Below are 72,089 nucleotides of genomic sequence, written 5' to 3'. Positions count from 1 at the left end.
ACTGTGAGGCCTTCTACATGCCGTAGGGTCGCTCTCTTCTATAGGGGGGTGGCGTACCTTGTGATTGACGGCAAGCTGTCAATTAAACCTACAGCAGCTGTGGAAAATTACAGCCGTGATGTTCTATTCACAACATTTACTCTTTGGCAGTTAGTTTTCACTTTCTTAAAGTGATGATTCACTGGTTGTTTTAAAGACACTCCAAGCAGCTGGCTGTTTCCCGGTAAGTAACGACACATATTATGTATTATAGCTTATATATAAGCCTTATCTCTCACTAACCAAACTTAGCATTCCAGCTAATAAAACAGTTGTGAACGTGAATTATGGCTGCACGTTGCTCACTAAGCTAGCACTAATGGTACCTGATTCTATCTATGTGTAGCTTTATCATTTATGTGCTACTAGCTGCTTGTTGTAGGCAATTCTTGCATAGTTTTACACTTTATCTGTGCTTATGCGCTGTTATTGTAAGTCTTATTTGAATGTTTTGCAAATTTAAATGAGCCTGTTTAGCTAAATCTGTCACATTTATATGACATATTCATAAAAATATATGTATATGAAGTGCTTGAATCAATTAATATGCATTTTCACATCTTAAATAAACAAGTTATATTTAATAACAGATGCATATTGCAGATGTGGCAACTTGTCAGTGAAAAAACAGTTCATTTGTGCATGATTTTGTAACTTGCAACTGTCGTTAACAATCCCAATAGGGAACATACATGTTACTGTAAACTATAATGTAGAGTCTGAGAGCACAACAGTAAACATAACAGATTTCCTTCAGGTGATAATGGCGGGCTGATGAAGTGGTTAGTGAGCATTAGGAGGGACAAGTGCACCCCATCAGAGACATTATGTGTGTGCAGTACACACTCAAGAGCAGTACATCTTAGACAAGATGGTAGACAGATGCATTATGATGCATTTACTGTAGCACACACTTAAAGTATCAATACTGAGTGGTGGATGTGGCAGGAAGTAAAAACTAACATGGGGTAACTTGAGGTTTTCTCTTTACTTTATATGGTAAACTTTATTTATTTTACTTTGTCTGAGTCTGTAAAGAGTCTCCACACAGAGACAAGTGAGTGACCAGGGCCAACAGAAGGTAGAGCTCATCTGTGCAGGGGCATGTTTGGTGATATTCATCTGGTTGTGAAGAAGGGAGACTGCATGGACAACATTCTTAGCCCTCAAATGGGCGATGATGATGATGATGATGATGATGATGATGCCAGAAAACCACTTCCATTGCAGATGACACATGCAGTTTACAAGGGACACATGCAAAGTGTAGTCCCTTTATGCTGCACACAAGACAATAGGTTGTGCTCTGCTAATGAGTCAATTTACAGAAGGTGGCGAAGACGTGTTACACAATAGTCCTGTTGCCTCACCTCCTCAAAAATCGATTTTGAATTGAACGGGGTTTGAACCGAGAATCAATTTGAATCACAAATCAATTCTGAATGGAATCCAGACCCCAAGAATAGGTGCCCTTAGGTGTCCCACTTTAGGACAATTCACCCTACTTATCTCTGCCGGGCGTAAGATTGGAGTGGATCATGCGTTTGGTTGTGTGTGTGTGTGTGTGTGTGTGTCTCCAGCTATTTCTACTGGACCCATCATCTGAGTACTTTGTGTGCACGTGTATGATTGCATTGTCAGGTTCAATACTCAGAAAATGGTTTTTATATTTAGTGTTCGGATTAGATACGAACTTGCAAAAGTATCGATACTTTTGCTGTTAACAGTGTAGCCTCTCTGAGCACATGAACGCTGGGTCATCATGTTAATAACACCACCGCAACATCAAACGTCAAGCACTGAGCATGGCAGCCACTCTTTTCAATCTTTGGTCACGCACTCCCTCCGCACATCGTATTTGTCACGCAGAAAAACAAATTATAATATGCCGCAGTGACCGAAATATCTCTGGCATTTCAGTCTCCCATTAGGAAACGTGCAGGAATCAAGCGCAACTTCCCTGGAGCTCTGCGTCGAGCTGCCACTTACCGGCAGGCTGCCAATCAAAGAAAAGTACCGTGACAGCAGCTGGCAGAACGCAGCCCTAAAAGTCTCTGTGTTCAGCTCTCAGGACTTTTGTAGCTTCTACCTGAACACTCAGGTCTGAACTTTACTTTCTCTGTTATTACCGTCAGATATATTCTTATTTTATTTCTATTCTTTCAGCTTTTCCACTCCAGTTAAGTTACTGCTGATAGAAACACAACTTTTCCTGATTTTTCCTGCTTTTCACAATAAAAGCTTTACAATAACAAAATAAAGAGGGACTTTTATTGTGAAGAATTTATAGGAAATTAATGCTTTTATTCATTCGCGTCGCACCCAATCCTTCGTAGATGTACGACAAGGGAGAGCAGCTGCAATGCCTTGCGTGCTGGCAAAAAACAAATAGCAGAAAAAATAGTGAAATGTGCAAATTGTGTATATTTGTAAGTGAAAAGATTCTGCATATTGTCTAAAAAAAACTACGCTTAATGCAGAATTGTTCGCCATTAATCCAAATGGAGTGTCCCAGTAAAAGGAAAAATACATTTTCCTGGTTTTAATCCGGTGTCCCTGTGTTAATTGTTCATTTATCTCTTGATATTTGACAAATGTAAAGAAAAAACACCAGAGTATTTTTACATTAAAACCCCCTGTCGCTTCTCTTCCTGTAAAAAAAAGATTTTAAATGTTTCTTTAGCAGAGAAAAGGTCTGGGGTGCTCAAAAGTTAATAAGATAATCGGGTAATTAAGGTGTATTTTGGAAGGGAACACAAAGTTCAAAAAGGAAGAACAGTCCTGTAACACCCCACCCATAGTGGCACAAACAGTCTTCTTCAGGGTGCAGCCGTAAGCACAAGGTGTCCTCGTTTGTAGATACAAGATGATCGCAAGCACCTGATAATTGTTGACACCAGAAAGGACCCAGTGGACTCACAGGGAACACATTTAAAGTGTGACCACCAATTTACAGCATTTTTGGCATCAAACCACATTCAGAACATCTACAGACTGTTCAGAGACTCTGTCTGCAGTAAAAACAACCACACACAACAAACTCAGTGTTATAGTTTATAAATGTTTTGATGTCATGCACCTTTTGTGTGTCTTAAAGTCACTGCTTGCATTCCTTTATATTAACAAAGTGTTTTTGTCAGTGCCCTTAAATGGTTGATGAAGCCAAGTTTTCTTATAATTGGCAGGTAGATTGCTTTGCACTAATCCCCCAGTAGTGTTGGGGCAGGAAAAACCCACTCAGTATAGGGTCATTTTTAATTAAGCCCTTGGGTCAACAACCGCCTTCATACATCCAGGACGACACTCGTGTTCTGAGAGTCAGGTCCTAGCTGTCCTCAAATCCATTAGGACACACTGAGGGCGCACGCACACTGTCCTTCCGCACCGCGCCCCGGGCTTTAGGGTACTTGTCCCCCCCTCCCTCTCCCCCCGCCCCCCTAGGCCCGTTTGTACTCACACTACCTGGGCCTCGCGCAAATGCTTCTTGCTGCCTATACGTCATCACGCCGTAACACGTCACACGCATTGATCGCGTGTGTGTGGCTTTGTTTACAAATCTTTCCGTAGACCTCGGAGTTTTTGTGCGTCTTGTCGACTGTTTTTGAATATTTTCATCCGACCAAATCTGCAGTAAACACTCCACCTCCGCATCACACCAACGGGAACCTTTCACCGCCATTGTTGTTGTTGTTAAATGTCCGCGCATGGTCCTTCCTTCTATTTTCTATGTCCGAACAGGCGGACATAACGCTACCGCCGTAGGCCTCGTGCTCGTTCACGTGCGCACGCTCTTGCTCGTACATGTGCAAACGGGCGCTACAAAAGCCCACCTCTCTCAGGCGTGCCGTGGACGGCCCGCTGTCCGCAGTTATGCGCGGAGCGGGTGCACTCACACAGCTCAAACGCACTAGGCTTTAGCTGAAAAAACGGTTTTGGCCCGGTGCGGAAGGACAGTGTGAGTGCGCCCTGAGAGGAATGTTATCCCCAGCTAAGGAAGCGGGGTGGGTGGGGGATTACCCAACAAGAGCGTGATTTCTTTGTCGTGTGAACATCCCATGATACCCAATTATAGATGCTTCTCAAGGTTCACAAGAATCTCCAATCCCCTCCAGGGAGGCCTATATATCATCGAATGGATTTCCTGCCGATCGTCTATAGGGTGTTTTAACGTATAGTTTAAAGGAACAGAAAAGTGGAGCAACAGAAAATGGACTGCTTGACATTGTGACATCATAGAAAAGATGACTCAGTCCTTTCTCTGGTCCACCTCAGCTCTGACTGGGCCTCCGTCCTCTTTCTGTTCATATACTGTTCTTTCCACTGCTGTTGGCCAGTTAACCGATGACGGTGACAGCCGTGCTACGTTAGACTGGAGTTGCCCTGACAACACTAATGTTATCGATTCCCAGTGTCCAGAAAATGAGCATTTATAACAAAGACGACAGTGTTCTCTTTTTAACTACGTAGAGATTTGGTACTCTATTAGTGTGATGGATGTGGTTTCATCACTGCGTATCACCGTGCATTAGCAAACCAGGGGCCAACACACATATTCTAACAGAATGACTGGTAGAGGACTCGCTGTCGTCTGCGATATTATGTTCTGCTTCTGAGGGACGTGTAAAAACATGGTGAAAAACCCTGAGAGTATAGTTTCTTCCTCAGACCAAACTACTCCTCATCCACTATTCTTGCTGGTATTACGAGGTCTGTCTATATATTTTTTTCAGCGCTCGTCTAATATTCCCTGTTTGTAGAGTTGAAACAAACCAGCGCCAGGAAATATTAAACATGTACTAAAACATTTACTAACCCCCCCCCCCCCTCCCCTTCGCGGGCCAGGCCCGTTTGTACTCACACTACCTGGGCCTCGGTGAATGCTTCTTGCTCATCACGTCGTAACACGTCACATGCATTGATTGACGTCATAGCGATGCGTCGCTTTGTTTACAAAGTTGTTTCCATAGACCTCTGAGTTTTTGTGCGTTGTGTCGACTGTTTTTGAATCTTTTCATCGACCAAATCTGCAGTAAACACTCCACCTCCGCATCACACCAACGTGAACCTTTCACCGCCATTGTTTTAAATGTCCGCGCATGGTCCCTCCTTCTTTTTTCTACGTCCCAACAGGCGCACGTGAAATGACGTCAGAACCGCTCGTGCTCGTACACGTGCGCACGCTCGTACTCGTACATGTGCAAACTTGCTTTACAAGAGCCCACCTCTCCCAAACGGGCCGTAGGTGCGTTACGGTTGCACTCACAGTGGTCAAATGAACTACACTTTAGCCGTGAAACGTGCTTGGCCCCGGTACGGTGTGAGTGCGCCCTAAGTGCAGGTGGGCCTGAGCAGATGCGGTGCCTGCACACACCAAGTCAAGTGAGTTTGAGAGGAGAGAAAGGAGGTCTGTCATGTACCGTTTCGCATGCATTGCTGCAATGATTGACAACCAACAACCGACCAATCACTGCTCAGAGACGGGCACCAGTGCAGGTGAAGAGATGGTGAGAACACAGATTTCTGGCAGTATGCACTTTATGAATTTTTCAGGAGATTGTGGAGCATATTTACACATAACATTTCAGAAAACTTGTAATTCAGTGAATTGTGTCTCAATAAAAGCAGTCAACTGGGGAATTTTGGTGACCTGGCTGCCCCCCCCTGAATTCCTAATGACGTATATCTTTCGAGGACACAACAGAGAGAAACGTAGATAGAAATGTGTCAAGTTGATACATTGTCGAGAGACGGATCTACATAACAAAATGATGCTCAGGGCCCCAATTTGACGTACGTATTAATTCATTAACTTCGTCCGACATGTCTGATTTTGTCTTTGTCTGTATTTTGACAGTATTTCTCATTCAACTGAAACCACAGATGGAGTGGTATATGTATATAGATAGTGGTATATGCTTTGGTTGTTTTTTGTTTGATGCCCTGCTCGTATCCAGCTCTCAGGAGCTCTGAGTCCCACGGGGCCCGAGAAAGGTAGCTGCCTAGCCCTTGTTGGCGGCACAGAGGTCCCCAGAGACCGCTGGGAGACCTGAACCTTGATGGTGTATGTACTTAAATTCATGAATATGTAGGATATATTGCTGAACATGAACAACACCGGTAAAGTAAATCAGACTCCTGCTCAACTCACCCCACGGTGTTTATACACAGGACAGCAAGCTGGAAATTTGGCTGCCTTTTTGCCGGCCTGGTCTGTGTATACAGAGAGATCGCAGCAAATTGCCGACCTGATTCAGCCAACAAAATGCTGACTTGGACCATACACATATTTGAGGCTTTACTTCCATGCAAATAGAGTTTAACGGCTTGCCGGCACATTGGCCAGAGGTTTGGATGATGGGAGTTTTAAAAGCAGGAAACAGCTGATCACAGGATCAGAGACAGCAAGTCGTCACCTGGTCATCAGTTCAGCCTTGACAGCAAAATATCAACCGTAGAGAGCGAACATAACCTATTTTTTTAAAAACTCTAACCTCTTTTCGTTTCTTCATTAATGTTTTAATATGACACTGGTGTTACAGGGCGAACTTTTTCCGATACACATGTTGTACGTCATTTGTGCTTCACGTCGGGGAACATGTTTACGCCTATCCCAGAGAGCCGGCTTTTGGGAAAAGAGGAATATAACACCTCGGGTTCACATGGATAGGAGGGGCGGCTGTGGTTCAGTGGGTCGTCCTCCATTGGAGAGATCGCTATTGGATCCCCAGCTCCCCTGGCCCACATGTCGAAGTGTCCTTGGGCAAGACACTGAACCCCGAATTGCTCCCTGTGCTGCGCTCGGGTGTGTAAATGTGGTGTGAATGATTAGAGTAGATAAGATGGTGTGTAGATGTCCACTGCCATCAGTGTGAATGTCAGTGTGAACGCGTGAATGTGACAAACACTGTGAAAGCGCCATGAGTAGTCAGAAGACTAGAAAGGTGCTATAGAAGTACAAGTTAATTTACCATTTACCATAGGAGGGCAAATTGCCGCCTTTGCCTGGCTCGGTAACGATCAAAAAGAGACAATGAATACAGATAAACAGACAAAAGATTGGTTTCTCCATGTAAGTTTATTTCAGTTTTAAGTCTTGAAGGACAGGGCTGTCCTCAGAACGCACGCAACAAGGCTGGTAAAGAGAATGAAAACATGATGCATGCAGACAGCATTCAGCTGTGTGACGTACAAGATAAGGCAGTAACACATCAGAGGGTTTTTCTGTTTCATACAAACAAGGCAATAAAAAGATATACGTCATGTCAATCATGCTTATGCAAGGATAAACAACGGCTCTATGTGTGCATACTGTGCTTCATGTCCTAGATATAGAACTAATAATAGGGAGTCATGTGTTTATCAAGAGTTTCGGCCTAAAACAATGTCATTATTGTAATTACGTCACAATTTCTTATGCTCAACGTTTTTTTTAATAATAATAATAATCTCTACATCATTTAGTCATTCAAAGGGAAAACTAGTACATATATCAGAATCAGAATTCAACCACTTGTCCCTGTCGGGGTCGTGGGGGGCTGGAGCCCATCCCAGCTGACATCGGGCGTGAGGCGGGGTACATCCTCGACAGGACGCCAGTCTATCACAGGACACATAGAGACGAACAGAGACAGACAACCATTCACACCTACAGGTGATTTAGAGTCATCAATGAACCGAACACCTGCACGTCTTTGGACTGTGGGAGGAAACCGGAGAACCCGGAGAAAACCCACGCAGACACGGGGACAACATGCAAACTCCACACAGAAGGGCCCCAGCCGGGATTCAAACCAGGAGCCCTCTCGCTGTGAGGCGACAGTGCTCACCACCACACCAAAGTGTCACCCTAAAATAAAATAGTAAAACTAAACCCGGAAATCTTAATAAATATATCACCATATACAAAATATACATAAGTTGCAAAAGTAGGTGGAGGATGAGGGGGTTATTGCACATCAGTAAAGATCGGAAAAGCCGTTTTGTCTTTAAAATCATGCAAAGAAATGTAAATAATATAAAGACAAAATGTACCCTTGTGTCTCTCTGATACAGATCAGCCCCAATCAAGTATGCAGGTCGTCTTGTTGTGGTCTGGTGTTTAAAACCTTCACATCAGACGAAGATACATAATAATTATCATGAGAAAACAAGAGTATATGAACACATTCGGGTCGAATTTCTCAACCGTACCGCCGGCGCCCAGTTCCTTTCTAAGATCTCCAGCCCGCATTGATTATCTTTGTAGGTCAAACTGGAGAAGGTAAAAGGTTAAGTTCAGACAGGCAAAAGGGCGGCCTCCCAATGAGACAGTTCGCACACGATTTATTTTTAGCAATGTAATTATTTTGGGCATTACTTGTGAGGGAAAGGTGGAATCCACAGGTCAGTAACTCTATGGTACTGTCCTGTGACAGAATTGATTGTGGAAGAAATCAAGGCTCGACAGCAAGGAAGCACACCGTAAATCACCAATAACATAACACACAATAATTACAATAATCAAAACAGGAATCAGAAACTTTAGAGCGGCCGTTTCCCATCCCCCTCCAGTCAGCCAGTACCAGGGGTTCCAGCTACCAGGAGTGCCTGAGTCTTTGCTTTTCCCCTTTTCCCCTCTTCCCCTTCCCTTTAGCTGTAAAAAAGCTCAACTTTAAGGGTGCTTAGTGAACTTGACCAATCTAAAATGGGACTACTTTAAGTCTACTTAGGGCGCACTCACACTGTCCTTCCGCACCGCGCCCCGGGCTTTAGGGTACTTGTCCACCCCGCGCCCCAGACCCGTTTGTGCTCACACTACCTGGGCCTTGCGCAAATGCTTCTTGCCTGTCCATACGTCATCACGCCGTAACACGTCACACGCATTGATTGACGTCATTGCGATGCGTCGCTTTGTTTACAAATCTTTAAATAGACATCTGAGTTTTTGTGCGTCTTGTCGACTGTTTTTGAATATTTTCATCGACCAAATCTGCAGTAAACACTCCACCTCCACATCACACCAACGTGAACCTTTCACCGCCATTGTCGGAACAGACGTACATAAATTACGTCAAAACCGTCGTAGGCCTCGTGCTCGTGCTCGTACATGTGCAAACACGCTCTAAAAAGGCCCACCTCTCTCAGACGGGCCATGGACGGCCAGCTGGCCGCAGTTATGCGCGGAGCGGGTGCACTCACACTGGTCAAACGCACTAGGCTTGACCCGAAAAACCTGTTTTGGTGCGGAAGGACAGTGCAAGTGCGGCCTTAGGTACACTTTAAACATACTACTGCAATGTATTTTAGACGTGCTTTTCATGTTCTTGCAGTGACATTAAAATACACTTTTGGAGTACAACAATAGCATTACAATCGCATTTTTGAGCATACTGTAAATGTGCTAGTATTGGACACATTAATATAGATTAATAGCATACTATTAATCACACTTTATAAAGTGAAAAAAGGTATACTTACGTATACTAAATATAAGTATACTAGCAGACAGACTAATAATTAGTATATGACTTATGTGTTATGGCAGTTACTATAGTAGAATAGTAGAAACAAGCACAGCTAAGGTGATAGAATATATTCAATTTGTTTTAGTTAGTACACGAGCTGCAGCATTTTGGACCAACTGCAGACTCTTAACAGACTCTAGGAACGACGAGTAGCCCTGCATTCTCAGAGCGCAGCGATCTAGTCGGGTAATACGGTACTATGAGCTCCTTAAGATACGACGGAGCCTGACCAATAAGAGCTTTGTAGGGAAGGAGAAGGATTTTAAATTCAAACATGGACAAATGCATGGACTAGTTTTCCTGCATCTTTCTGAGACACAATGTTCCTAGTTTCCACAATATTACGCAGTTGAAAATATTCTAAGTCTTTGTCGTTAGTTTTATGTGAGAATCAAAGGACAAATCCTGATCCAAAATAACACCTTACTGTGGTGCTGGAGGACAACACATCATCCAGAGTAACAATATCTTTAGATATTGAGTTTTGAAGGCATTTGGGGTACAATAACTATACCTCTCAGTTTTGCATATTGCTACAATCAGACTCTGAATGAAGGCTCTGGATCATCTTCAGGGCATGGACTGGGTGAGTTGGGTTGGTCGTTATTGAGTTATTCGGTTCTGTCCTTTGCGTCCTGCTGGACCGTCAGTTGCTCAGCCCCAACCACTGAGCCGGCCTTTCTGATCAGCTTGTCCAGTCTGTTTTTGTCCGCAGTGCGGGCGTCTTCTCCCCAACAAGCCACAGTAAAAAACAGAGTACTGGCCACCACTGAGTGGTAGACGGTGCACAGCAGGGGTCGGCAAATGTTAAATGACCTTAGTCTCCTTAGGAAATACAAGTAATTAGTCATCTCACGTTTCTGTAATAATGATATTTTTTCATTTAAATATGTAGGCTATTTATATGCAAACAGAACATGTTAGTTTGCATGTAGAGCGGGGTAGTGATATGAGATCAGAAGCGGTCACTCAGGACGCATGCTGCACAAGGGAAGGGAGGAAGATCGGCCTCAAGCTAGAGCCACACTGAGACATGCTCCTTTGCAATATTTTAAAACATTAAACAATCGGTGTAATCTACTGCTGATGTAATGTCATGCTTGACTTTTCCTGAGGAGTTTGACATTTCTAATTTCCCAAAGGAGAGCTGTAAATAGACTACCTCATGTTCATGTCTTATGTGGACCCCTGTGCAGAGGCACTGTGGCAGCAGGCAATGCAGGCACCTGCTTGGGGCCCCAGGCCAGTAGGCAGTAGTACGGGGGAACAAACTTAAACCTACAACAGTGCAAAGCTTGCAATGACAGTAGGAGACCTGGCCTCCCTGACAGCTCATCAAATATATTAAGCTGTCAATAATTTCAAAATATATTTCTAAATGCATAGATTCACCATCACCACACGGCCTTGGTCTCCCTTGTCTTGTCACACATACCATCTTGAATTCCTTTCACACCACTGAGTGAGTCACAATCACTATCATCGATTTCACTTGTATCTTGTTTACTTGGTTCTGTGTGAAACTATTTGTCGTCATGTAACATTTTATTCCAGTTTCTTCCTGACTGCTTCAGCCCATGCAGTGGCTTGTTTTTCATTACATTTAATTTGGCTGAGGCCTTTATGTCCGCAGTATAAATGATATTTCACCTTTTGAATAAGAAACACAACCTCAAAAATGAGCGACTGGCTTAGGTAAATTGAGGTACAGTACAGTAAGGAGGCAAAAAGTAAGTTACAGTATTTGTTCACAAAATAACTGCACGGGGTCCTTTATTTCAGACAGGTAGACAAAAGTCGTCTTATCCGACTGTTAAATCTGACGTAACGCCCTTTCAAAATATGATTTCTGGGTCCAAGCCTCGTATGTCTACAACACCGCAGTGCTGTGTTCCCCATTGTTGAACAGATTTTTTTTAAAAAACAACGTAATTGTAATTTTTCTTCATTCCTGTGCACATCAATAACTGTCTTGTTTGGATCGGCCACCAAACAGGACAGGAACGGACTGTAACGGACAATCAGGATCACTGCAGACCCCTCACACCCCGCACACAAACTGTTTGAACTTCTCCCTCTGGTAGGCGTTACAGAGCTCTGTATGCAAAGACACAAACACAGTTTCTTCCCCCAGGCCGTCTCCCTGATCTCCCCATAATCCCCCTGCCATTGCATGCCCATTTGCATTAAACATGTACTGTATATATATTTATATCTTTCATGGCGAATAAAGCTGATTCTGATTCTGATTTTACTTCTTTATTATCCATGAAAAAGACGTCTGACTGAAGAAAGAGGTGATCGTAATCATTCACATGTTCGTCCGTTGTCTTTTTTGTTTCAACGGAGCGTTTGGACCCGGAAATCGTATTTTGAAAGGGTGTTACGTCAGGCTTAACAGCCTCTGTGAACAGATATCTCTGTATGAATGCAGATAAAACACAACAAAATGCTAGTGAAAAGCTCAATCATCGTCAAACAACAGCCTGTGAGTTCTGTGATTGCATGACGGCCAGCGTGTTCAGCCATGTTTGCTCTCTGCACGGACTAGTAACCTGAATGCAGATACCATTTGTTCCAAACAGATATTTTAAATGACACTCTTCATCACAATTTGATTTCTCTTACAGCATTGGTTTTTCCAAGGGATGGACAAACTGGACAACATGGGCGTGGAAGGGATGGAGTTGGAGGAATCAGTCACTAAAGCAGCCGCTATAAACACAAGCCAAGCTGGAGCCTCAAACGTCACCAACATTACCTTTTCCCCCTACTATCAGCACTCTCTGTATGTGGCTGTCATCTACATCCTGGTATACTTCTTCATTTTCCTGCTGTGTATGGTGGGGAACATCCTGGTGTGTGTCATTGTAATGGAAAACCGCCGCATGCGCACGGTCACCAACCTCTTTATCCTCAACCTGGCTATCAGTGACCTGCTGGTGGGCATCTTCTGCATCCCTACAACACTGGTGGACAACCTCATTACAGGTAATACCCTCGGCTAATATCCTCGGCTCTGACGTAACTCCTTATTGTCGTGAGTGTGTTTCAGGAAACTCAGCGCTCAGAGCTGTTTGAAGACAGACATTTTACCAGAGGGTCAACATTAGACCAGCTATGATTTCATACTCGTGAATAATGCTAAAGTGGTGCAAATAGGTCATCTCGGACTATGGCTTCTACATGCATTCAGCTCATTTGGCCCTGTAGGACCATTGATAATTACAATAGTCACCAATGTATGTTCGTCCTCTCTGACTGCGAGACATGACAATCACTGGTAATCTGTCTGTTAAAAGCCCTCCTCGGACAATTACCATCATATTACATCTACGGTCTATCTTTTAGTATTAGTGCAGCAGCCTCATCTCCTGCAACATGACCTAAAACTGGATAATTGTATATTGCTTGGTCGCTTTAGGACTTTAATTCATCCACTATAGACATGTAACTGTTGTAACTGACATTGATTGCTGTTATCTATGATTGTATTTCATATGTTTTATTATTGATTGTTTGTTTGGTGCCTCTGGTCATGCTCCGCATCATTGAATATCTGGGTCTTCCGCAAGCGATTCCCAGAGTAGAGATTAGAAATGAAATAAAAAACTGTAGCTGAAATAATATTTCATAATAGATGGATAAAAAGTCAGGGCTGAAATATTTGAAGTAATGAGCTGGTTGAGTGCAGGAGCTAAGTTCATGTAGCTAATCACGTCATGGTCATGTAGCTTGTTATACACATAGTTTAGTAAGGGACCCTGTCTTGGGTTGGGAATTTCCCTTTGTCCTCTATGGTGGTGGCCCAACTCAGTCTAAGGACCAGGGGGATCTTCTGGCGGTCGATTTCCATTCCTAATTTCTTCCCTGATATAGAGAACTTTGCATCTTTCCTCTACATGTTTAGTTTTAACTCTTGGGAAACAGAGCAGTAACCGGACTCCGCCAGATGGATTGATCCGCATCTGCTCAGCGGATCCATCTGGGAACTCTCGTTTGGAGATTTTTTGGGAAGTGGCCAAAAATACTGGTTGCTGATTGGATAAACCATCTCTCTATCACCAACATACAGCCAAAATCAACCAATCAGACCAACGATGCGTATGACATACAGTGTCGAGGCAAAGCTCAGAAAGTAAACAACATGTCAGTTAAGGATAGTTGCATTTGTGTAACGCAAATTTACGGATAAAAGGCACAATTTCAGGTGCGAGGTCCATTTTCCAACAGAAGGATCTAAGAGAAAAAAGTGTGAGCGAGCAGCTTGCTCGATAGCTGAGCTCATCTCATTCAGTGCTTTGTAAACCAACAGAAGTATTTTGAAATCAATTCTTTGACAGACAGGAATCCAGTGTAAAGATCCAAGGACTGGAGTGACATGATCTACTTTATTTGTATTAGTTGGGGCTTAAGCAGCATTCAGTTTTCTGTATCGCCGTGCCGGAGAGAAATTCGGCATTGAGCAGCGAAAGGGTTGACGAGAGGAATGCACAGGTGCGACCGGTGGGCGGGCTGGTGGTGGCGAGAAGCCGCTTGACTCACCTAGTGACACTGGGAGTGGAGGAAATTCATCCAGGTCGGGGACATCTAATTGATTCCTCAGCTGGATATCGTGAGCCATGATGCCACGAATGGAGCGTCTCCCCGTTATTCCATTTCCAGCAGCAGCAGCCCAGGGTCTTGGATATAGTAGACTTGAGTTAATTGGTGGGACTTTTGGTCTAGCCCCAAGCTGGAGCCAGGGACCCTCAGGGACAGCAGCTGGAGCAGCAATGGGCAGAGATGAGGCAGCAGCCAGGAGGTCGACTGGGGGAGTGGCCGGAGCAGCATCAGTGGCAGCGGGCAGAGACAAAATGGTGGCCCGTGTGAACTGCGGGGCTTCTGAAGTGTTGGCAGCGGAGCAGGAAGTGGACCTGCCGCGTTACCTATACTTGTTCTGCGACTATAAGCATATATATGTAAAAGAATTCAACTTGTGTTACAGATATAACATACATAAGCCTGCCAATGTAAACCTCTGAAAATTATATTTTACACAATGCTGTCACAGTTCAGGCCTGAATACAACGGAGCAGCAAACAGCAGCAACAGAAGGCAACAGACACTATGCAGGCTTTGTCCTTAAATGCTCAGATCACGTCAGTCACTTACCAACACTTGTCCAATGATGAATCATCAGTGTTCCTATTGTTGGAGCATCATAGATATAACTATTAAGAGCCAAGATTTGTGCTTCAGCCACCAAATGAGTTACATTTCTAATCGCCTACAGAGAGGAAAATCAAGCACTTAACATAGACGTCTTCACAACACAACAATACGTCTGTTGCTGGGAGATTGCGAAGGCATCAATGATGTTGTCGCAGTCAAGGGTCCTTGTTCTTTCCATGTTTATAGCCAAAAGTGCAAGATTACCTGTCCTAGTGTCACCACTGCAGTTCCTCAGGTAGTTTTTTACACGGCCTTGGCAAGAAAAACTATGTTCATAGCCCACTCATGTCACAGGAAGTGTCAGGGCTATGCATTATAACTTGTACTGGTCCATAAATGCATCTTTATATTGCGGCATTAAGGACAGGAGCTCCTGTGTGCTGTGGATGGCATGTCCCTGTTCTTCCTTTCTTTGCAGAAGCCGCCGCAGCTGGTAGAGTTCTGCTGCCAGGTTTTCCTCATTGACACCATGGTTTCACCATTGGATTTCTATCCACTTAGTGTCTGTGCGCTTTTCTGATTAAGTACAGACTGGGCCAAATCATCTGCCGCAACAAGGTCAAAATTGGGGTCCTGTACCATCCGACATGAACTTTCTTGTCCTTAATAAATCCTCAAACATTATGAGATGAAAAACAAACGTCTCATCGATGATGGCACTGATGGCTCTTGCCCTGCGATGTGTGTTTGACTGAGTGATGACAACACGCAGGGTGGCTTGGATAGCGTCACTGATGTCACTCACTTCTACTAGACAGTACAGCAACAGAGTGTCAGAAAGGAAATGTGATAGCGGAGACTGACCACCTTAATCCTCAACTGGTCTGCTAAGTATTCAGTAAACTACTACATAATTACAAATGTTGGGAAGCTCATTCGTCCCTTCACTCCCATACATGCAGGGAAGAGGAGATCACCTACGAAAAATGTTCTGGATACCAATCAAAAGGCTCAGAATTATCTTAAGACCCTTTACTAAAAACCGGTAGGTGGACATAATTTTAGTCCCTACCAAAACCGAGTTATGGGCAGGAGAAGGAGGGTGGGCAGCTTTGAAGAGCCGTATGTAACACAATCAGCAGCTTAGGTCCAGTCTTCGTAAAGGCCCAGGGCAGGGCTGCAGCCGCGACATAACACTTTTTGTGCATTGTTTGGCATGTTTTTCCTATTGCTTTTCGTTGTTTTTATGTGTTTTACGTCTCGTGCTTGGCGCTCGGGCATAGGCTCGGGAACGCGAAAGGTTTCTACATCAAGTAAGTCCTCACGCGTTCAGGAGAACCAGTAATGGCGAAGTTCTAAAGCAACCCTGCACCACTGAGCAGCTCTTATAGGTTTGAATTGGCGCATCGTTTGGTCTGCCATCTTAATATGACCATGGCCCCTGCATACAGCCCTCCAGTTAATGTCTCTAATTGCAAGTTTGCAATGTGTGATAGGGGCCCTGCTGTGTATGAAGCCTGCCTTTCCACTGTGGCAGGGATGATAAAAAAATGAGGAATGAAAGAAGGTGAGGTGTGAAGGTACAAGTCCTAAGGGCCACATCTCACGTTGTGTCTCATCTGCATTTACACATCCATTTAAAACCCAGGTGCCTTAAAAGCATTCCTGTCAAATTATAGTCAATCTGTAACAAGTTATGCACGAGTCCACTATGAACCAAAGTCTAAAAATCCTCAGTAATAACAATGTCACTGTATTACCACCATGGTCCATCCACTAGTGTGAGTACTACCCTAATCAGTGTTTGTCTGTTTTTCCACAGGTTGGCCCTTTTCCAAAACTGTGTGCAAGATGAGCGGCTTTGTGCAGGGAATGTCTGTTTCTGCATCAGTCTTCACCCTGGTGGCCATAGCTGTTGAAAGGTAAGACGCAGACAGAAGGTAAAATCAATGCCAGCGTCACTTCAGCAGCTGGTAATAAGTAATGAGTACTAAGTATCCTCTGTTAAGCTCAAGTCATGTTCTACTTTTTCTGCTTTCATTTATGTTCAGCCATGTAGCTAATTTGTGGCATTTATGCTCTCCCATATCTATCCACTATAGGTTCCGCTGTATAGTGTACCCTCTACAACCCAAGCCGACAGCACTTGTTGCCAAGGCAGCCATCATGTTAATCTGGATACTAGCAGTGGTGATCATGTGTCCTGCTGCTGTGACACTGACTGTGGATATAGTTCCTTTCCACTACATGGTGTACAATGATGACTTCAACCACACATTCCCCCTGCACACCTGCTACGAAAACTTTGCCAACCCTAAGATGAGAAAGGTCTACACGGCGGTTCTGTTTTCTCACATCTACCTGGTGCCGCTCACCGTCATCACACTGATGTACGGAAGTATCGGAGGCAAACTGTGTTCTTCTGTGGTCGCAAACAGAGGGCCACAGCTGGCCAATGGTAGAAGGGTGGGTCAGCCAATGATTTCCCAGAAAAAGATCAAGGTGATAAAGATGCTCATTGTGGTGGCTTTGCTTTTCATGCTGTCCTGGTTGCCACTCTGGACCCTCATGATGATGGCTGACTATGCAGGCTTGGACAGGGAACAGCTGGACCTTCTGACCAGCTACATCTTCCCTGTCGCCCACTGGCTGGCTTTTGCCAACTCCAGCATCAACCCCATCATCTACGGCTACTACAATGAGAACTTTAAGAGGGGCTTCCAGGCGGTGTGCAAGTCCAGGCCCTTCTGTTGCCTCGTTCAGTGCGAGCTGTGGAGTAAGATGGCCAGGTGGGGCAGGAAAGACAGGTCAACTCAAGCACCTTGTGGACGTACTTCAGAGATCAGAGTTCCCATTAGCAATCACAACCAGCTTGTTTTGGGGCTTAGAAATCGAGTCCATAACGACGAAAATTTGACTGAAACAGCTGAGATGAATAGGAGGGTGGGGGGTGTGGTTGTCCACTCAGGGAGAAGTCTTTTAGATCAAGGGTTAGAAATGACAGGTGTACATAAGAAAAGCAGTAATGATAAGGAGTTAGAGAGGGTTGGTTCACTAGTACCTTCAGTATATCAGGCGTGGGATAACTGACTGTTCACAATGTTACCCGGAAATGAACCAAACAAAGCCCTAGCATGTTGCATTGTAGTCCCACGGGAAAGAAAGTTAACAGTAGTTACAAAGTGTGTAACGTGGTTACTGTTCAGAAGGATTTTTACATATTGCAACCCTAGTTCTAGCTTATATGTAAACACTTCAAATTACTGATGCTCATGCTCAGGCAATCGGGCAGGATAGATGACACCACTGGTAGTGGCGCCACGTACTTCAGGGTTATTGTACATTTGATACGTATTCCTTTACTGTACTTTAGCACAACTTTGTATTCAGCACAACAATTGTAGAAACAGGAGACACTAGTACTTGACAAGATGTGGACAGTTAAGCAAATCCAAAATCAACCCAACAATCTGCACTCATTACACTCATGACACAAGTTGGTCTAAATCCATTAGGTAAATCAACAGATTTAATAATATACATATATAACGTAGAGCAATGTCTGTCGTTACTACCCTCCTCCCTCCCTTTAAACATTTAATAAAGATATATATATATAATGCTATCAAAATACTACAACATCCCGAATAAAAATGCGTAAAATATGAGAACATTGAAGTGGGATTCCTGCAGGGATGACGTATTTGTTGTAGGCAAACCCAAAAGTTAGCATCTCCCTGGTTCCCTCAACAAGAAGACAAAGGTGTTTTTCCATTGGATTTTGGATCATTGCAGAAAAAGCTCCGTGGCTTAAAAGTTTATTATACTCCGTTTTGTTTAGCAAGATCGTTTTCACAAATGAACACCATTTTTATGATTTTTTAAGCTTAAATGCATCACAGAGGTAAAAAGATAATGTTTGGCTATAAATGAACCGCACCACCCACTAGCTTCTGACTGATTTCACTGGTACGGCACGAGGATGTTTTTCGTCTCAATTAGCCACTTGTTAGCAAACGCTAATCGCAATCAAGTTTCAAATGTCAGTGGGGAAATTACTGACGTATGTTATGTCGTAGATCGAAAAATCCATGATTAGTTACGAGCTAAACTGTGATGGAGAGAAGTGAAAGTAGACGAACGGTTCCTTTTTAGCAAAACGACCGGCTGAGCATGAGGTCGGAGGAGGTGGAGCCACAGAGAAAAGGGACCAAACCAAAGCCACTCCATTGTCGCACCTCAATAGCCCATTTAAAGAGAAAATATATATATATATATATAAACTACTTCACTCCTCTTGAGCAGTCATATGATGGGTAATGTTACATACGATACTGAACACAGTGCCTTCAAACAAGTCTAAATAATCTACCTCCACAACCCTGCAGATGTACAAAGGTCAAGTTCTCAAGTGTCAGGTTGTATTATATTGTATTACACATAATAAAATACGCAAAAGCTATTAGTCATCTACTTCAATTCAATCAGGGTATTGAATAGAAAACCTCCGTCTGGTTAAGTGTTTGATTTATTGAGAGAGAGAGAAAGCTGTATTTCTTAAAATGATAAATAAAGATATAAATATATTTATATACAACATTATACGTTGTTAATGTACAGTACACACTGATCTACGTACACACATAAATGCACAAAATAATGTACTTTACGTCCTGGATGAAGTCTAGGGGAACAGGGACAAACACAAAATGAAAGTATAATGAACTTATATAAACCCGGGGGAGAAGCAGTGGAGGAACAGTAGTTTTTAACAGGATAATCAGGTATTTTATTAACCCCCAGCTTATCTTACCAATCTTTGTCAACTACCCATTATCCTTCATGCACTTTGGTTCATTTCCCCTACATCCAACTGAACATCAGTGCAGCGTTTGAAGGTGGAGGCAACTTCAACACACTTGAGTAATGATACGACGTTGTAATCATATTCGCTGGTCAGGTGAACAACCAAAGCAAATGACAGCACACTACAGCACTGCAGTCACTTGCTTTATTACCCGTATTGTGCCTTGTCTTGGCAGTTATTTGTCAGTAAAGTAAAGTGCATAGACAAAACCGTTAATGTGAAGGACGCTAACCTTAGGTTTTACTGCTAGCTCCAGGGAATTGGTAACACTGGATTTCTTGCTATCAGAAGTGTATAAATGCTGTGTATTGTCCTTTTTCGGGATGTTTCTGATTTCGTAGATTACATTATGTGATCACATTTAGAACGAAATAACAAAGTCTTGGTAAAAGACAGAAAGAAATATCTTTTTTTTGCATGGTTCATGATTAAAAAGAGTACATTTTGGCGAGAGTTCCCCATATCATTGATGTGCAGCCTCAGCTCGTATCTCTGGAGTGCTGTGCCAGTTTGCCTATACAGGTACAACATTTATCAGCAATATCGCAATACATACTTTACTACTACTACTTTCAAAAAAACATAATGGAAAAACACACGGGTTTACGACAGAGGTAAAATGTACTTTAGAGCCATATCTTAGAGCCTTTTTCTTGCTTTCTGTGGCGGCGGTTAATCTCCTGACTCAGAAGACATCCATAAATAAATGACTGGTAAGATCTAAATGATTTGTTGCATTGCAGATGCACTGGGTTGCTTATTATAGAGGTGTTTCTAGTTATAGTTGTGAGAATCACAAACGTTAAACGCAAGATACTCACAGCTGATTTGAATGTAATTACACAAAACTATTTTACAACTAAATAATGTGCAGCTGTGTTTCTGTTCAGGAGTTGTGGTTCATATGAGCAAGACAGAAAGCACCACAAAATACAGTTCAAGGTGTACATATCCAATATATATATATATGTGTGTGTGTGTGTGTGTGTGTGTGTGTTTGTTGTACACGTTTATCTAAAAGAGCCACAACCAAAGAAATCGGATAAAGGTTTAAAACAGGGGTGTCAAACAAAGGGTCCTGTCCGATCTACTAAATGACTTTCAGAGAAGTAATTAATTACAGTTTTTTCATAAAATGTATTATTTGTTACCTAGAGACCATGCTGTCTTGATAAGAGTAGGGGGCCTATGCTGGATCCGCTCAAATAGATCCCACGTTTTGACTTAGGGCGCACTCACACTGTCCATCCGTACCATGCCCAAGCACGTTTCACGACTAAAGTCTAGTTCGTTTGACCAGTGTGAGTGCAACCAGAAAGCGTCTAGGTGCGGCACGGACCGTTTGGGAGAGGTGGGCTTTTTTAAAGCATGTTTGCACATGTACGAGCATGAGCGAGCGCATGTGTACGAGCACGAGACGAGCATGAGGCCTACGGCGATCACGGTTCTGATGTCATTTACTTTACGCCTGTTCGGACATAGAAAAAAGAAGGAGGGACCATGCGCGGACATTTCAAACAATGGCGGTGAAAGGTTCACGTTGGTGTGATGCGGAGGTGGAGTGTTTACTGCAGATTTGGTCGATGAAAAGATTCAAAAACAGTCGACAAGACGCACAAAAACTCTGAGGTCTACGAAAAGATCTGGAAACAAAGCCACGCATCGCCATGACGTCAATCAATGCGCGTGACGTGTTAGGAAGGAAGCAAGTAGCATTTGCGCAAGCCCAGGCAGTGTGAGTACAAACGGGCCTGGGCTGCAGGGGGAGAGAGAGGGGGGACAAGTACCCTAAAGCACGGGGCACGGGGCACGGTACGGATGGACAGTGAGTGCGCCCTAACAGGCCACAAGACACAACACTATCAAGTGGAGGGAACTGTTCATGCAGGAGCTGTCGGTGGAAAATGTTGTCAAAAAGGAGGAAATTAGAGATAGTGTTGGTGTTTTCCAAGAAAAACGGACAAGTTCCTATTTCTTCACAGAGTGAAGTGTGCTTGGTGTGTTCACTGCACCTTTCAGTGCTCAAGGAATATTCAACACCACTATCAGACTCATCATTGTGAAAAATACAAGAACTAATAACCCCCATAATGCACAGAGAAGATAGATAAACTGATGGCTGTTCTTTCATGTGGCCCATGAACAGAAATGAGTTTGACACTCCTGGTTTAAAAAGAAGGGTTTATCCTGAAGGGGTAATCTTTGAGATCTTTGTTTTGGTGCTGTCTTCATTACTAAGCTGATACTGGTGTGATGTAACTTGATTGTGTTCCCGGGTTGTTGCCTTGTCAATGTTTGCGGCAGTGTAACCGTGTTTTAGCAGAGCCTTGAGGTCTAATGAATACTAATATCTAGTTTATATGTATGACCTGCTACAGTAGGTAGGGAGCCTACGCTTGTTACATAAACTATTAATGTCTGGAGTAGGGGAACAACAAATGCTTCATGTGCTCTTTACAAGTATTTAAATGCCCAGTCATGGACAAAAGATCTTTGTGGTATATATTGCTATCACTGTTGAATTCATTGTGCCGTTAGTGGAATCAGAACAGCACTCGACATTAGGTAACGTTAACCTACTAGTAGTTACCCAACTAGTTCGTCTGATGTCTGATGATGTTGCCGACTGCTCTATATGCTTTTCCCATGCTGTGTAACTGGCTGTAACACTGTAGTGCTGCTTATATTTTATGTACTATGGTTGGACTGTTTTTTCTGATATTGCTATTTTTGTATTGAAGACAAACAAACAAAACAAATGCCTCTCTGCTGCAACCTCAAACAAACCAGCAGCATTTAGTTTAAAGTCTTAAGTCTAAAGTTTTAAGTGATGGTAGATAAGAGCTGGCTTCTCATAAGTTGGATTTAATAAACAAAACAAATGAAATAATGTATCTGAAAGTTTTGACTCTGAACTTAACTCTTTATTTTTCAATGTTCATGAATTCAATGTTAACAAATTCAGATGCAAAACAGAATGTATACAACTCAATGTCACAAATTCAATGTTAAGGAATTCAACAGGCAAAATTCAGGTACAAAATTCAATGTATAAAATGCAGCGTTCACAACCAGGGAACCCAGGAAGAGCAATCGATCCTAGATACTAGATCAAGTGTATTTGGTCGAGCAAGGAGAGCTGTGACAAGAGTGGCTGCTAGTTGGCTAATTCCACCACATACTATGGATATAGAAGTGTAATAATCTATGATCCACCATGCTTTCTTGCTACACTGGTTGGTTTCTGATTCAAAGTGAAGTTTAAAGTCATGTAGAGTCAGTCAAACTGAACTCTGCCTCGGGCAGCAGGCTGTCAGTGTTGACTCCCGACTCATCAGCAGGACCAAGACCTTTTCATTCTTTCTGCTGACGAGAGGTTTGGTCACTGCAGAGTCGGCTTCAGGTCCAAATTGTCTAAAACAACGAGACACTGTGTGCAGAGACAGATCCTTGCCCTGTTCAGCGCTGAACTGGCGAGAACTCCAGCTGCAGTGTTGAACCGATTCCCCATTGAGAGTCTTCGCATAATCCTGTCCTCTCGTTAGGGGGAGAAGTTCAGCATCCGTGAGGAACTCGGAGTAGAGCCGCTGCTCCTTGGCGTTGAAAGGAGCCAGTTGAGGTGGTTCAGGATCATCTAGTAAGGATGAACCCTGGGCGCCTCCCTAGGGAGGTGTTCCAGGCACGTCCAGCTGGGAGGAGGCCTCGGGGAAGACCCAGGACCAGGTGGAGAGATTAGATCTCCACACTGGCCTGGGAACGCCTCAGGATCCCCCAGTTAGAGCTGGTTAATGTGGCCCGGGAAAGGGAAGTTTGGGGTCCCCTGCTAAAGCTGCTGCTTTAGTGGTTGAAGATGAGACATGAGATGTCCTCTCGTGCACTTGTTTTATGTGGACGACCGGCCTTTTTGAGGGACTTAAATTAATCTGTGTCCTTGTAAAGTTACGATATTCTTGAAATCACAGACTTGGAGAGCCCAACCTCTCTCTGATGGCGGAGAGGGTCATCCCTTTGGCCTTCATCTGGACAACATGCTGTCTCAGGGTTTAAGTCACCTTAGAGCAGCTCGCCATCTTGCAAAGTAACAAGGAGGTGCCAGATAAATAGTGTGTGACCAACAAGACCAACACCAATAACTGGGAGGTAACTGAAAGTGTTCTGGTACAGCAGTGGTATAGCCACAGCAGATAGTCTATCAAATTCTGAACGATACATTTCAGAAATTTAATAATTTCAGAAAAAGATAAAATACTAATACCGTCCATTAACATGCTTTAACTTTGATCGCAAGTGCCCAAAGCTACGAATATATTGACCGCTGCATTACAGCTCCCTAATGTGTCAATATAGCCGTAGCTTTTAGGAACCCCCCCCCCCCCCCCTTTATAATTATGTAATGTAGTGCACACTTATACAATCATATACACCGCACGATATAAGATGTGGTTTGAAAAATCATCGGTCAAATGTTTGTGAATCTGAGGAGAGAGGCGGAGCACAGCTGCTGCTGTTAGAGACACAACATAACACAGCTCTCCTTACTCGACCACATACATCTGATCTTGTATCTGGAATCGATTGCTCTTCCTTGGTTTCCCGGATGTGAACAATGAATTTCATACATTGAATTTTGTAGCTGAATTTGGTATATTCAATTTTAACCTCGGATTTGTTTCCTTGACATTTTTAACGTTAAGTTTTTCATTTTTCATAAAATTCAAGTGAGTTAATTCAGAGTCAAAATATTCAGATACACGATTTCAATGCATAAATATTCAGTGCTAGAAATCCAACGGCTTTTCAATTTCAAAACCAGATGACTTGATGAATTAACTTCCATAGTCAGACCGGCTATCAAAATGAATAACACAGAAAAAAGGGATTAGAGGTTACACAGAGGGAGCGAGACTTCATTTTCTGCTCAGGAGGCCATTCATTTTGTAGGTCTTTAGCCATAATTGAAGTTTTGATCTGGGAATGACGCTATAAGATATTTTACATCCTCCAGAGGATGGCCACGAAGGTCTGCACTAAATTTCACAGCATCCAGTATTTCACTCTGGGCCACAGTGAGTGACCAGCTGACAGATGTCACTGATGGATGTATATATGGGACACAAAGACAAAAGAATAACTATTAGCTGCTCCACTCTAACACTGCAGTATATCATAACTGTATGTTATCGCACCACATCTGTATGTTGAGAGTTTTCATGTTAATACACAAATTATTTATCAGCACTCTACAGAACTGCTCGTGTGTTCATGTTCAGTGTCACCGCTGCCTGTGTTACGTGTGCCTGCTTCTTTTCTCGTGTGATGCTTATCAAATAAACGTTACAAAGGCCTCTGTTGTGTGTCGTGTCTGCTGCTTATACTCTGAGCGATTTCACATAACCATGTCTACGGCTGCAGCCAAGGTCCTTTGTGACACCGCTAACAAAGCTTCATTAAAGCTCATCCTGAAATGTGTGAATACACATTGGGTAACAGAGTAATGTAAGCTATCCAGTGGCACAGATATTAGCTTTGTACTCACTGTGAGCCGGGTTGAGACACAACTGTGCTCGACATTAGGCTGCCATGCATACATCTATGAGCTTTAAGAGTATATTTGAGTCCTGCCTAGTGAGTGCTGACATCAATTGGATCCATTTCCCTGCGACCCTGACCAGGACATATGATTTAGAAAATGGACAAATTATAGAATGAAAGGAAGACAGGTAGTTGCCACAGAAAGCCCTTTGTTGAGAAATTCGCTCTCATAACTTTTCTACTGAAAATGTCATGATCTCTCTCCCTCCATCATGGATTACATACGGCTCATGGTATTGAGATAAATCATTAACATTGATTTTGTTGCTCAAGGCACTGCAGTGAAAAGCACCAACATGGAAACAGTGGTATTATTTGCGGGTTGAGATACAGTTGAAACTAGAAGTTTACACACACGGTGCAAAAAGACACATAACCCTTTTTTTCCTCACTGTCTGAAGTTAAGCCAGACTAAACCTCTCCGGTTTCAGGTCAGTTAGGATTATGACACTTTATTTCATTTTGCTAAATGCCACAAGTTTGCATGTTGTCCCTGTGTCTGCGTGGGTTTTCTCCGGGTTCTCCGGGTTCCTCCCACAGTCCAAAGACGTGCAGGTGTTCGGTTCATTGATGACTCTAAATCACCCGTAGGTGTGAATGGTTGTCTGTCTCTGTTGGTCTCTATGTGTCCTGTGATAGACTGGCGTCCTGTCCAGGGTGGACCCTGCCTCACGCCCAATGTCAGCTGGGATCGGCTCCAGCCCCCCCGCGACCCCGACCCCGACAGGGACAAGCGGTTGAAGATGAATGAATGAATGAATAAATGCCACAATAATGAGAGAGAGAGAGAGATAGAGAGAGAGAGAGAGAGAGAGAGAGAGAGAGAGAGAGAGAGAGAGAGAGAGAGAGAGAGAGAGAGAGAGAGAGAGAGAGAGAGAGAGAGAGAGAGAGAGAGAGAGAGAGAGAGAGAGAGAGAGAGAGAGAGAGAGAGAGAGAGAGAGAGAGAGAGAGAGAGAGAGAGAGAATATTTTAGATAAAGTTCAATTACTTTCTTCAGGGTCAAAAGTTAACTTACATTTCCTTAGTATTTCGTAGCATTTCCCTTGAACTGCATAACTTGGGTCAAACGTTTTGGGTAACCTTCCACAAGCTTCTGACAGTACTCTGCACGAGTTCTGGCCCATTCCTCCTGACAGAGCTGGTGTAACTGAGCCAGGTTTGTCGGTTTCCTTGCTCGCACATGCCTCTTCAAATCTGCCCACACATTTTCGATGGGATTCAGATCAGGGCTTTGCGATGGCCCCCTCCCTGAAACAAAATAATCGGCTGCATGGGATCGTTAAAGTGTGCAGCAAGACGACCTCCATGACCTCAGGGTCCTGAATGAGCACATTCAATCATCGCTGACTCATCACACCCATTGTACTGTGAATTCATGTTGCTGCCATCAGGGTGCAGGTATAAGCTGCCTTTCTCCAAGACCAAGAAATTGTGATTTGGTTTATTGTGTTTTATGTTTGATATTTGTTGTTTGCTGTGCCTATTTTACTGTTGGTTGTACACCAAACTGCCCTTCTCTGGGATAATAAAGATACCTTGAACAGTGTTGTGACTTGACACAAACTGGAAGTGAAATCTAATGACATATATGGAACGGGTGCAAAGTCCACAGCTAATTAACAGAGTATTGGAAAAAATTCTGCAACAATCACTACCTTTGCAAAACCGTGAGTATCGTCATGTGCGTTTTATTGATCCTTTAAAAAGATTTTTTTTTTCAACAATGCCTTCATTGATTTTTCATTACACTCAATATCCTGTTATTGTAAAGTACAATACATCACAACCTCTATGGTTTTTATAAATTGGTTAAATGGATTCCAGATTTAACCAATTTATAAAAAACCATAGAAGTTGGAATGTATTGTACTTTACAATAACAGGATATTGAGTGTAATGAAAAATCAATAGAGACATTGTAGCACTGTCGCCTCACAGCGAGAAGGTTCCTGGTTTGAATCCCGGCTGGGGCCCTTCTGTGTGGAGTTTGCATGTTGTCCCCGTGTCTGCGTGGGTTTTCTCCGGGTTCTCCGGTTTCCTCCCACAGTCCAAAGACGTGCAGGTGTTCGGTTCATTGATGACTCTAAATCACCCGTAGGTGTGAATGGTTGTCTGTCTCTGTTTGTCTCCATGTGCCCTGTGATAGACTGGCGTCCTGTCCAGGGTGGACCCCGCCTCACGCCCGATGTCAGCTGGGATCGGCTCCAGCACCCCCCGCGACCCCGACCCCGGGATAAGCGGTTGAAGATGAATGAATGAAATGATTCCAGATTTTCTCATGCACCCCCAATTGGTTTTCTTAATACAGGGGTAGGCAATGCCCGTCCTGTAGAGCCACTGTCCTGCATGTGTTAGGTTTCTCTCTGCTCTCACACACCTGAGTCTAATGCTCTGCTCGTTATCAAGCAGCTGAAGCTCGTCACAGTTTATTATTGTTAGACTCAGGTGTGTTAGGGGAGGGAGAACCCTAAAACATGCAGGACAGTGGCTCTCCAGGACCGGCATTGCCCACCCCCCGTCTTAATATATAATCTCTACATGCACATACTGTACATGGCGCCATATCCTTGATCCAAGCGCCAAATGTTGGTGCCCCCATTTTAATGTAATTGTTATTTTCTGCCATTTTGAGCAGAACAGAAACCAACAACAAGGAGGTTTAAATGGTCATTTCCCATCTTCAGGTGCCTTTATTACAGTAGATGTTTCCAGGAGCACATTTTGCCATGATCTCTCTCACACACACACACACACACGCACACGCACACACACACACTCACTCACACTCTCTCTCTCTCTCACACACACTCACTCACACGGTATTTAAACATGCTGAAGTCTTTTATCTGCAAATGGGGCAGCATCTCACTAATGTACAGTCAATTATGTCCGCCTTATTACCTTTGTTTGTGTGGCATGTGCCATACGGAGGAGTAAAAGCTCATTAGAGGTCTGCATAGTAATTATCATGGTACACGGTTATAATTAGACGGCATATTATGCACGTGAAATTCAAAGGGCAAAATCTAAATACACAACAGATGACCCGCTGTTAACATAAGGCCCGTTCTGAGAGCTCTAATCTCAAGACACACCTGCTCAGAACTTTCAGTAAATATGAAGTTAGACATCACAACCTTTCCAAGTGGGAGGGGGGCGAATTTAATAGTGCCGTACAAAATAACACAAGGTTAGATTTTAGCTCCATTAAAGATCTTATTCTATCACTTAGAACGTGCAGTCCAGAGCAGACGCACCTACTATAGTTTTCTATCCAAATCAATTCAATTAGATTTTATTTACGGTGCCAAATCATAACAAAAGTTATCTCAGGACACTTTACAGAGTAGGTAAAGACCACACTCTATGACTTATTTATGATTTACATAGACCCAACAATTCCCCCGTAGCAACAACAACCTTCACTATAACAGACAGGAACGTCAGACAGACCCAGCTCTGTGGAGGACGGACATCTGTCTGCACCGGAGAGAGGAAGAGAAGGAGAGAGAGAGAGAGAAAAGATGGACAGATGGACAGAGAGAAACCAAGACAGACAGACAGAGACACACTTCCAGTAACTACAATAACATCTATAGTAATGTGAATATGACTTATTAATACAGCAGAATAGTAGAAACAAGCACAGCTAAGGTGACAGATTATAATAGCAGCAGGAAGCGTCATGCAGGACCACGGCAGCAGGCACCACCACGATCAGCAGAGACCTACACACAGGACCACGGCAGCAGGCACCACCACGATCAGCAGAGATTCACATTTTACTCATGAGATCCAGCTTTTAATGTGTCGAAATTCTCAGGATTTTTTTTTTTTCCCCAGTCAAACTAATAGATGTTTTTTTTGTAGTTTGTGGAAATGCTTTTGAGCTTTGAATATATCTCCACACACATACTTACAATGGTTGTGTTGGACGCAATGTTCAGCCGCAGAGTGGGAAACTCAACTGTATGAGTGGACAACAGAACAATAATCTCTCTTCGATTGATAAGATGTCCACCATTTTTACTCTTTATACATAATTTTGTCACACACACACACACACCTGGGGGTTAAGGATGAGTGGTGCTCATCCCAGGCTTCACATTTCGCACTGTCTGTCTGAGCACACACACTCCCGTGCACATCTGACACACACTCTGTGACACCTTCACTCAGCAGCTGCCGGTGCAGCTGTAGTTAGATGTGACACTATGACTTCATTAAAGAATATGTATGTGAAACTCAACTGTATGAGTGAGTGGCGCACACACACACACACACACGGAGAGAGAGAGACACACACACACTGAGAGAGAGAGAGAGAGACACACACACACATAGAGAGAGACACACACACACACACAGAGAGAAAGAGACATACACAGAGAGAGAGAGACACACACACATAGAGAGAGTGAGACACACACACACAGAGAGAGAGAGAGAGACATACACAGAGAGAGAGAGAGACATACAGAGAGAGACACACAGAGAGAGAGAGAGAGAGAGAGAGACACACACACACAGAGAGAGAGAGAGAGAGAGAGACACACAGAGAGAGAGAGAGAGACCCACACACACGGAGAGAGAGAGAGACACACACACACATACACACACAGAGAGAGAGAGAGAGAGAGAGAGAGAGAGACACACACACACACACACACACACACACACACAGAGAGAGACACACACACACAGGCACGGAGTGAGAGAGAGAGACACACACACACACACAAACACGCAGAGAGAGACAGAGAGAGACACACACGCGGAGAGAGAGAGAGAGAGAGAGAGAGAGAGAGAGAGAGAGAGAGAGAGACACACACGCGGAGAGAGAGAGAGAGAGACACACACACACGCACGCCAATTTATTCTGAAATATGATTTTATTGTTCAGAATTTGATAGAATATCCACTGTGGCTTTACCAACACTGTACTAGCATGTTTTTTTAAATAACCAAGGAACTTAAACATAACCTTTATTTTGTAAAGGTCAATAAAGTTTACAAAAGAGCAAAAAAAGAAAAAGAAAGTCAACACAGTGAACATAAGATGGAGGGCTCTGACAGAACAGGCTGCAGTTACATGTTACCACCAAAGAGGGCGACAGAAACAACACATCTCAGTGGCTACGGGGTACAATTTTAACTGTCTTTTGTTTTAGATTCATAAACAAAGACTGTAGTGATCGTACAACTGGATGTTGCCGTTTATGGATTTAACAGAACCGTAACAAACTTCCATAGATTGTCATGTGTTTCTTTCTTTATACAACACATATTCAAATGTAACACAAAGAGATAAATAAAACAAACGAGTCCAAAACGGTTAGAACCAATCCCTTCTTTTACCTTTAACCTCCCAGCCCCAACAGTGCTCTAGTCCTTAGCTTTTACGGTCTGACCACTGTTCTTTAATACTGAGCAATTTCACATAACGGCGACTTCGGCTGCAGCCAAGGCAGTAGCTCAGTCCATAGGTGACTTGGCTGGGAACCGGAGGATCACCAGTTCAAGTCCCTGTATGGACCATGTATAGGAGTGTGGACTGGTGGCCAGGAGAGGTGCCAGTTCATCACCTGGGCACTACCAAGGTGCTGTTGAGCAAGGCACCGCACCCCCAACTGCTCGCGGCGCTGGTCACTGGCAGCCCCCTCGCTCTAACATCTCTCCTTAATTGCATGTATATAAGTCCTGTCTGTGCATGTGTGTGTATTTCGGGTCTGTGTGTGTGTGTAACATGAATAATAAGAGTGAAAAAATTCAATTTCCCCGTTGCGGGATAAATAAAGTTCTTCTTCTTCTTGTGACACCACTAACAAAGCTTCATTAAAGCTCATCCTGAAATGTGTGAATACACAACAGAGTAATGTAAGCTATCCAGTGGCACAGATATTAGCTTTGTACTCGCTGTGAGCCGGGTTGAGACGCAACTGCACTCGACATAAGGCTGCCATGCATACATCTATGAGCTTTAAGAGTATATTCGAGTGCTGACATCAATGGGATCCATTTCCCTGTGACCCTGACCAGGACATATGATTTAGAAAATAGACAAATTAGAGAATGAAAGGAAGACAGGTAGTCGCCACTGAAAGCCCTTTGTTGGGAAATTAGCTTTCATAACCTTTTACTGAAAATGTCATGATCTCTCTCCCTCCATCATTGATTACATACGGATCATTGTGTTGAGATAAATGATTAACATTGATTTTGTCGATTAAGGCACTGCAGCGGAAAGTACCAACATGGAATCAGTGTTATCTTTTTGTGCCATTGTGATTGAGATATATGCTCTGCACTGACGGAACAAAGATTGTGATTACAGATCCCATACGTGCAAAGCTTGACATTTATTCAGCTGAGCAAAACAGAGATCCTTGTCATTGGTACCGAGCGCATGGCGAGACAAATCCAGCCCCCAGTTGGATTATATCAAGCCTTTTGGAGGGAACCTCGGCATCTCGGTTTTAAGAAGCACACCACAAAGCTTGTGCGATCATCTTTTCATCACGTTAGATTCTATTTCAACTGAACTTTAACTTCTTAACTTTGAAAGACCATTTCACACGCCTTCATCTCATCACGCCTGGGTTACTGCAACAGTTCGTACAGAACTCAGTTGGCTTTCAACCAGAACCAAGAGACATGATCGCACCACTGTTTTATTTACAAATCTTTCCATAGACCTCGGAGTTTTTGTGCGTCTTGTCGACTGTTTTTGAATCTTTTCATCGACCAAATCTGCAGTAAACACTCCACCTCCGCATCACACCAACGTGAACCTTTCACCGCCATTGTTGTTGTTGGTAAATGTCCGCGCATGGTCCCTCCTTCTATTTTCTATGTCCGAACAGGCGCACATAAATGACGTCAGAACCGCCGTAGGCATCGTGCTCGTACACGTGCACACGCTCGTGCTCGTACATGTGCAAACGTGCTCTACAAAAGCCCACCTCTCTCAGAAGGGCCGTGGACGGCCAGCTGGGCGCAGTTATGCGCGGAGCGGGTGCACTCACACTGGTCAAACGCACTAAGCTTGACCCGAAAAAACGGTTTTGGCGCGGTGCGGAAGGACAGTGTGAGTGCGCCCTTAGGCCCTTTACACTGGCTCCCTAGTCTGGAATCACCAGACTAATGTGCAAATACGCAAATGCGCATTAGTCTGGGAGCTCAGTTCATTCAATACCCAGGGGGTGTCATCGGCAATGCAGCCCAAAATGCCTCTCGGACGTATTTACAACAAAAACAGCAACGTTTGGTCAATTTTGAAGCAGAAAAAAAAAGCCAGTCGGATCAAACTTTCTCAAATAAGAGTTCACTGAAAATGTGTTTCTGAAAACAGTGTAGGTGAGAAATAGCCGATCACATAAGAATCAAGGTTCTGTTAATGGATTTCCTGTCCAGTTTGACAGTTTGACCTGAGTTACATAAGCCTGGTCCATCCTAAGCCGCCCCTCCCCCACATGACATTAACTGTGATTGGCCTGTCCGATCTCAAGCTGCTGGAAATCTATCAAATATGAGGGCGGCCAGGCGAGAGCAAATGAAACATGAGCTCGGTAAATTTCGTTCCCAGGCCACTGGCTCCAGCTGTGTTTTAGAATAGACTTTATTATTTACTTTTAATGTACGTCATGGTGGCTTTCCCCGCTTTATCTCTGACCTCTTAGTGTGCAAGACTTAATTCACTTCCTTTCTTTAAAAAGTACATTTCTTCTCTTATTCTTAACTTTTCCACTGTATTGCTTTTTGCTGTTCACACACAATTGTTTTATCTGTTTTCTTTAAAAACTCATTTTTTTACGACTTTGTTTTGCTGCCTTGGTGAAGCCCTTTGTAACATGGATTTTTAAAAGTCTCTGTAAATAAAGATTATGAAAACATTTGATATAAAATAGTAAATTCATTGTGATGAAGTCAGCTGGGCAGGTTTGAAGGTGCAAATGACGAGGAGGGAGTGGTTAAAAAGGGAGGGAGTGTTTAAAAAAATGTAACATAAGGTGCAATTTCACTAACACACAAGCTAAACTGTCATTTATGAAGTTCACATTTACACCATTTTATGCAATGTCAGCTCACACCACGAATATACACCTATTCCAAACACAAACCAAAAGGTCACATATCAAATATCACCAAAAAGAATAAAATCATTTCATTTAAAACATTTCAATACTAAAGATCTAAACCCAGGTCAAGGTGGTCATGCCTTTATTGTGGTGACCTGGCACAGAAAGTCAGTTGTAGTTGTGATAGTTCTACCTGTCCACTGAGAGTCTATTCAGTGCTGCCCTTCACTCTTGATCCTACAGGCCACAGCTGTGATCAGTGCTGCTCCCTTCCCACTTCCGTCCTCGGACTTGTGGAAGGTCACCTGGCACTGCGGAGCCAAGTCCTGCATTGTCTCTTGCATGATGCTGGAGAAACTTTAGGAAGAGTGACGGAGGAAAGAAAGGGGATAAAACAAATTCAGTATTCAACAAGAGTTAGATGAAAATCCCTCCGCCAATATTCAATCACCGGCCACTTTATTAGGTGCACCTGTCCCACTGCTCATTAACGCAAATTTCTAATCAGCCAATCAAATGGCAGCAACCAGGCACGTAGACATGGTCAAGACGATGTGCTGCAGTTCAAAGCGAGCATCAGGGGCAGCAGTAGCTCAGTCCACAGGTGACTCGGCTGGGAAATCGAGGGTTGCCGGTTCGAGTCCCTGTGTGGACCATGAATGGAGCGTGGACTGGTGGCTGGAGAGGTGCCAGTTCATCTCCTGGGCACTGCCGAGGTGCTGTTGAGCAACTGCTCGGGGCGCTGATCCATTGGCTGCCCCCTCACTCTAGAATCTCTCCATTAATTGCATGTATATAGGTCCTGTCTGTGCATTTGTGTATCAATAACAGAGTGAAAAAATTGAATTTCCCTTGCGGGTTAAATAAAAAGTAAATTCTTCAGAATGGGGAAGAAAGGTGATTGAATTGACTTTGAACATGGCGTGGTTGTTGGTGCCAAACGGGCTGGTCTGAGTATTTCACAAACTGCTGATCTACTGGGATTTGAACGCACAACCATCTCTAGGGTTTTTACAGAGAACGGTCCCAAAAAGAGAAAATACCCAGTGAGCGGCAGTTCTGTGGGCGCAAATGCCTCGTTTTAGCCAGAGGTCAGAGGAGAATGGCCAGACTGGCTGGAGCTGATAGACAGTCAACTGAACAACAGGAACTCAAATAACCACTGGTTACAACAGAGGAATGCAGGAGAGCATCTGTGAACACACAACACCACTGACTTTCTAGCAGAGAGGGAACAGCAGCAGAAGACCACACTGACACGTAATCAAGCACCAGGTGTACCTAATAAAGTGGCCGGTGAGTGTATAATGCTAGTAAAACGTGAATACAATTGAAATTGAAAATATCAGCAAGCTTGTGATGTGGATTTGTTTTGTGTTTAGTACTCTGTGTTAGGACATGACTGCTGCTTACTGAGGGTGCGTCTTATAAAGGGTACCGTCCACTCCGACGGTGATGGAAATCTGATTCAGGTTGCGGTTCTGTCGTATCTTGTCGACCACAGCGGCCAAACCGGCGCCGCAGAGCTGAGCTGCACGCCGTGCGACCACGCTACACACCTCCTTCACCAGTACGCTGTCGTCACATGTGGAGCTGGTGAGGCCCAGGTGCTGCAGAATGGAGCGGACCTGTCTCATGGCCAGACGGTCACTTTGGGGTCAGAGAAAGTTACAGTTATACACATGAAAGAGATGGTTATCATACATGTATTTTCTTTGTAGCAGTGGTTTCCTTTTATCTCTATCTTTCCGATGGTCAGCTGACTTTTTCTTATTAAGTACTGATGTGTTATTGTAGCCTATTCTAAAATGGAGAACATTTCTGCATACTGGGGTCCATAAACAGCCTTGATTTGCATAAATTGGGTGTGACTGACTGAAGACCCTTGCAGATCCACTGAGCCAAATGGTATTCATGTGTGATGATCCATAGTATGTGTCCCCAAAGTGGCCGTTTCATTGTAGTGAGAGCATGTTTTGAAACTTGAGCTCACTGTATAAATGAGCTGTTATGACCTTCTGGATCATTACAGCCTCATGTTGTGCAGGGGCAGTGGGCTTGATATGTTCAGGCCTGAGGATAGGAACGCTCTTTAAGCCAGGTCCTGCATTTCACATTCCTGTACCTCCGGCCTGAGGGCACAAGCGTAAACAATCTGTGGTGGGGGTAGTTGGAGTCTCAACTGATGTAGCAGGTCTTTCTGTGGGCTCATTAGTGGCATACGCATGTCCTGCAGAGATGGTAGGGGCACTCTGGTGATCCTGTCAGCAGTCCTTAGTTCTCTCTGCAGGCGTTTGCGGTCCATGGCGGTACTATTCTCATTTCACAGACGTAAAAATACAATTCTATTCGGACCAAGGGCACACTAATACACCATGTAAACACCATACCCCGGTTAACAGACGTAGATAACTCCTTTAGTAATCAGAGTATTCATGCATGTAAACAGCATGCAAGCTCCGTTGATTATAACTGCCCCTCCCCACTCTGCGGCAGTGGGTTTTGACCCGTAAATAGAATGAATCAGGAAGCAACCGCGCCGAAACAACAATGGCTTCACCATGGCAAGAAACATTACGACCAAAAAGACCAATTTCGGTCGTAATTATGTCCAAAAGTCGTCCATTTTCCCCCCTCCAGGTTGTGATTTTGACAAAGGTGAACCAGAAGAAAAAGCCACATTCCAGCTGTATGTTGACGGAGGGCCACCTACTGTACCGGAGGTCCAGTTACTCCCAGTTCCCTCTCATCCCCTTTCATGTATACACAGGGAACTACAATGATCCGATTATTCCCTTAACCAGAGAAAGACCATATTCGGGTTACTGCTGTGCATGTAAACGCACTGAGTGATGCAACTGGTCAAGATGCTTTCTCTTTTCACACAGAGATTCTGTAACAGCACCACAATGAAGGAACCCCAGACGCCCGCATCTTAGTCATTCACACAGACCAAGCAAAGGTGGCATAGGGCCACCCCAGCTGTGATTTCACAAAGAACGCTGGCATTCTCGAAGTAAAAGAGGCGTCTTGTGCGTGTTAGCCAGTCTGCACCGTTAATTACCACTGAAGCTAACCCGATCCACCAACCACTGACATTATACATTATAGTGGCACAACTTTCAGTAGAGAGAGGGTCAGATTCAGACTGTAAACCCCAGCACCCGTGGGTGTGTTTGAGAGAGGGAGAGAGAGAAAAGAAAGAGGAAAGAGGGGAGGAGAAGAAAAAGGTGGACTACTACTCAATGTTTATGTATGTTACTAAGCGACTCTAAATGCTGCTTTATCCCTTTTTTCTGACCCTGCTGTGGTAATTTTTGCTTTCTGTGCTGCTGGCTCTCCCATTTACACAGACGTTGGCCTGGCGCTATTCTGGCACTTTGACTACCAACTACTACCTCAGACGGCCGGCCATAATGAAGGTGCAACAGCCCCGCGACATACAGGCAGTGTGAAAGCGGCTTAAGATTCAACTGTAGAAGCTGGGAGAATCCTCTGTGTCTCCCTGGGAAATACAGCTGCTGTCTTGACCATGTCAAATGTCCAGGTGAGGTCATCACTGATGTTGACGCCCTACACAAACCCAATCTTTTTTGTATCTCTGTTAGCGGCTGAAAGAAACATGAGGCTACTTTGTGAATAGAAGAGATGTTCATAGACTCAGAGTCAGACTATGGTTGAAAAAATGCATGTGAATGGACTTATGTAGGGTAGTAAAGTCTAGTCTAAAGTTTAGATGGGCGAATGAGGCTCGGGTGGGGTGTACTACGAAGCTCGATTAGTGGGTTAGCACAGCCTGGGTCAGCTGTGACACACAAGTCGTTCTCTTTTAGCGTCGCTGTATCACCATGGTAACTTATGCTTTCCACCAAACCTGGTCGGGAGGAGGTTTTCAGCTAAGACTTAGGGCTAAGACCTAGACTTTCAGGTTATATCGGCTACATAAATCCAGAGCAGCTTCTTAGACTTCCTTTATCACAGACACAGGTTCTCATCAGAGGGTATTCACTCTTTGATCATCCTTGTTGGACCTTATGTTGGCAATTCATGCACTCGGTGTTGGGCAGTGTGTCTGTGTTTCACTGCGATTCTTTGCCATGGGTACATATTTGCATGTAGCAAGTGATGCCGAAACTCGGAGGTGCTGAGCAATCCGCAGGGTTGTAGCAGCGCTCAACTCATTGCTCAATAAGTTCATAAAGTTTCGGAGCTTTCCGTCCGCTCAAACTGTCAAGGAAGAATTTTATATCGTTTCAGATAAAAGAAGACGTCTGGCTCTGTGAGACAGTGGTAGAGTGGAGGAAGCGCGTCGGTCTTGTAAGTCTGCGTGCCAGGTTCATTGCCCATGCGATGCGAATTTATGTGTAGCTTAAAAAGATCCCATTCTTGTGTCACATGGAAAACTTATTCACTAAAGGTTTTGGAGTTATGGTCAGTGTGGAGTTTTAAACATTCACATTCCCTGAAATATCAAATAAAGCAGTTTGGACGTTGCTTCTGCATTATTAAATCATCATCATCACTCTATTTGGATTAATGGTGAACAATTCTGCATTTGGCACAGTTACTTTTAGACAATATACAGAATCTTTTCACTGACGAAGTTACACAATCTGCTATTTTTTTCTTGCCAGCATGCCTCCCTAGCCTTATTATGTACAACTGTGCTGCCCCTTCCTGTTATTATAGTCTTGAACAGCTCATAGGAGTTAATAATAATGATCTGCACGTCTTGAGTGATCTATCCAAAGGGTGAGTCAAAGAACGAGCACTGAAACTAAAGTGAAAACCCTGGCTTGACAAATGACCTCTTAAGTGAGCTTTTGAATATCCTCATTTGTCCAGTTTAAGTGTACTTCATGGTGCCGTTTAACTCTGATTGCAAGTTTAGTATTTGTCTATCCAGGTAATCCAAAGAAACCCTGGGTATATTCAGCGTGCTGCATAGTACACCCCTCAGGCCTTTTCAATTATTATTTTTCACCTTTCACTCAAACTCCCCAGCTACACAGTACGTGTGATCGTACCTGTAAGTGTTCTGATGCCTACAGCTATCAAAAACATGCTACAGTGCAGAGATACTCTTGGCCTTGATCTTGTCTTTTTGTCTTGGTTTATTCTGGGTAAAGAGTGTAGAGTGAATAATTCCAGCACGAGACTGCAGCACAGCAAATGTGACAAGAACGAACTTTCAGAAGGTGAGTGCATTATTTAGTCTCCACCACTGTGCCGTTACCTATTCATTTGATTACTTGAGCTTTACACTGTTTTTATTTATTTTAGTGCAATAAAGATGGATACACATGTTGTTTCCTAGTTACCTTAACGATGCTTGAACCTGCTGTCGGTAGCTTGTAGATGCCACCCATGTAACAGCCAATTACTGTGAGGAGTTGACTAATGTGATGTCATTGGGCAGCTCTGGCACATCGCTTACAATATGATCTTGTTTTGTTGCGATGGGATTTAAGTGTAAAGTACATCTTTTCTATTCTTACCACAGTTACCATGGTGAACTAACCTGACTCCTCACAGAACCATTATGTTTTTGCATGGAGAGGAGCCACTGTTGTGCACTTTAAATGGTGAACAGTGGTCAGCTCAGCTCAGACACTGAGACTAGTCTGTTAGACTCACCTCTCAATCTGGGACAGGAACTTTGTCTCGAAGATGGACCGGGTCTTGAGTCGCTCGGACAGTTTGCCTTTGAACAGCAGGCCTTTAGCGGTAAAGTCCATTAGCACGTTCCTCACTATCTCTCCCAGGTACATGCCACTGATCATCTTCTCATACCTCAGAGAAAGAGACACACAAACAGAAAAATGTCCACAGCCACACATTGGTAACATTCACATTAATATTACGCAGATGGGCGGGCGCTGCGCTGCACAGCTCAGCTCTGTTTTAAACAGCTTGTCTATTTTTCTCTCAAAAGTAAGTGTCACTAACTCTAACGCAGTTTGTGCGTGACTCCCACTTTCAGACTCCATCAATTACTCTGCAGCTACACAAACAAATGATACAGTGCTGCATAAACAATTTGCCGGGCAATTCTTCTTTTATAGAAATGATGCAAAGGGCTCCAGCTCTCTGCTAGTCTCCCTGTCTGTCTTTGACTCTCTGTGACTTATTAGTTTACACTGTATTTGTGACTACATGTGATGCTGTTTGATGTGAGTGCTGACACTTTTTGGTTGTTTCATAGACATAAAGTCAATTCAAGATGACCTAAAGTACCCATCCAATACCTCTGTTTCCCAGGATTGTTAGAGCAATCATCCACAACGTGATCAAACTGGGTGCAGAAATCATCAAGTTCGCCGTTGTCGCCAAATGCTCCCCACTCCATGTTGACGCACATACGGCCGTCGTCACCCTCCACCAGTTCGATGTTCTGCATTTCCTCCATGTAGCAGGCGTTGGTCCCTGTGCCTGAGTTAAAGACAGGTGGAAAGGTATTACTGTAAGTACTGTCATGGAAGGCAAACATCAGGTCGTTTTAGATGAGTTTCATTCCAAAGTGGAAACATAAAAACGTACATTTTTGTTGCTTACAGTGAACGGATTATAATGCTTAAAAATGGCTTTCACAGAGGAAGGTGGACAGACTTACCCACGATGAGTCCCACCTCACATTTGGGATCCTCATAGCTGCAGGTCATCATCGTTCCCACTGTGTCATTAACCACCGCTACGAAGCTCAGGTCAAATTCCTGGAACAGTGATAAAGTGATGGAAATCTATTAGAGTGGAAACACACAGTAGTAGCTGAATTGCTTGCCCTAATAACCATTTAGGCTTTAAAGTCCTAACAGAGCAGCAGATTGAGAGTTTCAAATAGGGGTGACCCCGAACAGTCCACGATTCGCTCCGAGGAGCCTGATTCGACTGCCAATCTCATGGTCAAATCGTGAAAACGCGCAAAATATGGTTATGAAATAATGGATTATTCCATTCTAGCTCCGGGGGTGCTGAATGTCTGATTTTTACATATAGATGCTTGGTTTCTCCCAATAAACCATGATAAATAGCCTATTTTGGTATAAATATAAGCCCTATTAATAAATACTGTTTCTAAAAATGTGAAAATAACTTGTGCTTTTAATCTGTCTCCTTAGTGTGCAGGATTGACCCCCTCCCCCTCTTAGACAAAGTTGTACTATCCAGGATCCGCCACCGTCAGAGAGCATCTTGGCTGTGCTTTAAATCTACCTGGGCGTCAGAAATACAACAGTCTGCTCCTGTTTCATCATCAGCAGCATTTATTTTGAATATTTGCCCATTTGTTGTTTTTCATTATAGACGTTCAGTCCGACACAGTCTGACAGAGCGCCGTGAAAGTGAAACTACAGTTTTAAATATGCCGTCAGAAAATTTGTAGTCGGGGACACCCCTAGTTTCAAGTAGTTACATATTAAATGTAGTGACAGTCTTCATTTTGGTTTTGATGCAGCATGTTGAACCCACATCTCTGGAGAGTAGGAGGTAACTTTGTAAATAATGGTATTGTTTTTTACTCTGAGGTTACTTCACCTTAAAAGAATGCCCTTTTATAATTGTCAATTAAAACTCTCAATTAAAATTCAGAATGAATATACAGCATATTATCTATATCTATTTCTTCTGAGTTTGCAATGTTAGATGTAAAGGGAATAGTGCAGGGAGAGAGAATGAGGGTGACTAAAGCTGCAGACAAAGAACTGAAGAAATACACAGATAAAACCTAAATCTAACAATAAAAAGCTGTTTGTAAGCCTTTTGAAGTACTTTTATTCTTTACCCAAGTGTAAACATTCATGGCCAGATTTCTGAGAATGTGTTTGTTATGTGTGTCCTGACCTGTCTGCGGCGGACGGCATCTTTAAGTAATGTAATAACATCTTGTCCCTCACAGCCGCTGGCCTTGAAACCTTTTGTCCACTTCAGAAGAATGCCCTGGACAAATGAGAAGAGACAGAACTAATCTTAAGTTTCACAATATACCTTTACTTCACACAATATAATGGGACTTATTACAACAGAAATAACAGAAATCATAGTCCCACAGGCAGAAAGCGGTTTGGCTTTGTGGTCCTCAAAACTCAGGAAGAGCACGCTGCAGGAAATTAGTCTTTAACAAAACCAAATACCTATATTTGCCCAGGTGTGTGTGTGTGTGTGTGTGTGTGTGTGTGTGTGTGTAGCCGCGGTGCCAGCTGTTTAGGTCACGCAGATATCCCACTCTTTAAAACGTATCAACTGTTTCTACATTGATCGATCAGCTGTGGGAATTAAAAAGCAGAATAAATTGACAAACTGTAGAGATGTATTCCTTCACTTATTTTCCTTATTAAACAGAAAATACAACTGTACACCTTCTGAAGCCACGTTTCTCTTTCACCAAACGAAGACACTTAAGTGCCACGTTAACTCAGTAAAACACAAATAAAACTCACCAAAACCATCTTAACTAGTCTTTCCATGGTTCGGACAATCACCAACTCACAGGTTTTGGTAGAAATAACAAGTTAAGAACAAGTTAAGTTATGTACAAGTGCAGACCCACACAGACGGTCTCAACAGCCTTCCTACAAGCAGTTTGAATTCCCCTAAAGAAGTAAAGCTGGACAGCTTCAGCCTCTGCTGGAGCTGGTTCCAGGTCGCAGGCGCAGCGTAGGATGTCATTTATGATGAATGCAATAACACAGGTCATTACGAGTGTAGAAAGTTGAGTTCTCATACATTTCCCTTAAGTAGGAATACTAAATGCTGCTTTTAGAAAATAAAAAAAATAGCAAACATTAACATTAACATTACCGGGGCTATTACATTAATTTGGTATGTGGGCCAGTTGACAAAAATGATCCACAATGAGAGTCTTGATAAATATGGCATAAAACAATATGAGCATCACGTTAATAGATATTTGAAAACACTACAGCGACATAGGAGTGCATATATCATATTCTTAATTCACAGAGTAACATGAAAAATGCTGCTGTTAGTCCTCTTCTGTCTCCCACCGGTCTCCCTGGTGCCTGATGAGCAGCTGTCCGACCCTGCAGCAGTGGCTCATTCTTGCCAGGTGGACCTTTAAATTAGCAGAATTATAATAATAATAATAATAAGAAGAAGAAGAATTCCTTTATAGTCCCGCGAATGGGGAAACTCAATTTTCACTCTATTATTTTTTATTTTACACAAACACACAGGCCCGAAATACACACACATGCTCAGACAGGACCTATATACATGCAACCAATGGAGAGATGTTAGAGCGAGGGGGCTGCCAGTGACTGGCGCCCCGAGCAGTTGGGGGTTAGGTGCCTTGCTCAACAGCACCTCGGCAGTGCCCAGGAGATGAAATGGCACCTCTCCAGCCACCAGTCCACACTCCATTCTTGGTCCACACAGGGACTCGAACCAGCAACCCTCCGCTTCCCAGTCCAGTCACCTGGACTGAGCTACTACTGCCCCAATATGCCAACTATCACCCCCCCCCGAAAAAAACAAAAGAAAATGAGAACCATAGGCTTTACTTTATAACATTAAAGAAAATTCCCTGGTAACAAACAGATATTTTTTCAGTCATTCACACCTATCCGGGGTGGATTCGATATCTTATCACATGAATGTTCGCTAGTCTTACATTTTTAATGAATGTTGAATCAAACTTTACCTGATCCAGCTTGCTTTGATGACAGGGGAAGGAGAAAGTGAATCCCAAAGGTAAGGACGCTCCTCTCATGCCCATGTATTCCAGAAAGTCTGCGATGCAGTGCACGATGTGGTCGAACAGCTGACACACAAGAGATAAAAATACAGAAGGTTTATGTCTGTATAAGGAGACTGCATTCAGAATCACATATCAAACTAATTGGTGTTAAATATAATGAACTGTGCTCTGGTGTTATGCGTTACATCAGATGAAACACGTCACATTTAAAAGGAAAACCTTAATAATGTGTTGCATTGACACCTGCTCCGTACATTGAGACACAGTTAATTTCAGATCTGCACAATTTACATCGACTTCACAACAGTTCCATCCTTTCAGCTGCTGTAATCACTTATGTGAAATACTAGGTTACTTCAACCCCTGTGATGTTTTACCTCCTCCCCTGCGCCCTGCATGGTCTCCTGTGGGATAGTGTAGATCTTGTGATGCATGTCTACATTGTGTCTCTTTCCACTTCGCACTCGCACCAGCAGCACCCGAAAGCTGGAGCCCCCGAGGTCCAAAGTCAAGTAGTCGCCATGCTCTGATGAGGATAGAGTTGTTGGGATTAACCGGTTTCGCTCTAAACCCCCATTTCATGACCTCATCGTTTCATAACTCTAGATATTGTAGCTCGATCAATCGTTAATGTGTCCTGATTCCTGCGTTGTTGCCCTGTGAAAACGAATCCCGCAAGTCACATTATGTGCGTGTGCCGGCTTGTTTTGGATGTAAGAGCGAGTTGTAACACTCGGCTGAAGCGCTGAGAAGAAGAGCTGTAAAAGTTTCATAAAGAGCTGACGTTCAAGCCTAATATCCTCCAGAAGTACCTACATTGGCAGCATGGGAGCATTTTTGGATACTACAAAATGACCGGGGACAATATGTTTCAACATCTTCAAGATTATCATCAACACCTTTATGAGCCTGTGAATGTTCTCATGTGTCCAGGTCGTCGTTCTCCTCAAAGCAGTTTCAGTCAAAAGCAACTGGACTTGGTTCTTTGTCTAGGAAGACGTTTCACCTCTCATCCAAGAGGCTTCCTCAGTTCATGTACACATCTGACCAGGCTGGGACTGGACCAGGACCAGGACCAGGACCAGGACCTGTGTTACCCCTTTTCGACCAACCCAGTACATGAACTGATGAAGCCTCTTGGATGAGAGGTGAAACGTCTTCCTAGACAAATAACCAAGTCCAGTTGCTTTTGACTGAAACTGCTTTGAGGATAACCCCTTTATGCACAAGTCAAGGTGAAAATAACCCCATAACTATATAATGTAACGTTACTGAGCTGAGCCGAATCAGTTAAAATTTGTCCCGGAGTATTTCACAACCTGTTAGTGTTTACTTGAAGGGATCTTGCAGAGATATGCTGTAGTTACCTGGATGTAAGTCCAGGTTCAGTTATAGCTACATGCAGAACCCTGTATTTTCAATGATAATCCGTGATAATCAGGATATTTCATATTGTGACATCCCTAGATGAGGACAATAGAGACAAGAATCCCCAAACATGTACATAAAAGCATTATAGTAAAGAGAAAACGTAACCGTCTTCTTTTTAAACGCTACCTGTTCCATCTGGTGTGTCTCTCACATATGTGGGAAGCATCTTGACGCTCGCCTGCTCATGGGTTTGCTTTGACAGGCCTCGCAGCATCTCCTCACTCATTCGGTTCTTCACCTCCTGCAGCTGCTCACGGCTCAAACGCAAGGGGTCGAGGATGCGCTGGCGCTCTGCATGTTGAACGGCAAGACGGTGGGCTACTGCTGTTACCATGGCCGCGCCCTTTCCACTGCCACACTGTGACTGCAAAAAACGCACATCGCAGTCCGGCACTAGTCGCCGTACCATCTTGTGGAGCCTCCTGGAAAACCTAGGAGAAGAAGATTTATTTTGAGGCGTTCCCAGGCCAGTGTGGAGATATAATCTCTCCACCTGGTCCTGGGTCTTCCCTGAGGCCTCCTCCCAGCTGGACGTGCCTGGAACACCTCCCTAGGGAGGCGCCAGGGTTCATCCTTACCAGATGATCCTGAACCACCTCAACTGGCTCCTTTCAACGCAAAGGAGCAGCGGCTCTACTCCGAGTTCCTCGGAAACGGGGGGGCTGCGCGCCGAAAGGAAGCTTGTAGAGCGAGTCTCCCAGCACGCCGGTATTTGAGGCGCTGGGAGAGTTGTGCTCAAAATCAGCTGCTACGGCCAGCAATTACTTTTTCACATCGTCTTCTACTCAAAGAGCCAGTAAATATTCCCTTGCAGTCCGGAGCCAATTGAATAGCCCCGATCTATACTAACTTATTTTTGTGAAGGTCAGACATGATAAGAGTGTAGCTGTTTTGTAACAAGACCTAAATGTTCACTTGGACAGAGTAAAAGGCTATTTTTAAGCTGATGGAAAGGAGGACGACATGTTATAATTAGAATAATGTGTGAACTCTGGCTGCATTAACTGTTTTGTGTTCCACTATGAGAGGAGAGACCGTTCTCACTGTACACGTTGAGCCGACGAGACTGTGGACTGTTACGGGAAACCTGGAGATAACTTAATGTCTTTTTTAAATATATCACCATGACAACCATTACTGTTCAAACTGCATGGTTAAATGATTTTGGACTGCCCTCAGAGTACGTTGAGACACTGGCGTTAAGTGTACAATACTCTCTCTTCTTGTATAAGAATAAATTTAGTTTTTATTATAACTTGACTCTGGTTTCGAACTGGTCCTTGCGCCACAGGTTTTTCTAACATTAGCTGAATATCAGTTGTTGATACTGGGCAAGCAGAAATGGCACAACATCACAACATAAACAACAAATGCACAACGGACAAATTAAATGCTAAGGCAGCTGGGAAATTGACTCACAGCAACGTCCCTGAAACTTAAAGCCTATAAACACATCAGTTCGCTAGTGGCGGGTGAACAACACCACTCCAGATCAGTTTCCATGGAGGCTCAGTGAACAGATGTGAAAAAATTACGTTAGTTAAAAAGAAGCTCACATAGGATAGCCTAATTGTGTGTGATTTGGTCTCTCTGCCTCTCTCTCTCTCTGCTGTGACAGCATCCATATTCCATGCAGATGAAAGAGCTTATGCTGGATTTTGAGGTATCTCATTTCACATTTCATTCTCACAAATCCGCATTAGTGTTTTCCCATGAAAAGCTCTCTCAGACTTCTGAGAAAATGATCTTGTTGATTAAGAAAAACAGGACACAAGTGAATTCAATACTTTTCTGTAAAAAGCCTTTTCCAGTCATGTTCTAGTTGATCTGACGCAGGTAGCTGCAGAGAGCCACATGCTCACACTGTGCTAATTGAAGCACCTCTTCACGTTATTGAAAAATAAAATTCCCTGTATAATATAAGCTCCATAACTCAAGTGTATGTGCGTGTTTGTGAGATACACTTACTCTGGATGATTCTTGTAAACAGACCCGTCAACTCCAATAGTGGTGCGCAGCTTCTCCGCTGCTTTGTTATCCCGGATCTGCCGCAGCACCGCCACCAGAGTGGCAGCACACAGGTGCGCGGCCCGAGTAGATACTATCTGACACACCCTCTGAGTGGCTACGCAGTCCTCAACCAACGGGTCAAGACCCAGACCCCGGAGCACCTTCTCCGCACTTGCGAGACCTTCCTCGTCTCTGCAGGTAAAGCAGAATACAAAGCACGTTCACTATAACTTGACTGCTTAGTGTGATGTTGAACAGGGTTATGAAATGGAAAAGGGTCACAGGAATTTGTATACTTGTAATTTATAAATCATAAACTTTATAAGGCCAACCGTGAATCCTGCATTTACTGTGTGAAACTGTAGAACACAACCTGCTGTTACCTCATCCCACAACCATGACATGATCATCCTGTTTGTAATTTGCTGAGTAGGTGATAATGAGTATAACTACAGCATGACATCAGATAACTCATGAAGAGACAGAGGCATTGTGTGACCCATGCATCTTGGTCTGTATAGATAGGAGATGACAAATCCTTATTGCTTGCATGTGTGTTGGTGAAGAATGAAGAGTCTGAAAAGTGCTCTGTTCCTGTCTGAAAAGGTCATCCAGCTTCTTCTTTTTTGACCTTATCTGTGTTTTGTCTCCTTAAAAGGAGAATTCCTGTGCGGGTTCCAGGTGATTCTTAGCCTTGTGCGTGAAGCAGCTGGAGCGAACATTTTTCTGCAGAGAAATACTTTGACAATAAACCACGGAGAAAGGCTGATCCTGTTTGTTCGATCTTTATCGACCGGATTCTTCCACAACAATGGATGAATGAGCAGCCAATTGTAAAGAGCTTTGGCTGAAAAATATAGAAAAATTCCAACAATTTACTATCAATATATACGTAGCATCATCAAGGGTACGGATGTTTTTTTGTTGTAACTTGTGAAAGAGAGCTGAGTCCCATGTACAACCCCGTTTCCAAAAGAGTTGGGACTCATTTTGAATTTGATGCCAGCAACAACTTTCAAACATGTTCGAACAGTGGCAACAAAAAAACGTAAAAAGTTGTGAAAAGCTAAAAGAAAGCACTTGGTGGAACATCTCAGTTAATTAGTTAATTAACTGGTAACAGCTTAGTAGCATGATTGGCTATAAAAACAACATCCAGAGTGTCAGATATTTTCTTCAGAGCGTTTTTCTTAAGTAAAGATGGAGAGAGTTCACCACTCTTTGAAAGACTGCACAACAAAACAAATACAATGTTATGCAGTGCATAATATCATTAAAAGATCCAGGGAAACTTAAGGAATCTCTGTATGCAACGGACAAGGTCCAGTATTGGATGTTGGTGAACTTCAGGCCCTCAGACGGCACTGAATGAACTATTAACGTAGATTTTCCAGAGAGTCGCTAACAGCATGCCGCGGCTAACACTTGGGGATTAGCTTGGGGCGGCGAGTTGGACGCATTAAAGCATTTTTTTAACCACTAATACTGCTCCAAATAACACCAAACCTCTGCAGTAGCATGTCCTTACACATTAACCGAAGCACCAACAACGTAGTTAGTGAACAGTGTATTAAAAGACTTACCAACTGGCCCCGGTACCAGCTGCTCCATTCAAATCGATTACAAATGCAGTGCAAAAGGAAGGAGCCCATTGATGATTTATTCCAGCAAAACACATAAATGTTGTGGTTCGTGCCAGACACGGTAATCCCTCTGCCTAAGCGTCTCGATCGGCATCAGTGTCCACATTCAAAACAATAAGTCACTGGTTTATTAAAGCGCGGTCATCGTACCGCAATTGCAGCCTATAAAAAGTTTCTGGGTTGTAAGCTTTCATTTTTGTTTCGCAGCCGGGAAAGATCCAAACGCCAGCCATTCTGTCTCTCTTCACTTCCAGCTGCAGGCTAGTCGGCTTTACCTGTGCGTCCTCAAGCAACACATAACCCCGCCCCCCTGACTCCTGAGTCCTGAGATCTGCGTAATGTTTCCGTGCTACAGGGAAAAATGTGTGGGACATTTCACCAAACTGCTACAAACCACAACGTTTACGTGTTTTGCTGCAATAAATCATCAATGGGCTTCTTCCTTTTGGACTGTATTTAGTAATCAACTTGAATGGAGCAGCTGGTACCGGGGCCAGTTGGTAAGTCTTTCAAAACACTCTTTAAATTCACTCCGTGTTCACTAACTACGTTGTTGGTGCTTCGATTAATGTGTCGGGACTCTTATCATGCTGCTGCAGAGGTTTGGTGTTTTTTGGAGCAGTATTAGTGGTTAAAAAAGATGTTTGAATGCTCCCAAATGTAATGTAAACTCAACTTTTCAGCCCTTTTCTGCTTTTGCATTTAAGACAGAAGTGATGGAACTATAAGGTGAGCATGTTCTTTCATTTTGGGACCATGAAGACACTCACTCACTCACACTCACTCACTCACTTGTCATTCTCAATGGCATAGATGTTGCTGGTGTTGAAGCTTCCAGTAGTGAGGAGCTCTGCTGTAGTCTTGCCCTTGAACAGCAGCTGCTCTTTGGTCATTCTCACCAGGATGAGACGCACCAGTTCCCCCATGTACAAGCCGCTGATCATCTTCTCAAACCTGAGGATCAAAATATTGACACATTCTTAAGAGTTTCATTTAACAGACCAGCCAGAATACTGTATCTAGACGTGCACGAACAATCACAAAAGCAGCTAACTGAAAACCTTGCAGGTGCTGCACTCTCATGAAATCAGTGATGCTTCAGAAAATACATCTCCGGACCTTTGTCTGTCAAGTGATGTTCTACTTGATTGGCCTCTGATAGAAGGTAATAAAAGTGATTATAGCATGAATTCATATAACATGTATATTTCATTACACAAGCAAATGGCTCAATCATGACCTAAATTAGTCACTGTTGTAATGGTAAATGCTCTAAACACTAACCAAGGCCAATCTATGGAACTGCACATCTCTAAGCAGGTTTTATTATTCCAGACAACAATCCTATATTACATCGTTACCTTGAGTTAATCATGAGCCCAATTGTTTGGTTGTTTTTTTCTTTTCCTTGCAGGAGCAAGAGAGCATGTAAACATAAAATATAAGCAGATTAAGCCTGTGAATGTTCTCATTCGTCCAGGTCGTCGTTATCCGCAAAGCAATTTCAGTCAAAAACAACTGGACTGGTTGTTTGTCTAGGAAGACGTTTCACCTCTCATCCAAGAGGCTTCATCAGTTCATGAACGCATCTGACCAGGCTGGGACCAGGCTGGGACTGGTCCAACTAGCTGGTGTGAGATCCAGGTATTTAACCTCTCACAAGGCCGATGATGTCACTGACACCTTTTGTGCTCCAAGTGCCCACGCCCGTCGTTAGAGTGACAGTCGTTGGTGGGCAGTTGGTTTCGACTTCGTTAGTGATCTATTGAGTCTGAACGACAGTCGGCTACCCCAGCTGGACCTTTGTTAAAACGGCAGCTGCCTCCAGAAAGAAAACTGGTTGAGAAAGAAAAAGATAACAGGAGAAACAACATAGTCATCCCATATGTGGCTGGGGTATCAGAGAAACTCAGGAGGATCTTCAACAAACACTGCATCCCTGTGTATTTCAAACCCGGTAACACACTCAGACAGAGACTAGTACATCCGAAGGACAGAACACCACACCACCACAAAAGCAACCTGGTTTATGCTGTCCAATGCAACGAGGAATGCAAAGATCTTTACATCGGAGAAACAAAACAACCACTGCATAAACGCATGGCCCAACACAGGAGAGCTAACTCCTCAGGCCTGGACTCCGCTGTCCACTTACACCTCAAGGAGAAAGCCCACTCCTTTGATGACAGCAATGTCCAAATCTTGGACAGAGAGGACAGATGGTTTGAAAGAGGAGTAAAAGAAGCCATCTATGTAAAAGTGGAGAAACCATCGCTAAACAGAGGAGGGGGTCTGAGACACCACTTATCTCCAATTTACAATGCTGCCCTTTCATCCCTTCCCAGGAGATTCAACAATCTAACCTCAAAGGACAACTGTTCACACATGGCCCGGGTGACCCCAACGACTGTCGTTCAGACTCAATAGAGCACTAACGAAGTCGAAACCAACTGCCCACCAACGACTGTCACTCTAACGACGGGCGTGGGCACTTGGAGCACAAAAGGTGTCAGTGACATCATCGGCCTTGTGAGAGGTTAAATACCTGGACCTCCACACCAGTTAGTTGGACCAGTCCCAGCCTGTTCAGATGCGTACATGAACTGATGAAGCCTCTTGGATGAGAGGTGAAACGTCTTCCTGGACAAACAACCAGTCCAGTTGTTTTTGACTGAAATTGCTTTGCGGATATAAGCAGATTAATTAACTTATTTCTTCAGAAAAGGCACAAAATCAAGCTTGAGCGGCATCTTCTTTTTCCTTCTTCATGCCATCAGGACATTTTACCTGGCTTCACGGTACCACTCTACAGTTCTCTGCTGCTGCAACAACGCTGCTGACACTCGCTTGCTGTCCCCTTGCTTCACCCCACTTTTTTGATCCCACCTGCCAAAATGATTTTGCACCTTTTAAAATGATGTGCTCCGAACCCAGACCTGTGGTTGAATAACACGACTCGAGCTGTCAGATGAGCTGAACGCAACTGGAAGAAAGACAAGTTGCAGGTGTTTTTGGATATTTTAAAAAGGAAAGATGGTGCCAAATCAGCCAATGGGAAAAGCAGATGAGACAAAGAATTGTCACAAACCTTGTGTTCTTTTTTTAACACTATTAAAGAGATCCTTAACACCACCCGATCCACTTGTCCTGATGTTTCCTCAGACATCTGTGGAAAATTCCTCCACTTCTTTGATGAAAAAATTTAAAATCACTAGAACTGATAGTCAACCCCTTCTTATGACCCATCTATCACTGCCCTTCTCTCTGCTAATTTTAATCAGTTTGAGACAGTTTCTTTCTCTTTCGAAGGAAATCACTGATCATATGAAACCTTCGGTTTATCCCACATATGTCGCCTTTTAAAGAAATGTTTGAGACCATTGGACCAAACATCAAAATCATTTTAAACAGCAGTCTCACATCTTTTAAGCTTGAATGAGAATAAAACTGAAGTCCTGATTTTTGAACAAGGTGGTGCCTGTGATGCCCCTTATATGGACCTGAGTTACCCCCTTTCGACCAACCCTGACCTTGTTCGAGTGCGGGGCTGGTACTGGTGCTGGCTCAACTTGGGAACCTTCTCAGAACCTGATTCCACAGACTAGAGAGCCCCCAGAGAGAGCCAGATCATTACGTCATTGTATATGTCTGAAGTTTCCTCAGAAATGCTCAGGCCCACTTAAAATACATAATAAAATACACAAATTCTAAAATCACAACATCTTTAAAACATGCAAGAAGTGGTCCCGGTTCTAGACCAGCAAAGAGTTGGTGCCGCTCTGGAACCAGTTTTCCTGGCCCAGAGCCGGTTCTTTGGCTGTCGAAACAGGAAGAACCGGTTCAATATTGAGCACCGGCCCCTCAGGGCACAGTGCTGGCCCCTCTTCACTTCACCCTGTACACCTCGGACTTCTGATACGACTCGGAGCTGTGTCACATACAGAAGTACGCTGATGACACAGCCATCGTGGGATGTATCAGGGGTGACAGAGAGGGGGAGTATCAGAGTCTGGTGGGGGACTTTGCTCTTTGGTGCCACACTAACTACCTACAGCTCAACACCTCCAAGACGCAGGAGCTGGTCATTGATTTTGGGAGGTCCAGACCAAGATTGCGACCAATCCTGCTAAAGGGAGCTGAGGTGGAGGCTGCAGACTTTATTGGCTGGATAATAAACTGGACTGGACACACCGACCTGTTCAGGAAGACACAAAGCAGGTTGTACTTCCTGAGGAGACTGCGGCCCTTCAACGTCTACAGCAAACTGCTGTGGATGTTTTACCAGTCTGTGGTCACCAGTGTCCTCTTCTAAACTGTGGTGTGCTGGCAGGGCAGCAGATCCAAGAAGGACACCTCCAGACTGGATAAACTGATCCCAGAGTGAGGCGTTGTCGAGGATAATGGCCTGAGGGAGTTCTTGAGCCTGTTGGTCCTACATTTGGGCAGGAGCAGCCTTTCACTGAACAGGCTCCTCTGGTTGCTGATGACGGTGTGCAGGGGGTGGCTGGCATTGTCCATAATGTCCAGCAGTTTGTCCAGTGTCCTCCTCTCTGCCACTGTCACCAGCAGGTCCAGTTTCATGCAGTTTCACCACAGAGCCGGCCCGTATAATGCAGCATAATGAACATACTGATATGCACAATGGAAATTAGAAATAAAAGGCATCTCTTATACAAGCGTGGCTGCAGTTGAGTTAGGTGAAGCCACTAATGAGGATGTTTTTATATAGTACCAAGTCAGACACTCACAGCTGCTTGCCAGGATTCAGAGAGCCTGCATCGATTTCCCGGTCAATGTCGGTGCGCAGGTCCTCCAGAGCACCATCGTCTCCAAAAGCGCCCCACTCTGTATTAACACACATTCGCCCCTCGTCCCCATCCAGCACCTCAAGGTTTCTCATCTGCTCCATGTAGCAGGCGTTGGTCCCCGTGCCTTGAGGAAAGGGACATTAACATTACAATTACTGAGTAATTCTCATCCAAAAATTAGACTGAATGACAAAAAAATAAGTTTCTGGTTTTGTTTAGGGTGTGCAAGCTAGAGTTTCCTGTGCTCAATCATGCAAAGACACTTTATCACAGAGATTTGGACTCACCCACAACAATGTTAACTTGCATGTAAGCAAACACACAGCAGCCTTCACCGATCCTTGGTATTTGTTCATTCACAGTTAAATTGGACTCACCCACGATGAGGCCAATTTCGCAGTGCTGATCATCGTAGCCACACGTCATCATGGTTCCCACTGTGTCATTGATTACAGCCACAATGTCAATGTCAAAGTCCTGCAATGAGAATTCTCTTAATTAATACCAGCACAGCAAAGTTTAATGGGTGTGGCAATAGCAATAGTAATAGTATTTCAAGTCATAAGTGCTTACATTCAAGCAGATAAAGAATGAAATGGTCGTGAACCTTACAACACTATGAAAAGGCTTTGTTTGAATTGTAAATAATATAGAGTTTGCCTGAGTATCGTTCCATTGCATTGGTCTCAACACAAGTGAGAAGTCTTTTAGTGCGCAGGACAATAATGTTGCTTCTGTAAAGAGTTGTTTTGAAAGTATTCATTAAAACAGTTGCAGACATTCTTGATGGTTTCCTGGGTCTAACATGGATTCTGTCCAACTTGTTTGGTCATTGTGGATGCACTTTAGGATAACTGAGGTCTCTGGGCTTCCTTTAATAATAATAAAAAAAGATTTCTAGGTCTTTGTAGGTTTGCAATCATGTTTGGAAATGGTAAATAATGTACCATGAAATTAGAATATGTGCACTCACTCCACGCTTTTTGATGGATTTCCTCAGGAGGCTGACCACGTCCTTTCCCTCTACTCCATTTGACTTGAATCCTTTGGTCCAAGACACCAAAACACTCTGCAAATAGGAAAGTAAAGACAGAGAGGAACCAAGATTATCTGCCCATTTCATTCCAGCCTTGTCATGTGTGCAAATTCATATAAAATGGTTAACAATGCACCTAATAAAAAAGAACATACATTATATAAAAAGCAGAAAATACTAGTTGGTGCTATAAGCCTGTGAATGTTCTCATGTGTCCAGGTCGTCGTTCTCCTCAAAGCAATTTCAGTCAAAAGCAACTGGACTTGGTTATTTGTCTAGGAAGACGTTTCACCTCTCATCCAAGAGGCTTCATCAGTTCACGAAGGCGTCTCACCAGGCTGGGACTGGTCCAGGACCAGGACCAGATTGGGACTGGTCCAACTAACTGGTGTGGAGATCCAGGTATTTAACCTCTCACGAGGCCGATGATGTCACTGAAACCCTTTGTGCTCCAAGTGCCAACGGCCATCGTTAGAGTGACAGTCGTTGGTGGGAAGTTGGTTTCGACTTGGTTAGTGCTCTATTGAGTCTGAACGACAGTCGTTGGAGTCACAGGAGGCCATTTGTGAACAGTTGTTCTATGAGGTTAGATTGTTGAATCTCCTTGGTGCTATATTATCCTATATTATAAAATTTGAAAAACATTCCTCAGCTCTATACTCAGTGAGTATTCTCAGCAAATTACGAAGAGAAACTCTGCGCAAATATTCATTTGTATCAGCAGTGTTACCCTCAAGATTCAGCCACCTAATGGCACAACTGTCACAAGGACAACAGTCTGTCCCGCCGGACTTTCATCCCCCCCTGCAGGGAGAGAGAGCGCACCAGGGATCTCTACCACAGCTGAGCCGCGCTATTGTCGCTCTTCCTTTTAAAACCATTCAATAAAGTGCAACCATGAAACCAGTTAACATTATGCAGTTGTACATTTCATTGTCCATCTTGTGTTGTTTGACAAAAGTTTTCTACGGTGGATTTGCTAATCTGGAAAAGTGCAGTGAGCGACCGCAGTGTTTTGTGAGTAAGGAACATTGAAACCTTATATTTCATTGAAAATAGCACAAAGACAACGTATAAAATGTTTAGATAAAATGTTTTTTGAAAATATTTCACCCAATTCAAATTTGATGCCAGCAACATGTTTCAAAAAAGTTGGGACTGAGAAAACAAAAGACTGTGAAAGCAGCCAATATTGGTAGCAGAGTTACAAGTAAGCGACTGCTCTCCAGCAGCTCTCTGCAGCGCACCCAGCCCCAGCGTGAGAAGAGGAGAGAAAGGAAAGAAGCGTAAAGCGACTGTAAATGACAGGAAAACATAGTTTTTATAAATGTAAACACTGCGCTGCAACACGTGTCTTTCGGTTTAAATTTAAAGAATATCCAGATACCGACATTGAAAACCGAATAACTACCCAACACACGAATATTGAAATGGTGGAATTTTCAGGTCCAGCCCTAATGATTTCTGTACATCCATGCATATACTCGAAAAACAAGAAACTGCTTCCAGAAACCATTGATCACAGTTCATCACAACATCCACTAATGACAGTTGAAACTCTACCATGCAAAGAGGAAACCATATATAAACACCCCCCCCCTTCTCTGGGCTTATTTAAGATGAACTATGGCAAAATGGAAAACTGTCCTGCGGTCTGATGAGTCAACATTTGAAATTCCCTTTGAAAATCATGGACGCAGCGTTCTCCAGACTAAAAAAGGAGCAGGACAATCCGTTGTGGTCAGTGCACATTTCATAAGCAAGCATCTGTGATGAATGGGGATGCAACAGTGCACATGACATGGGTAACCTGCATAGGCAAAATTAATGCTGAACCATATTTATTGGCTTTGGAGCAACATATGATGCCAAGGTCGTTTTCAGGGAAGGCCTTGCTTATTTCAGCAACACAATGCCAACGACATTCTGCGTATAGAACAACAACAACCTGGACTCCCTCTGTAGGAGCCTGCAGTCCAGACTTGTCTCCCATTGAAAAGGTTTGGAGCACAATGAAATGTAAAATACAACGAAAAGGAGCTCCTGAACTGTTGAGCAGCTGAAATCAAGAATGGGAAAACATCCCACTTTCAAAATGACAACAATAAGAGCAATAAGAGGTGATGCAACAGTGCGGTAAACATCTGTTTTGCTGGCATCAAATCCTAAATGATTCATTTTCAAAAACAATGAAAGTTTTCCTGTTTCAACATTTGTTTCAATATTTCAACTTCAATTGGGCTTTCAGTGATTTGCAAATCTTTGCATTCTGTTTTTATTTATATTTTACACAGTGTCCCGACTTAGAATTGGGGTTGTATATAATATATATATTTATATAACCTTTATTTAACCAGGTTTGTCCCATTGAGATCCAAGATCTCTTTTGCAAGGGAGACCTGGCCAAGAATGACAGCACATGAAGTTTCAACACAATGTCACAAAACACAAAAAGAAATAAACAATTAGAATACAATAACAATTGAATTTTCAAAAAAATTAGTTAAAAGAATTTACAAGATTCATTAAAACATTTGCACTCAAATAAAACATTTGCACTCCTGAAGCCTGGATGTGATGGAGTTGATCTTGGACTTGAACACATTCAGAGGCACCAGACTTGGGAGTTTAAGCTCTGACTGCAAAATGCTCCGTGTTCTTGGAGCAGAAAATCTAAAAGCATCCTTCCCCATTTCTGTCCTCACCTTAGGAACAGCAACATGATAAAAATTTCAGTGTGCATGTGGAGTCTTGAGAAGTGTATCCACACTTGCGACCGCTTTAGGGCAGTTGTTGCCCTCACTCTGACCTGAGCGAGCTGCAGGGTTTAACGTAGTCTTACCCGGTACGCGTGTCTTCTTGAATAAGTGTGTCAGAGCTCAGTCCTGCTCTCATAACACACAGAGGGCAGAGAACTCTTTGGTATCAAAATTTGGCATCAACTGATTAAGCACGAATCGGTACTCGCTAGTATCGACATAATTCGGGGGGTACCCTTAAAAGTACAGAGTTGGTACCCAACCCTAGTATCAACTAGATCAGCGGTGTCAAACTCTAATTCACAGTGGGCCAAATTTAAAAACTGGGAGAAAGTTGGGGGCCAAACTCAATATTTACTAAAAAAAAAAGAAAAAAGAAAAGACTGCAAATGTGCATGTTTTCTCTTCTCTCCAGATGTGTAACGTTGAACCTTTCCAGTGCAGGTCCTTGTTCTTGTCGTGTTGTTCTTCTGTTTGATTCTTTGGTTACAGCCACGGTGACAAACAGCTCTTTACCTTCAGACACAGATCATCTGCCTCCCACCGCTGTTGAAAGCTCCTGTCCTCCATCTTTCTTTTGGTCGTTTTTGGGGAGGGGTGGATTCAGTGTGTCTGCAGAGACTGGTAGCATGGATGCTCATGTTTGTCAACAGAAAAGTAGACGTGAATGTGCTTTATACTCGCGGGCCAGCTCTCAGAGAACCTTGATATGATCTTAGGGGCCAAATATAATTACATTATGCCTGAGTTTGACACCCCTGAACTAGATCTTATTTGGTTTATTCATAGTACAGTAAGATATTGTATAATTCCTCCTGTAAGGCAGGTTGCCATTTTGGGCACACAAAGCCATTTTCAGTGGCAATACAGTATTGGCATATGTCTTTTTCACTTATATATAGAAATATAACAGTGTGAACGCTTGTTGTCATGAATAAAATGGACGGCAATAATTCCCTGCTTTGATGGAAATAAAATTATGAAACTGGTGATTACTTTCACTGCCTCTGGTCATGTGTGAAGTTTCAAATGTTCTGGCTTAGTGTTGTGATTGAACACAGAAGACTTTTTAATATTCTGTCTTTTGCTGCTAGAAAGAACGTTCTGCTCATCAAGAGTACAAAAAAAAAAAAAATCAAAGCACAACATCGTTATGGACTGCATTCCTAGTGAACACATCACATGTATGCTTCACTCCAAAACAGATGCTTTCTATAGGGTCTGGAGCCCTTATAGCACATTGGGCCCACGCTGTCATCCTCCTTGCTTCGTTGATTTCTCAAATCAGCCTAGCCTGTTTTTCATAACTCAGCGCATACCTCTAGCACCTTCTAGCCTCGTTATGCTTGTCATCTGGCAATTGCCGTGTCTTGCGTCGGTAGATTGATAGAGAGGGCGCGTGTCAGAAAATGTCCCCACCGTCATTGATTATTTCCATAACGTTTTTTCTATTTAATCTTCCCACATCCTGTTTTTTTCTCCTCTTTTCTGTCATGTCTGAGCAGTTCTGTGTGCTTTGTGTTTGAGAAAGTGCATTTATGAGACCACACTGTTATATATAGCAGTGTGGTCTCATAATTAAAAGTTACTGTGTCTGCGTGGGTTTTCTCCGGGTTCTCCGGTTTCCTCCCACAGTCCAAAGACGTGCAGGTGTTCGGTTCATTGATGACTCTAAATCACCCGTAGGTGTGAATGGTTGTCTGTCTCTGTTCGTCTCTATGTGTCCTGTGATAGACTGGCGTCCTGTCCAGGGTGGACCCCGTCATGCCAAGTGTTCCTTGTTATAAAACAGTGCAGGTTTTGTAACCAGTCACCACCTGAAGAAGAGGAGACCACACCACATTCATTTGCATGTGACTTGGCGAGCAAATCTAGCAAGCCCTTTCAAGACAAGAGAGTTCAGGTTCATCGTAAGAGAAGGCCGAGCTGTTATGTGCAAAATGTGGTGTGTCAAATGTCAACTGGCCTGGTGTGTGTTTGTTTGTGTGTGTGTGTGTGTGTGTTTGTGTGTGTGTGTGTGTGTGTGTGTGTAGTGCTCTTTGAGTTTCTTTGTGTTAACTCTAAAATTGCGGTAAGAACATCGGGAAAGGTTTTAGAGGGGTTTACAGATACCAACCTGACACCTGTAGCATTTTGATGTTAGACACACAGGTTTGAGAGGGTGCTGCTTATTTTGTATTTTCTGATTATTGTTGACATTGCGTTATTCTTTTTGGAAGAGGCTGATAGTTATCTCTCGGTTTGGAGAGACCTTTTTAAGTTATATTTATTTCTTTGATTTGAGCAGCATCCAACGTGCCCTTTTTCCCTGTTCTTTTTTTTATTCTGCTAATAAATAAGTTGCTATTTTACCAAAAACATTCTGGTTTATGTTGCTTCCCTTTTCCCCATGAGCCGGGTCGTAACAACGGCAAATCATTTTGAGCTTGAAATGAAGAAACTATTGGCACCAGATCAAACTCCACCTTCAGGAAACACTTTCTCCCACCTCATCCTTCCAGTTATGCAGTTTCAGGTATGCTCCTATTGCCTCCTGGTCCACTGCGCAGTGTTTAGCTAATTTGTATTACACCTTTATACAAATAATGAGGATTATTCATATAATCTCATGTTTTACACCCGATTCCATTAAATAAGAATTACTTTATTTATCCCGCAACGGGGAAATTGAATGTTTTCACTCTTATTATTAATCATGTTACACACACACACACACACACAGGCCTGAAATACACACACATGCACAGACAGGACCTATATACATGCAATTAATGGAGAGATGTTAGAGCGAGGGGGCTGCCAGTGACCGGTGCCCAACAGCACCTCGGCAGTGCCCAGGTGATGAACTGGCACCTCTCCAGCCACTAGTCCACACTCCATACATGGTCCACACCGGGACTTGAACCAGCAACCCTACGGTTCCAAGCCAAGTCACCTATGGACTGAGCTACTGCCGCCCCAAAAGGCATGTGCAATGCTTTACAATTAAACCAACGAGGCTCCTGTTGATGAACAAGTTGATAAAAGAATTTCTAAATCACTCACCTCATCCAACTTGGTCTGCTGACAGGGAAAAGAGAAGGTGAAACCCAGAGGGAGCTTCTTATCCTTTATGCCAAACTTCTCCATGAAATCAGCCAGACACTCAGCTATGTGGTCAAATAACTACAGGAGAGAGAAAAGGGTAGTTTCATTTCAGAGAGTTGCATGTGTGCGCGTGTCGGAAACAACACCGGGCCCTGTTTCAGAAAGCAATTAACTTTGAGGCTAACCTTGAACACTGAATTTGAGTTTTCAAGTAGGCTGAACCTAAACATAAAAAGCCATCCTCAACCGAGTTTCAATACTATGATTCACCATGGCGACGGGTAGAGAAAAGAAGAGCCTCCATTTTAAGGCGCGTAGAGATATTGATGCATGTTCAGATTGTGCACGAGTGACGAAAAGTGACAATAAGTTTACACAATTCAGTTTGATTTAGTGTTGTCCAATGATTGAATGATCACCTTAACGGGACATTTCATAATCTAACGTCCTTCTCCTTCTGGAAACTGTCTCCTGATGATGGACCTAGTGAAGGTAAGGGCTTTCTGTGCAGACAACCTGCATCTTAGCTGTGTTATAATACTGCCTGGTTATATGGACACAATATCTACAGATAATGAGAGAAACATTTCAAAGGTAGACATGGGTAATGATGATGTCATACTTAAAAAATATACAGACAATAACCCAGATTCAGTTTTAAACTGGTCTTAAATGTACTGTTTTATTTATACGATACCCTTTTTTAATGTTACTATGCATCTATTTAGTTGTATTTGCAAGTTCAGATAAGTCAACATTTTATATAAAACATGAGGTTTGTTACAAAACCTCGGTTTAAAAGCTGCTGGACACTCAGCATCAGTGTTTGTTAGATGCACTTGGTCTAGAAAATGTGATAACGTAAAAATAATAAATGAGTTCTTCTTAAGTCACAAGGTGGCGGTTCTCTGGTCAACAAAATACGCAGGTTAGTAAAGTCTGGCCAAATCACATCTCTTATCCAATCTTTCATCTCTCCTTGTTTATTTGTTTTTATTTGTAAAAACCCAACGCTGAAAATGCAGGTAACGTGAGCAGGCTTCTCATTTAGAGCCATCACTGACCATAGGAGCCGATTAATGTTCAAATTGTAACAGCTACACTGAAACTTTTGTCTGTTGTCTGTTAGGGCGCACTCACACTGTCCATCCGCACCGGGCTGAAACAGGTTTTTCGGGTCAAGCCTAGTGCGTTTGACCAGTGTGAGTGTAACCGCTCCGCGCATAACTGCGACCAGCTGGCCGTCCACGGCCCGTCTGAGAGAGGTGTGCTTTTGTAAAGCATGTTTGCACATGTACGAGCACGAGCGTGCGCACGTGTACGAGCACGAGGCCTACGACGGTTCTGACGTAATTTATGTGCGCCTGTTCGGACATAGAAAATAGAAGGACGGACCATGCACGGACATTTTACAACAACAACGGCGGCGAAAGGTTCACGTTGGATTCACTTTGAAAGGTTTGTAAACAAAGCCACGCATCGCGATGACGTAAATCAATCCATGTGACGTGTTATGGCGTGATGACGGATGGACAGCAAGAAGCATTCGCCGAGGCCCAGGTAGTGTGAGTACAAACGGGCCTGGGGCGCGGGGGGAGAGGGAGGGGGGACAAGTACCCTAAAGCACGGGGCACGGTGCGGAAGGACAGTGTGAGTGCGCCCTTAATGTGTTCTCTTCAAGCTGCTACTCTTCCAAAGATTGTTTGTGAGTGAAAAGACACATCAGTCTTGAACATCACTCTGCGACTGCAAGTGATCTCTTTTTTTTTTTTACTGTAGTTGAAACCCACTCTCTGGCGAAACTATCTAGCCAATCGCAGCAGTATTTTTATTTGATCTCTGACAAGGGCATTGCATTGTGTTTGGTTGTGTACAGTACATATTAACTGTATGTAATGTGCAACGCCTCTTACCTCAGACCCGCTGCCTCTCATGAGGTGTTCAGGAATGGCATAAATCTGATTTTCCATCTCTACCTCTTGCTTGCCATTGGCCATAACTTTGACCAGGAGCACTCGGAAGTTGGATCCGCCAAGATCGAGTGCCAGGAATTCACCTTGCTCTACGAACAAAAAACAAAACAGCGAAAATATTAGGGCTGTCAAATGGCTTTTTCAAAAAATGTATCTACGTTTTTACATGTTGTGTTTTAATCTAAATGAATCACATATTTCAATATTTGGCGTGAGAGGCATTTAAAAATAATCAAATTGATGAATGAGTGAGTGAACGAATAGACGTTAATGCTGGACTGAATATTGGACTCCATTTCAGCTCCACCTCCTGGAGTGAGTGTGAGTGAGTGTGAGTGTGTGTGTGTGTGTGTGTGTGAGAGTGTGTGAGAGTGTGTGAGAGTGTGTGAGAGTGTGTGAGTGTGTGTGAGAGTGTGTGTGCGAGTGTGTGCGAGTTTGTGCGAGTGTGAGTGAGTGAGTGTGAGTGTGTGTGTGTGTGTGTGTGTGAGAGTGTGTGAGAGTGTGTGAGAGTGTGTGTGCGAGTGTGTGCGAGAGTGTGTGAGTGTGTGTGAGTGTGTGTGTGTGTGTGTGAGAGTGTGTGAGAGTGTGTGAGAGTGTGTGAGAGAGTGTGAGAGAGTGTGTGAGAGTGCTTGAGTGTGTGAGAGTGCGTGAGAGTGCGTGAGAGTGTGTGAGAGTGTGTGAGAGTGTGTGAGAGTGTGTGAGAGTGTGTGTGCGAGTGTGTGCGAGTGTGTGCGAGTTTGTGCGAGTTTGTGCGAGTGTGTGCGAGTGTGTGCGAGAGTGTGTGAGTGTGTGTGTGTGTGAGAGTGTGCGAGAGTGTGCGAGAGTGTGCGAGAGTGTGTGCGAGAGTGTGCGAGAGTGTGTGCGAGAGTGTGCGAGAGTGTGTGCGAGAGTGTGTGCGAGTGTGTGAGAGTGTGTGAGAGTGTGTGAGAGCGTGTGAGAGTGCTTGAGTGTGTGAGAGTGTGTGAGAGTGTGTGAGAGTGTGTGAGAGTGTGTGAGAGTGTGTGAGAGAGTGTGAGAGAGTGTGAGAGAGTGTGAGAGAGTGTGAGAGAGTGTGTGAGAGTGTGTGAGAGTGCTTGAGTGTGTGAGAGTGTGAGAGAGTGTGAGTGTGTGAGAGTGTGTGAGAGTGCTTGAGTGTGTGAGAGTGCGTGAGAGTGCGTGAGAGTGCGTGAGAGTGCGTGAGAGTGTATGAGAGTGTGTGAGAGTGTGTGAGAGTGTGTGAGAGTGTGTGAGAGTGTGTGTGCGAGTGTGTGCGAGTGTGTGAGAGTGTGTGTGCGAGTGTGTGCGAGTTTGTGCGAGTTTGTGCGAGTGTGTGCGAGAGTGTGTGAGTGTGTGTGAGTGTGTGTGTGAGTGTGCGAGAGTGTGCGAGAGTGTGTGCGAGAGTGTGCGAGAGTGTGTGCGAGAGTGTGTGCGAGTGTGTGCGAGAGTGTGCGAGAGTGTGTGCGAGAGTGTGTGCGAGAGTGTGCGAGTGTGTGAGAGTGTGTGATTGCGTGTGAGTGCGTGTGAGTGTGTGTGCGAGTGTGTGAGAGTGTGTGGAGTGTGTGAGAGTGTGTGAGAGCAGACGGCTGTAGTTGATGATCAGAGCAGGGAAGAAATCAGCAGTAGAACAGAATAGAAATACTTTATTGATCCCAAGCTTGGAAACTGCAGCGTAACAGCAGCATTACACACAGACACATTAAAACAGTAATATAAAGATACAATATAAAAGATACCTAAAAAATAAAATGTATAAATAAACGGTCTAATTGTAGCGCAAATGTAAACATATAACACTATAAAGTGCAGTGGACTGATGAGAAAAACGTAAGGTGCTTCCGATTGTATTGTTCTGAAAAGTTTAAATGTTATTGTACAGTGTGATCTCATGTGGCAGGAGAGATTTCCTGTATCTGTCCCTTCGACCGCGGAGCTGGAGCAGCCTGTGTGAGAAGCTGCTCCAGCTGTTTGACCGCTGTGTGATGGAGAGGGTGCTGATCGTTGTCTATGATGGATCACAGATTGCTCAAAGTTGGTAGTAAATGTGGAGTGTAGCGTTTCATATTTTCTTTCGCTGGTTTGTTCCTGTAAACGCAGCGGCTGCACACATACAATGCAGTAATCTGTAACCAGATAACCAGTATTTACCACAGGGAATATTAATGACCTGATTTCTTTGTGCTCATGTCAACACCATATACCAAATATGATCAGAACCGAGATATGCCTCATAAACAGGATATTATGAAGGGGTAGGGCAGTTGCCTGGCAATCGAAGTCCATGCATCTGGAGAAGTATAATTATTGAAGTATTTTATGCATTCATTTTCTATATTTTCACATCATGACGCATATCCGCCTCGAAAGGATATTCTTCGCACGGTCCTCATAATTGGAATGCACCTACGGCTTAAACTCAGTCACATCACCTTACACGTATGTAGTCTGTGTGAGAAGTAAATCACCAGAAAGAATCATTATTTCGCAGCCCTGACCTGTCTCACCTCCCTGCTCTGTGTGGGTTTCAATTCAATTCAATTCAAAAAACGCAATTCAGGGCACACAGAGCAGCAAATAACGACAGTGCAACTATACAAAGACATTTTAACCTAACAACAAGAATAAAGTGTAAAAGAAGAATAAGTGTCAGGATGTTAGTGTGTTAGTACAGGTTAGAATCCAGTCACAGAGTTAGATACGGAGAACAGCAGAGAGGAAAGTGTCTAGATGTTAGTACAAGTTAAACACACACAAGTCACAGTTAGATACGGAGAACATCGTCGGCGTGAGATGTAGAAAGACATGCGTGTATCAGATGTAAGCAGACATGTGAACGGGTGTTTATGATGTAAACAATGTAAACATGCAGTAGACTGTTGAAACAGGTATGAACAGAACTGTAGTGCAGAAAAGATATAAGTGGACAGTGATCGGATTCGGATGTGGTCAGACATGATACATGTGTGTAATGAGCAGACGTAAACAGAACTATAGTGCAGTAATAGAGTATAAATATAATATATAACTATAAGCTAGATAAAGTGATAGTGGTGTATATGCTAGCTCTGTGTAACAGATGAATACTGAAGAATAAAGTGACCATAGTGCTGTGATGGATACAATATAAGACCTGATAGAATAAAGTGGAGCAGTGCATTAATACCATAAATTAAAAATAACTAACAGAATGAAGTTGTCGAGCACCAATCACTTCTGGCAATTTAACCTTTTCATGGAAAACATGAACAGAACACATAAAAAACTCAAAGACACACAGTAAAACAAACTCTGTCTGTCAATCGATGGTGCTAGACAGTTTGGGGGGCAGGGTGTCCTGTAGCTGATGATGTCCTGCAGGCCTGTCAACACTGACGCAAGGGATGTTTGCTGAAAACCAGTTTTCAGCTTTTTCAGTGTAGCTTCTCTTGCTACTCTAATCTCCTTTGTCAGTGTCTGTGTGTTTCTGGCGTGGTTGAACAGGACACCGCCTCTGCTTCTGTTGGCCTCATCCTTAGCCTGACAAGCTTCCCGCTGTAAGCCAGGGTTTGTCGTCGATGCTGGCACACACGTCAGTTAGCACGCACATGTCATCACAAAAGCTGATGTAGGCTGCAGCGTCAGTGACTTCACCCGGGTCTGAAGCTGCAGCCTCAAGAATGCTCCGATCAGTGAAGTCAAAGTCGGACTGCAGTTGGTCTTTCTCCTCACAGTCCTGACCACAGGTGTAGCCGATTTTATTTTCTGCAATTAATCATTATTCCTATATTTATTTAGTTAAGTTTCACTACTTTATATTGCTGCGTTTAAAAGTAAATGGCTTCCATTTGCTGTATTCATTGATGTTTTACAAAGGGTTTAACCTGAGCCAGGCCTTACCACGATGATAATCATATCACAGTCATGCAGGCGTACTAAGATACTTTCTCACACACCTGTATCGGTATCTTTAATCGGTATCGGCCGATACCCACAGCACATGTATCGGAATCGTAATGGGGAGGAAAAAATGGTATGGGAACATCTCTAGTTTGCAGAAGCAGCAGTTGATCCATTTTGTTGGCCAGAGAGGGGACACTACTGCTGGAGTTTGCATGTTCTCCCCGTGTCTGCGTGGGTTTTCTCCGGGTTCTCCGGTTTCCTCCCACAGTCCAAAGACGTGCAGGTGTTTGGTTCATTGATGACTCTAAAATTGCCCGTAGGTGTGAATAGTTGTCTGTCTCTGTCGTCTCTATCTGCCCTGCAATAGACTGGCGTCCTATCCAGGGTGTACCCCACCTCACGCCCGATGTCAGCTGGGATAAGCTCAGGCTCTAGCCCCCCCCAACCGACTGATTGTGTTCCGAACAAAGGTGAGCCAGCCAAACGCATTTCTTGGAGCCCGACATGATGGATTTTTGTGTGTTATGTGTTCTGTTATCGCAGTTGCTTTGCAAGATAAAGGGACTAGGACAGACCTGAGTCTCTGTCAATGAAAACAACCGGATTAAGCTTAAAGATTAAGCTAATACAGTGAATGGTTCTAACATATTTCCTATATTGAAAAGGGGATTTACCTGTTCCATCAGGAGTGGAGCGCACGAATGTGGGAAGCATCTTGACAGCAGCCGTGGGATTGGTGTCTCTGCACAGGCCTTTGTCCATCTCTCGTCGAAATCTCACTGACAAGTCCATCAAGGTCTTATCTGACAGCTGAAAATGATGAAGGTATTTGTCCACCTAAGCCATTGTAGAGAGGAAAAGCTGTTACAAAGACGCAAACAAGTCATGTATAGCAGTGAATCAAAAGATGACAGATGTGTCTCAAGTCATTTGGTCCAAGTATCAAGTCACTTTTTCTTAGACAAGGTAACTCAAGTCCCTAACCGGCACTATCCGGTCTTAATAAATAGAAAAGACGAGGTATTAGTTTCTGGATGAGACCATGAGAACCATCCGATCCCTATCTGATGTTAAGACATTCAAAAAAAGGCCCAGACCACTACTGACGCAAGCACCCAAGTAAGCTTTGGGTGAGGAGTGAGATTAAAAAAAAGAAAAAACACACACAATACGGGCCTCGCATTTGCCAAAGTAACAGGGGCCTATGCAATGTTTTATTCCAGGTGACACTTCTTTACTGTTGTGCAAACACGGGGCAGCCTGTCAAAGAAGTGTTCTTACCTAGCCACGCAGTAAGCTGCTGTTCATGGTTGCGTATGAAATGACTGAACGTTCTGCTTTCAGAAACTGCACTGAATAATAGATTAAATGAAAATTATATATTATGTTATTGCTTTATTAAGGATCCCCATTAGTCATCACCTCAGTGAGGTCTATTATTCTACCTGCATCCAACACACAACATATAAACTAATTTATATTGTTATTGTTATATCCGAACAATGAACACATATTAGCACCCTACAACACAAAAGGCACAGAGACATACTCATCATGTTATGAAACAAAACAAACGATAACAATAGCAGAAGCAAACCAGTTTCAGCCTAATCTCCTTACTGAGAGCTGCCTCTTTTGGTTTCTTTTTGAAGTTTCAATATTTCCCATTAGGATTAAATGTTGGGTGAGGCTGTTCCCATATGTTACAGCTCTACGCATATATGCAGTGCAGCATAAGGAGACTAAGGTGTTTGCAAAATCTTTTTTTTTCCCCATTAGCACCTTTTGTGTCCAGAGGAAACGCCACATACCTAACAGCTACAAATTATGAGTTCTGTGCAGTTATTTCCAACGGATAGTAATTAGTTGCCTTACCTCAAACAGACATTTGATGGACTATTTTTGTGCACACATATGATGGAATGAGAGCAGGTCACATATATACGTTATATTTTCGGTGTCCTAACCTGGCGTCAGTCAAACCCAAACTCAGATGAGGAATATGTATCGGAACGGTAAGTGTAGTTAGCATCTTTTGGGAGCGTACCTATGTTCCCCGGGCCCTATGTTCCCCGGGCCCTATGTTCCCCGGGCCCTATGTTCCCCGGGTCCTATGTTCCCCGGGTCCTATGTTCCCCGGGTCCCATGTTCCCCGGGTCCCATGTTCCCCGGGTCCATTGTTCCCCGGGTCCGATGTTCCCCGGGTCCAATGTTCCCCGGGTCCTATGTTCACCAGGGTCCTATGTTCCCCGGGTTCATTGTTCCCCGGGTCCAATGTTCCCCGGGTCCCTATGTTCCCTGGATCCAATGTTCCCCTGGTCCAATGTTCCCCTGGTCCAATGTTCCCCGGGTCCTATGTTCCCCGGGTCCCATGTTCCCCGGGTCCCATGTTCCCCGGGTCCGATGTTCCCCGGGTCCTATGTTCCCTGGGTCCGATGTTCCCCGGGTCCATTGTTCCCCGGGTCCGATGTTCCCCGGGTCCAATGTTCCCCGGGTCCAATGTTCCCCGGGTCCTATGTTCACCAGGGTCCTATGTTCCCCGGGTTCATTGTTCCCCGGGTCCTATGTTCCCCAGGTCCTATGTTCCCCGGGTTCATTGTTCCCCGGGTTCATTGTTCCCCAGGTTCATTGTTCCCCGGGTCCAATTTTCCCCGGGTCCAATGTTCCCCGGGTCCAATGTTCCTCGGGTCCCTATGTTCCCCGGGTCCAATGTTCCCCTGGTCCAATGTTCCCCGGGTCCTATGTTCACCAGGGTCCAATGTTCACCAGGGTCCAATGTTCCCCGGGTTCAATGTTCCCCTGGTCCTATGTTCCCCTTGTCCTATATTCCCCTTGTCCTATATTCCCCGGGTCCTATGTTCCCCGGGTCCTATGTTCCCCGGGTCCTATGTTCCCCGGGTCCTATGTTCCCCGGGTCCTATGTTCCCCGGGTCCTATGTTCCCCTTGTCCAATGTTCCCCTGGTCCAATGTTCCCCTGGTCCAATGTTCCCCGGGTCCTATGTTCCCCTGGTCCTATGTTCCCCTGGTCCTATGTTCCCCGGGTCCTATGTTCCCCGGGTCCTATGTTCCCCGGGTCCTATGTTCCCCGGGTCCTATGTTCCCCTGGTCCTATGTTCCCCTGGTCCTATGTTCCCCGGGTCCTATGTTCCCCGGGTCCTATGTTCCCCTGGTCCTATGTTCCCCGGGTCCTATGTTCCCCGGGTCCGATGTTCCCCGGGTCCATTGTTCCCCGGGTCCATTGTTCCCCGGGTCCGATGTTCCCCGGGTCCAATGTTCCCCGGGTCCTATGTTCACCAGGGTCCTATGTTCCCCGGGTTCATTGTTCCCCGGGTCCAATGTTCCCCAGGTCCTATGTTCCCCGGGTTCTGTGTTCCCCGGGTCCAATGTTCCCCAGGTCCAATGTTCCCCGGGTTCATTGTTCCCCGGGTTCATTGTTCCCCAGGTTCATTGTTCCCCGGGTCCGATGTTCCCCTTGTCCTATGTTCCCCGGGTCCTATGTTCCCCGGGTCCTATGTTCCCCTGGTCCTATGTTCCCCGGGTCCTATGTTCCCCGGGTCCTATGTTCCCCGGGTCCTATGTTCCCCGGGTCCTAAGTTCCCCTTGTCCAATGTTCCCCTGGTCCTATGTTCCCCGGGTCCTATGTTCCCCAGGGTCCTATGTTCCCCAGGGTCCTATGTTCCCCGGGTCCTATGTTCCCCGGGTCTTATGTTCCCCGGGTCCTATGTTCCCCGGGTCCTATGTTCCCCTGGTCCTATGTTCCCCATGTCCAATGTTCCCCTGGTCCTATGTTCCTCGGGTCCTATGTTCCCCGGGTCTTATGTTCCCCGGGTCCTATGTTCCCCGGGTCCTATGTTCCCCGGGTCCTATGTTCCCCTGGTCCTATGTTCCCCGGGTCCTATGTTCCCCGGGTCCTATGTTCCCCGGGTCTTATGCTCCCCGCTTGTCACAGAAAGGGTCCCATGTTTCCCGGTCTGTTATTTTTTCCACAATCAGTGCCGAATTCTGCCTATGTAGACCCTAACACTCCACTCTAACCCTGACCATAACCCTGTTATAACTGTTTGAGGTGTCTATGTCAAAAGATAAGTAAGCATAATAGATTTAAGTTTTCAAAAAATCAAACAAAACCCACATTATTCAAAAACAAGCCCTGTGATACATGAGGAACATTAGTCGAGACAGATGTGCGTCCTCCACAGAGCCGGTCTGACGTTCCTGTCTGTTATAGTGAAGGTTTTCAACGCCACCGTACTCTACGGGGGAATTGTTGGGTCTATGTAAATCATAAATAAGTCATAGAGTGTGGTCTTTACCTACTCTGTAAAGTGTCCTCAGATCACTGTTGTTATGATTTGGCACTATAAATAAAATTGAATTGAATAGTCTTTATGTTGCACAAGTGGTTTGACCTAACTCAATGAAATGGTTTAAATGCATAAGAGTTTTTATTCTGAATATCAAATGAAAGTTAAATATCAAACGGACTTAATTCTGGTCATGTTTTGGAGGTTTTTACGCACCTGAACCAAAAGTCTGCTCACCTTAATGTAGGTTAGTACAGCCAAGTCTGTCACATCTAGTTAATTGTTTGATTTCTTTTGTGTTAGCTTTACTTTTATTTGATTTATGTATATATGCTTATTGTTACTCTGATCCTTCCCTATCTTTGTATTAAAACTGTTGCACAATAACTGCCCTCGGGATAAATAAAGCTTCTTGAATCTTGAATAAATAACTGTGTCAGGTCACACAGTGCTGTGCCTTTCCTTATGGGACTTTCTGCATTGCACATCTAGTCTGCACACACATGTAAAGTTAATTACGGTAGAATATTTAGATAGACAGACATTAAAAGTTACTGTACATGCACATTGATTTATGTATATATGCTTATTGTTACTCTGATCCTTCCCTATCTTTGTATTGAAACTGTTGCACAATAACTGCCCTCGGGATAAATAAAGCTTCTTGAATCTTGAATAAATAACTGTGTCAGGTCACACAGTGCTGTACCTTTCCTTATGGGACTTTCTGTATTGCACATCTAGTCTGCACACACATGTAAAGTTAATTACGGTGGGTTATTTAGATAGACTGAGACATTAAAAGTTACTGTACATGCACATTGATTTATGTATTTATGCTTATTGTTACTCTGATCCTTCCCTATCTTTGTATTGAAACAGTTGCACAATAACTGCCCTCGGGATAAATAAAGCTTCTTGAATCTTGAATAAATAACTGTGTCAGGTCACACAGTGCTGTACCTTTCCTTATGGGACTTTCTGTATTGCACATCTAGTCTGCACACACATGTAAAGTTAATTACGGTGGGTTATTTAGATAGACTGAGACATTAAAAGTTACTGTACATGCACATTGATTTATGTATTTATGCTTATTGTTACTCTGATCCTTCCCTATCTTTGTATTGAAACAGTTGCACAATAACTGCCCTCGGGATAAATAAAGCTTCTTGAATCTTGAATAAATAACTGTGTCAGGTCACACAGTGCTGTACCTTTCCTTATGGGACTTTCTGCATTGCACATCTAGTCTGCACACACATGTAAAGTTAATTACGGTAGGATATTTAGATAGACTGAGACATTAAAAGTTACTGTACATGCACATTGATTTATGTATTTATGCTTATTGTTACTCTGATCCTTCCCTATCTTTGTATTGAAACTGTTGCACAATAACTGCCCTCGGGATAAATAAAGCTTCTTGAACCTTGAATCAAATAACTGTGTCAGGTCACACAGTGCTGTACCTTTCCTTATGGGACTTTCTGTATTGCACATCTTGTGTTAGCTCACATGTAAAGTTAATTACGGTAGGATATTTAAACATTAACATTAAAAAGTCACTGTACATGCTAGGGGTCCGGCTACCTGCTGCATCCGTTTTCACTTTCACATTCAACAAACTCAAATATCTCGTCACATTGGACCAAAAAGTCCCCAAAACAAACCCAGCGGAGTGTATTTCACACCTGTAACGTTACTTACTTCATGCGCCCGGTCATCGTGCAGTTCGGTACCGTAGTTAGCCATCAGACTCGGGGCTAACATCTTCCAGGGAGTTGTGTTTGGCGACTTTTTTAAGTCCCGCTCGTCCTCAACAAGTAAAAAAACTTCTTTAAATAATAAAAACAAACACAATACTACTTTCACCCGCCGCTCGGTTTCTTGTTTGAACCTCGGGAACCCTAAACTGTGGTTAAAAACGCAGTTCGAGTCGTAACAGGAAACTTTCAGCTTCCGGGAGTTACTACTAGTTTGCTTACGTCATGCTTACGTCATGCTGAAGCGACGGCGCTGATTGGCTGCAGGGAAGGCGCGGCGTCATCTCCTTGTTTCCTGTTAAAAAATGTTCATGGAGGTGCAGAGGGGTGGACTCACCCTCCTGTTCTCCTGACCTCATTTAATGTTTAACATCTCTAAATCACGACATCTTTTTTTGTTTTTTTTGCTTTATATTTATGACTTTTCCTAATTTTATGGGGACAACTCATAAAAAAACTAAAATTGTC

At 43.7% G+C, this 72,089-nt stretch overlaps 2 protein-coding genes across 2 annotated transcripts; one reads left to right on the top strand and one right to left on the bottom strand.

Annotated features, from left to right (window-relative positions):
* Positions 1-12,190: 12,190 nt before the first annotated feature.
* Positions 12,191-17,786, top strand: npffr1l2 (neuropeptide FF receptor 1 like 2; the record flags this gene model as incomplete). The annotated part of the gene is made up of 3 exons (XM_083911910.1): positions 12,191-12,533; positions 16,519-16,618; positions 16,799-17,786. 3 exons carry the CDS (start codon positions 12,191-12,193, stop codon positions 17,784-17,786), a joined length of 1,431 nt encoding a protein of 476 aa, XP_083768036.1.
* A 12,255-nt stretch (positions 17,787-30,041) lies between these two features.
* Positions 30,042-71,806, bottom strand: hk2 (hexokinase 2). Its single transcript, XM_083912454.1, has 18 exons — positions 71,566-71,806; positions 66,225-66,387; positions 61,636-61,784; positions 59,681-59,800; positions 53,814-53,909; positions 53,218-53,317; positions 52,781-52,964; positions 48,825-48,986; positions 46,348-46,581; positions 44,506-44,810; positions 43,326-43,474; positions 42,892-43,011; positions 41,073-41,168; positions 39,847-39,946; positions 39,482-39,665; positions 38,871-39,026; positions 34,647-34,883; positions 30,042-33,590 (listed from the first exon to the last, which is right to left on the bottom strand). The coding sequence occupies exons 1-18, from the start codon at positions 71,626-71,628 to the stop codon at positions 33,446-33,448; spliced, it is 2,763 nt and encodes a 920-aa protein (XP_083768580.1). The 5' UTR covers positions 71,629-71,806; the 3' UTR covers positions 30,042-33,445.
* Between the last annotated feature and the right edge of the window lie 283 nt (positions 71,807-72,089).

This window comes from Echiichthys vipera (assembly GCF_963691815.1).
Source record: "Echiichthys vipera genome assembly, chromosome: 4".
Lineage (NCBI taxonomy): Eukaryota > Metazoa > Chordata > Actinopteri > Perciformes > Trachinidae > Echiichthys > Echiichthys vipera.
The sequence above is the reverse complement of the archived record's forward strand: the minus strand, read 5'-3'. Positions and strand labels throughout refer to the sequence as shown.

Excerpts from the sequence above, each read along its gene's own strand:
- hk2 (XM_083912454.1), bottom strand. The coding sequence starts at position 71,628 with ATGTTAGCCCCGAGTCTGATGGCTAACTACGGTACCGAACTGCACGAT. Across the intron at positions 66,388-71,565 it reads ACGATGACCGGGCGCATGAA|GTGGACAAATACCTTCATCA; the intron begins GTAAGTAACGTT and ends ACAATGGCTTAG. Across the intron at positions 48,987-52,780 it reads CTGAATCCTGGCAAGCAGCT|GTTTGAGAAGATGATCAGCG; the intron begins GTGAGTGTCTGA and ends TTTGATCCTCAG.